At 47.7% G+C, this 72,089-nt stretch overlaps 3 protein-coding genes and 1 pseudogene across 3 annotated transcripts; 2 read left to right on the top strand and 2 right to left on the bottom strand.

Annotated features, from left to right (window-relative positions):
* The first annotated feature begins 34,597 nt into the window (after positions 1 to 34,597).
* Positions 34,598 to 35,049, top strand: LOC147098342 (histone H2A-like). Its single transcript, XM_085970004.1, has one exon. The coding sequence runs from the start codon at positions 34,609 to 34,611 to the stop codon at positions 34,996 to 34,998; it is 390 nt and encodes a 129-aa protein (XP_085826130.1). The 5' UTR covers positions 34,598 to 34,608; the 3' UTR covers positions 34,999 to 35,049.
* Positions 35,050 to 47,057: 12,008 nt separating this feature from the next.
* Positions 47,058 to 47,547, top strand: LOC147098341 (histone H2A type 2-C-like). Its single transcript, XM_085970003.1, has one exon. The coding sequence runs from the start codon at positions 47,058 to 47,060 to the stop codon at positions 47,493 to 47,495; it is 438 nt and encodes a 145-aa protein (XP_085826129.1). The 3' UTR covers positions 47,496 to 47,547.
* Positions 47,548 to 52,080: 4,533 nt separating this feature from the next.
* LOC147098340 (histone H1-like) lies at positions 52,081 to 52,761 on the bottom strand (annotated as a pseudogene).
* A 12,242-nt stretch (positions 52,762 to 65,003) lies between these two features.
* On the bottom strand, positions 65,004 to 65,733 carry LOC147098339 (histone H2B-like). The gene has a single exon (XM_085970100.1). The coding sequence runs from the start codon at positions 65,619 to 65,621 to the stop codon at positions 65,103 to 65,105; it is 519 nt and encodes a 172-aa protein (XP_085826226.1). The 5' UTR covers positions 65,622 to 65,733; the 3' UTR covers positions 65,004 to 65,102.
* Positions 65,734 to 72,089: the final 6,356 nt, after the last annotated feature.

The following is a 72,089-nucleotide window of genomic DNA, read 5'->3' as shown; positions in this document are numbered from 1 at the left end:
ATACACTGTGAAGCCACACAAACCTGGCAGAATCCTGATTCACTGTGAAAACCCATACAAACCTGGCAGGATCCTGATACAATGTGAAACCCCATAAAAACCCAGCAGGATCCTGATACACTGTGAAACCACACACACCTGGCAGCATCCTGATAAACTGTGAAACACCATAGACACCTGGCTGGATGCTGATACACTGTTATACCCCATACACACCTGGCAGGACCCTGATACACTGAAAACCCATACACAGCTGGCAGGATCCTGAAAAACTGTGAAACCCCATAAACACCTGGCAGGATCCTGATACACTGTGAAACCCCATACAAATCAAGCAGGATCCTGATAAAATGTGTAATCCCATACACACCTGCTAGGACCCTGATACATTGTGAAACCCAACACACAACTGGCAGGATCCTGATATATTGTGAAACCCAATACATACCTGGCAAGTTCATGAAAAACTTTGAAACACCATACACACCTGGGAGGATCCTGATACACGGTGAAACCCCATACACAACTGGCAGGATCCTGATACACTGTGAAACCCCATACACATCTGGCAGGACACTGATTTATTATGAAACTCCATACACACCTGGCAGGATTCTGATTCACTGTGAAACCCAACACACAACTGGCAGGATCCTGATATACTGTGAAACCCAATACACACCTGGCAGGATCCTGACACACTGTGAAACCCCATACACACCTGGGAGGATACTGATACACAGTGAAACCCCATTAACACCAGGCTGGTTCCCGATTCACTTTGAAACCCCATACACACCTGCCAGGATCCTGATACACTGTGAAACCCCATACACACATGGCAGGATCCTGACACACTTTAAAACCCCATAAACACCTGGCAGGACCCTGACACAATGTGAAACCCCATACACACCTGGCAGGATCCTGATACATTGTGAATCCCCATACAAACCTGGCAGGATCCTGATTCACTCTGAATATCATTACACACGTGGCAGGATCCTGATAGATTGTAATCCCAAACACATCTGAAAGGACCCTGATACAGTGTGAAACCGCATACACACCTGGCAGGATCCTGATACAAAGTGAAACCCCATACACACCGGGCAGCATCCTGATACACAGTGAAAACCCATACACAGCTGGCAGCATCCTGAAACACTGTGAAACCCCATACACTCATGGCAAGATAATGATACACAGCGCAATCCCATACACACCTGGCAGGGTCCTGATACACTGTGAAGCCACACAAACCTGGCAGGATCCTGATTCACTGTGAAAACCCATACACACCTGGCAGATTCCTGAGTCACTATGGAACCCCATTAACAACTGGCAGGATCCTGATTCACTGTGAAACCCCACACACACCTGGCAAGATCCTGATACAATGTGAAACCCCATAAAAACCCAGCAGGATCCTGATACACTGTGAAACCACACACACCTGGCAGCATCCTGATAAACTGTGAAACACCATAGACACCTGGCTGGATGCTGATACACTGTTATACCCCATACACACCTGACAGGATGCTGATACTCTGTTAAACCCCATACACAACTGGCAGGATGCTGATACACTGTGAAACCCCATACACACCTGGCAGGATCATAATACACTGTGAAACCCCATACACACCTGGCAGAATCCTGATACACTGTGAAACCCCATACAAATCAGGCAGGATCCTGATAATATGTCTAATCCCATATACACCTGGCAGGACCCTGGTACACTGTGAAACCCAACACACAACTGGCAGGATCCTGAAATATTGTGAAACTCAATACATACCTGGCAAGATCATGAAACACTTTGAAACCCCATACACACCTGGGAGGATCCTGATACACTGTGAAACCCCATACACACCAGGCAGGATCCTGATACACTGTGAAACCCCATACACACCTGGCAGGTTCCTGAGACATTGTGAAACCCCATAAACACCTGGGAGGACACTGATTTATTATGAAACCCCATATACACCTGGCAGGATTCTGATTCACTGTGAAACCCCATACACACCTGGCAGGATCCTGGTACACTGTGAAACACCATACACACCTTGCAATTTCCTGATACACTGTGAAACACTATACACACCTGGCAGGAGCCTGATTCACTATGAAACCCCATACACACCTGGCAATTTCCTGATAAACTGTGTAACCCCATACACACCTGGCAGGACCCTATTACACTGTGAAACCCCATACACACCTGGCAGGATCCTGATTCACTCTGAATCCCATTACACACGTGGCAGGATCCTGATATACTGTAATCCCAAACACATCTGACAGGATCCTGATACACTGTGAACCCCTATCCACACCTGGCAGGATCCTGTTACACTATGAAATCCCATACACACCTGGCAGCATCCTGAACCATTGTAAACGCCCATACACACCTGGGAGGATCCTGATACACTGTGAATCTCCATAAACACCTGGGAGGACACTGATTTATTATGAAACCCCATATACACCTGGCAGGATTCTGATTCACTGTGAAACCCCATACACACCTGGCAGGATCCTGGTACACTGTGAAACACCATACACACCTTGCAATTTCCTGATACACTGTGAAACACTATACACACCTGGCAGGAGCCTGATTCACTATGATCTCACTGGGCACATCCTCCCAGAGTTACACACTGGCTGATCTCACTGAGCCCATTCTCCCCGGGATGCACTGTGTCTGATCTCACTGTGGCCATCCTCCGCAGGTTAGACACTGTCTGATCTCACTGTGCCCATCCTCCACAAGTTATAATCTGTCTGAGCTCACTGGGCCCTTCCTCCCTGTGTTACACACTGTCTGATCTCACTGGGTCCATTCATGCCGGGTTACACATGGGCTGAATTCACGGGGCCCATCCTTGCCCATGTTACACACACTGTCTGATCTCACTGGACCCATCCTTCCCGGGTTACACACTGTCTGATCACACTGGGCCCATCCTCACCGGGTTATACAATGTCTGATCTCACTGGGCCCATCCTCCGCGGGTTACACACTGTCTGATCACACTGGGCCCATCCTCCCCGAGTAAAACACTGTCTGATTTCACTGGGCCCATCCTCCCAGGCTAACACACTGTCTGTTCTCATTGGGCCCACCCTCCTGGGTTACACACTGTCTGATTTCACATGGTCCATTCTCCCCTGGTTGCACAATGTCTGATCTCACTGGGTCCATCCTCCCCAGGTTAGACACTGTCTGATCTCACTGGGCCCATCCTCCCAAGGTTACACACTGTCTGATCTCAATGCGCCCACCCTCCCCAGGTTATACACTGTTTGATCTCACTGGGCCCATTCTTGCCCGTGTTACACACTGTCTGATCACACAGGGCCCACCCTCCCCGGGTTACGCAGTCTGATCTCACTGGGCCCATCCTCCCCGGGTTACACACGATCTAAATTCACTGGGCCCATCCTTGCCCGTGTTGCACACTGTCTGATCTCACTGGGCACATCCTCCCCGGGTAACACACTGTCTGATTTCACTGGGTACATCCTCCCAAGGTTACACTCTGTCTGATCTCACTGGGCCCATCCTCCCCGGGTTACACGCTGTCTGATCTCACTGGGCACATTCACCCCGGATTACACACTGTCTGATCTCACTGGGCCCATCCTCCCCGGGTTAAACACTCTCTGATCTCACTGGGCCCATCCTTGCCTGTGTTTCACATTGTCTGATCTCACTGGGCCCATCCTCACCGGGTTATACACTGACAGATTTCAATGGGACCATCCTCCCCCCGATACACACTGTCTGATCTCACTGAGCCATACTCCCCGGGCCCATCCTCACTGGGTTATACAATGTCTGATCTCACTGGGCCGATCCACCCCGGGTTACCCATTGTTTGATCTCACTGGGCACATCCTCCCCAGGTTACTCACTGTCTGATCTCAGTGGACCCATCCTCCCCGGGTTCCACAGTGTCTAATCTCACTGGGCCCATTATCCCCGGGTTACACACTCTCTGATATCACTGGGCCATACTCACCGGGTAATACACTGTCTGATCTCACTGGGCACATCCTCCCAAGGTTACACACTGTCTGCTCTTACTGGGCCCAATCACCCCGGGTTACACGCTTTTTGATCTCACTGGGCCCATCCTCCCCGGGTTACACACTGACTGATCTCACCGGGCCTATCCTCCCCGGGTTACACACAGTCTGATCTCACTGGGCCCATGCTCCCCGGGTTACACACAGTCTGATCTCACTGGGCCCATCCTCCCCGGGTTACACAATGTCTGATCTCACTGGGCTCATCCTCCCCGGGTTACACGCTTTCTGATCTCACTGGGCCCATCCTCCCCGGGTTACACAATGTCTGATCTCACTGGGCCCATGCTCCCCGGGTTACACACAGTCTGATCTCACTGGGCCCATCCTCCCCGGGTTACACAATGTCTGATCTCACTGGGCTCATCCTCCCCGGGTTACACGCTTTCTGATCTCACTGGGCCCATCCTCACCGGGTTACACGCTGTCTTATCTCACTGGGCCAATCCATCTTGGGTTACACGCTCTCTGATCTCACTGGGACCATCTTCCCCAGGTTACACACTGTCTGTTCTCTCTGGGCCCATCTTCCCCGTGTTACACACTGTCTGATCTGACTGGGCCTATACTCCCCGGTTAACACACTGTCTGATCTCATTGGGCTCATTCACCCCGGATTACACACTGTCTGATCTCATTGGGCTCATTCACCCCGGGTTACACACTGTCTCATCTCACTGGGCCCATCCTACCCAGGTTACACACTCTCTGATATCACTGGGCCATCCTCCCCGCTTAACACATTGTCTGATCTCACTGGGCCCATCCTCCCCATATTACAAACTGTCTGATATCACTGGGCTCATTCTCCCCGGGTTACACACTGTCTGATCTCACTGGGCCCATCCTCCCCGGGCTACACACTCTGGTCTCACTGGGCCCGTCCTCCCTGGGTTACACACTGTCTGATCACACTGGGCCCATTCTGCCCGGGTTACACAATCTGATATCACTGGGCCCATCCTCCCCGGGTTACACACTGTCTGATCTCACTGGTATCATCCTCCCCAGGTTAGACACTGTCTGATCTCACTGGGCCCATCCACCCCAGGTTAGACACTGTCTGATCTCACTGGGCCCATCCTCCCCGGGTTACACACTTTCAGATCTCACGGGGCACATCCTCCCCGGGTAACACACTGTCTGATCTCACTGGGCCCATCCTCCCGGGTTACACACTTTCTGATATCACTGGGACAATCCTCCCCGGGTTACACACTGTCTGATCTCACTGGGCCCATCCTCCCCGGGATACACACTGTCTGATCTCACTGGGCCCATCCTCCCCGGGTTGCACACTGTCTGATCTCACTGGGCTCATCCTTCCCGGGTTACGCACTGTCTTATCTCACTGGGCCAATCCTCCCCGGGTTAAATGCTGTCTGATCTCACTGGGACCATCCTCCCCATATTACACACTGTCTGATCTCACTGGGCCCATCCTCCCCGGGTTGCACAGTTTGATCTCACTGGTTCCATCCTCCCAAGGTTAGACACTGTCTGATCTCACTGGGCCCATCCACCCCAGGTTAGACACTGTCTGATCTCACTGGGCCCATCCTCCCAGGTTTACACACTTTCAGATCTCACGGGGCACAATCCTCCCCGGGTTACACGCTGTCTGATCTCACTGGGGCCATCCTCCCCGGGATACACACTGTCTGATCTCACTGGGCCCATCCTCCCCGGGTTGCACACTGTCTGATCTCACTGGGCTCATCCTCCCCGGGATACACACTGTCTGATCTCACTGGGCCCATCCTCCCCGGGTTGCACACTGTCTGATCTCACTGGGCTCATCCTCCCCGGGTTACGCACTGTCTGATCTCACTGGGCCCATCCTTCCCGGGTTACGCACTGTCTTATCTCACTGGGCCAATCCTCCCCGGGTTAAATGCTGTCTGATCTCACTGGGACCATCCTCCCCATATTACACACTGTCTGATCTCACTGGGCTCATTCTCCCCGGGTTACACACTGTCTGATCTCACTGGGTCCATCCTCCCCAGGTTAGACACTGTCTGATCTCACTGGGCCCATCCTCCCCGGGTTACACACTGTCTGATCACACTGGGCCCATCCTCCCCGGGTTGCACAGTTTGATCTCACTGGTTCCATCCTCCCCAGGTTAGACACTGTCTGATCTCACTGGGCCCATCCTCCCAGGTTTACACACTTTCAGATCTCACGGGGCACAATCCTCCCCGGGTTAAACGCTGTCTGATCTCACTGGGCACATCCTCCCCGGGTTACACACTGTCTGATATCACTGGGCACATTCTCCCCGCGTTACACACAGTCTGATCTCACTGGGCACTTCCTCCCCGGGTAACACACTGTCTGATGTCACTGGGCCCATCCTCCCCGGGTTTCACACTGTCTGATCTCACTGTGCCCATTATCCCCGGGTTACACGCTTTCTGATCTCACTGGGCCCATCCTCCCCGGGTTACACACTGACTGATCTCACTGGGCCCATCCTCCCCGGGTTGCACACTGTCTGATCTCACTGGGACCATCCTCCCCATATTACACACTGTCTGATCTCACTGGGCCCATCCTCCCCGGGTTACACACTGTCTGATCACACTGGGCCCATCCTCCCCGGGTTGCACAGTTTGATCTCACTGGTTCCATCCTCCCAAGGTTAGACACTGTCTGATCTCACTGGGCCCATCCACCCCAGGTTAGACACTGTCTGATCTCACTGGGCCCATCCTCCCAGGTTTACACACTTTCAGATCTCACGGGGCACAATCCTCCCCGGGTTACACGCTGTCTGATCTCACTGGGGCCATCCTCCCCGGGATACACACTGTCTGATCTCACTGGGCCCATCCTCCCCGGGTTGCACACTGTCTGATCTCACTGGGCTCATCCTCCCCGGGTTACACACGGTCTGATCTCACTGGGCCCATCCTTCCCGGGTTGCGCACTGTCTTATCTCACTGGGCCAATCCTCCCCGGGTTACACACTGTCTTATCTCACTGGGCCAATCCTCCCCGGGTTAAATGCTGTCTGATCTCACTGGGACCATCCTCCCCATATTACACACTGTCTGATCTCACTGGGCTCATTCTCCCCGGGTTACACACTGTCTGATCTCACTGGGTCCATCCTCCCCAGGTTAGACACTGTCTGATCTCACTGGGCCCATCCTCCCCGGGTTACACACTGTCTGATCACACTGGGCCCATCCTCCCCGGGTTGCACAGTCTGATCTCACTGGTTCCATCCTCCCCAGGTTAGACACTGTCTGATCTCACTGGGCCCATCCTCCCAGGTTTACACACTTTCAGATCTCACGGGGCACAATCCTCCCCGGGTTAAACGCTGTCTGATCTCACTGGGCACATCCTCCCCGGGTTACACACTGTCTGATATCACTGGGCACATTCTCCCCGCGTTACACACAGTCTGATCTCACTGGGCACTTCCTCCCCGGGTAACACACTGTCTGATCTCACTGGGCCCATCCTCCCCGGGTTTCACACTGTCTGATCTCACTGTGCCCATTATCCCCGGGTTACACGCTTTCTGATCTCACTGGGCCCATCCTCCCCGGGTTACACACTGACTGATCTCACTGGGCCCATCCTCCCCGGGTTACACACTGACTGATCTCACTGGGCCCATCCTCCCCGGGTTACACACTGTCCGATCTCACTGGGCCCATCCTCGCCGGATTGTACATTGTCTGATCTCAATTGGCCCATCCTCCCCGGATTACACACTGTCTGATCTCACTGGGCTCATCCTCCCCGGGTTACACGCTGTCTGATCTCACTGGGCCCATCCTCCCCGTGTTACACGCCGTCTTATCTCACTGGACCAATCCATCCTGGGTTACACGCTGTCTGATCTCACTGGGACCATCTTCCTCGGGTTACACGCTGTCTTATCTGACTGGGCCAATCTTCCCTGGGTTACAGGCTGTCTGATCTCACTGGGCACATCCTCCCCGGGTTACACTGTCTGATCTCTCAAGGCCCATCCTCCCCGGGTTACACACTGTCTGATCTCAGTGGGCCCATCCTCCTCGGGTTACACACTGTCTGATCTCACTGGGCCCATCTTCCCCGGGTTACACACTGTCTGATCTCACTGGGCCCATCCTCACCGGGTTACACACTGACAGATCTCAATGGGACCATCCACCCGGGATACACACTGTCTGATCTCACTGGGCCATACTCCCCGGGCCCATCCTCACCGGGTTATACAATGTCTGATCTCACTGGGCCGATCCACCCCGGGTTACCCACTGTCTGATCTCACTGGGGTCATCCTCCCCAGGTTACACACTGTCTGATCTCACTGGTCCCATTATCCCCGGGTTACACACTGTCTGCTCTCACTGGGCCCAATCACGCCGGGTTAAATGCTTTCTGATCTCACTGGGCCCATCCTCCCCGGGTTACACACTGACTGATCTCACTGGGACCATCCTCCCCGGGTTACACACTGTCTGATCTCTCCGGGCCTATCCTCCCTGGTTTACACACTGTCTGATCTCATTGGGCCCATCCTCGCCGGATTGCACATTGTCTGATCTCACTGGGACCATCTTCCCCGGGTTACACGCTGTCTTATCTGACTGTGCTAATCTTCCCTGGGTTACACGCTGTCTGATCTCACTGGGCACATCCTCCCCGGGTTACACACTGTCTGATGTCTCTGGGCCCATCCTCCCGGGGTTACACACTGTCTGATCTCACTGGGCCCATCCTCCCCGGGTTACAAACTGTCTGATCTCACTGGGCCCATCTTCCCCGTGTTATACACTGTCTGATCTCACTGGGCACATTCTCCTCGGGTTACTCACTGTCTGATGTCACTGGTCCCATCCACCCCGGGTTACATACTGTCTGATCTCAATGGGTCAATCCTCCCCAGGTTACACACTGTCTGATCTCACTAGGCCCATCCTCCCCGGGTTACACGCTGTCTGATCTCAATGGGCCCATCCTCTACGGGTTACACGGTGTCTTATCTGACTGGGACAACCCTGCCTGGGTTACACACTGTCTCATCTCACTGGGCACATCCTCCCCGGCTTACACACTGTCTGATCTCACTGGTCCCATCCTCCCCGGGTAACACACTGTCTGATCTCACTGGTCCCATCCTCCCCGGGTTATACACTGTCTGATCTCACTGGGCTCATCCTCCCTGGGTTACGCACTGTCTGATCTCACTGGGCCCCTCCTCCACGGGTTACACATGGTCTGACTTCACAGGGCCCATCCTTGCCCATGTTACACACTGTCTGATCTCACTGGACCCATCTTCACCGGGTTATACAATGTCTGATCTCACTGGGCCCATCCTCCCCATGTTATACACTGTTTGATCTCACTGCGCCCATCCTCCCCATGTTATACACGGTTTGATCTCACTGGGCCCATTCTCCTCGTGTTACACATGGTCTGATCTCACTGGGCCCATCCTCCCGGGTTACACAGTCTGATCTCACTGGGCCCATCCTCCCCGGGTTACACACGGTCTAAATTCACTGGGCCCATCCTTGCCCGTGTTGCACACTGTCTGATCTCACTGGACCCATCTTCCCCGGGTTACACATTGTCTGATCTCACTGAACCCATCCTCCCCGGGTAAAACACTGGCTGATCTCACTGGGCCGATCCTCCCCAGGTTAAACACTGTCTGTTCTCACTGGTCTCATACTCCCTGGTTAAAACACTGTCTGATCTCACTGGGCCCATCCTCCCCGGTTTACACACTGTCTGATCTCACTTGGCCAATTCTCCCCGGGTTACACACTGTCTGATCTCACCCGGCCCATCCTCCCCGGGTTAAACACTCTCTGATCTCACTGGGCCCATCCTCTCCGGTTAACACACTGTCTGACCTCACTGGGCCCCTCCTCTGCGGGTTACTCTCTGTCTGACCTCACTGGACCAATCCTCCCTCTGTTACACACTGTCTGATCTCACTGGGCCCATTCTCCCCGGGTTACACACAGTCTGATCTCACTGGGACGATCCTCCCCGGGTAACACACTGTCTGATCTCACTGTGCCCATCCTCCCTGGGTTACACACTGTCTGATTTCACTGGGCCCATCCTCCCCGGGTTAAAATGTCTGATCTCACTGGGCCTATCCTCCCCGGGTTACACACGGTCTGACTTCACAGGGCCCATCCTTGCCCATGTTACACACTGTCTGATCTCACTGGACCCATCCTCCCCGGGTTACACACTGTTTGATGTCACTGGGCCCATCCTCCCTGGGTTACACACTGTCTGATTTCACTGGGCACATCCTCCCCAGGTTAAAATGTCTGATCTCACTGGGCCTATCCTCCCCGGGTTACACACGGTCTGACTTCACAGGGCCCATCCTGCCCGTGTTGCACACTGTCTGATCTCACTGGACCCATCTTCCCCGGGTTACACATTGTCTGATCTCACTGAACCCATCTTCCCCGGGTAAAACACTGGCTGATCTCACTGGGCCGATCCTCCCCAGGTTAAACACTCTGTTCTCACTGGTCTCATACTCCCCGGTTAAAACCCTGTCTGATCTCACTGGGCACATCCTTGCCTGTGTTTCACACTGTCTGATCTCACTGGGCCCATCCTCCCCGGGTTGCACACTGTCTGATCTCACTGGGTCCATCCGCCCCAGTTTAGACACTGTCTGATCTCAATGCGCCCATCCTCCCCAGGTTATACACTGTTTGATCTCACTGGGCCCATTATCCCCGTGTTACACGCTGTTTGATCGCACTGGGCACAACCTCCCAAGGTTACACACTGTCTGATCTCACTGGGCCCATCCTCCCCGGGTTAAACGCTGCCTGATCTCCCTGGGCCCATTCACCACGGGTTACAAACTGTCTGATCTCACTGGGCACATCCTCCCCGGGTTAAACACCCTCTTGATCTCACTGGGCACATCCTTGCCTGTGTTTCACACTGTCTGATCTCACTGGGCCCATCGTCCCCGGGTTACACACTGTCTGATCTCACTGGGCCCATCCTCACCGGGTTACACACTGACAGATCTCAATGGGACCATCCACCCGGGATACACACTGTCTGATCTCACTGGGCCATACTCCCCGGGCCCATCCTCACCGGGTTATACAATGTCTGATCTCACTGGGCCGATCCACCCCGGGTTACCCACTGTCTGATCTCACTGGGGTCATCCTCCCCAGGTTACACACTGTCTGATCTCACTGGTCCCATTATCCCCGGGTTACACACTGTCTGCTCTCACTGGGCCCAATCACGCCGGGTTAAATGCTTTCTGATCTCACTGGGCCCATCCTCCCCAGGTTACACACTGACTGATCTCACTGGGACCATCCTCCCCGGGTTACACACTGTCTGATCTCTCCGGGCCTATCCTCCCTGGTTTACACACTGTCTGATCTCATTGGGCCCATCCTCGCCGGATTGCACATTGTCTGATCTCACTGGGACCATCCTCCCCGGGTTACACACTGTCTGATCTCTCCGGGCCTATCCTCCCTGGTTTACACACTGTCTGATCTCACTGGGACCATCTTCCCCGGGTTACACGCTGTCTTATCTGACTGTGCTAATCTTCCCTGGGTTACACGCTGTCTGATCTCACTGGGCACATCCTCCCCGGGTTACACACTGTCTGATCTCACTGGGCCCATCTTCCCCGTGTTATACACTGTCTGATCTCACTGGGCACATTCTCCTCGGGTTACTCACTGTCTGATGTCACTGGTCCCATCCACCCCGGGTTACATACTGTCTGATCTCAATGGGTCAATCCTCCCCAGGTTACACACTGTCTGATCTCACTAGGCCCATCCTCCCCGGGTTACACGCTGTCTGATCTCAATGGGCCCATCCTCTACGGGTTACACGGTGTCTTATCTGACTGGGACAACCCTGCCTGGGTTACACACTGTCTCATCTCACTGGGCACATCCTCCCCGGGTTACACACTGTCTGATCTCACTGGTCCCATCCTCCCCGGGTAACACACTGTCTGATCTCACTGGTCCCATCCTCCCCGGGTTATACACTGTCTGATCTCACTGGGCTCATCCTCCCTGGGTTACGCACTGTCTGATCTCACTGGGCCCCTCCTCCACGGGTTACACATGGTCTGACTTCACAGGGCCCATCCTTGCCCATGTTACGCACTTTCTGATCTCACTGGACCCATCCTCCCCGGGTTACACACTGTCTGATGTCACTGGGCCCATCTTCACCGGGTTATACAATGTCTGATCTCACTGGGCCCATCCTCCCCATGTTATACACTGTTTGATCTCACTGCGCCCATCCTCCCCATGTTATACACTGTTTGATCTCACTGGGCCCATTCTCCTCGTGTTACACATGGTCTGATCTCACTGGGCCCATCCTCCCGGGTTACACAGTCTGATCTCACTGGGCCCATCCTCCCCGGGTTACACACGGTCTAAATTCACTGGGCCCATCCTTGCCCGTGTTGCACACTGTCTGATCTCACTGGACCCATCTTCCCCGGGTTACACATTGTCTGATCTCACTGAACCCATCCTCCCCGGGTAAAACACTGGCTGATCTCACTGGGCCGATCCTCCCCAGGTTAAACACTGTCTGTTCTCACTGGTCTCATACTCCCTGGTTAAAACACTGTCTGATCTCACTGGGCCCATCCTCCCCGGTTTACACACTGTCTGATCTCACTTGGCCAATTCTCCCCGGGTTACACACTGTCTGATCTCACCCGGCCCATCCTCCCCGGGTTAAACACTCTCTGATCTCACTGGGCCCATCCTCTCCGGTTAACACACTGTCTGACCTCACTGGGCCCCTCCTCTGCGGGTTACTCACTGTCTGACCTCACAGGACCAATCCTCCCTCTGTTACACACTGTCTGATCTCACTGGGCCCATTCTCCCCGGGTTACACACAGTCTGATCTCACTGGGACGATCCTCCCCGGGTAACACACGGTCTGACTTCACAGGGCCCATCCTTGCCCATGTTACACACTGTCTGATCTCACTGGACCCATCCTCCCCGGTTAAAACCCTGTCTGATCTCACTGGGCCCATCCTCCCCGGGTTACACACTGTCTGATCTCACTGGGCCCATCCTCCCTGGTTACACACTGTTTGATCTCACTGGGCCCATCCTCCCCGGCTTATATACTGTCTGATCTCACTGGGCCCATCCTCCTCGGGTTACACACTGTCTGATTACACTGGGACCATCCTCCCCGGGTTACACGCTGTCTGATCTCACTGGTCCCATTCACCCCGGGTTACACACTGTCTGACCTCACTGGGCCCATCCTCCCCGGGTTAAACACTCTCTGATCTCACTGGGCCCATCCTCCCTGGGTTACACACTGTCTGATCACACTGGGCCCATTCTGCCCGGGTTACACAATCTGATATCACTGGGCCCATCCTCCCCGGGTTACACACTGTCTGATCTCACTGGTATCATCCTCCCCAGGTTAGACACTGTCTGATCTCACTGGGCCCATCCACCCCAGGTTAGACACTGTCTGATCTCACTGGGCCCATCCTCCCCGGGTTACACACTTTCAGATCTCACGGGGCACATCCTCCCCGGGTAACACACTGTCTGATCTCACTGGGCCCATCCTCCCGGGTTACACACTTTCTGATATCACTGGGACAATCCTCCCCGGGTTACACACTGTCTGATCTCACTGGGCCCATCCTCCCCGGGATACACACTGTCTGATCTCACTGGGCCCATCCTCCCCGGGTTGCACACTGTCTGATCTCACTGGGCTCATCCTTCCCGGGTTACACACTGTCTTATCTCACTGGGCCCATCCTCCCCGGGTTGCACACTGTCTGATCTCACTGGGACCATCCTCCCCATATTACACACTGTCTGATCTCACTGGGCCCATCCTCCCCGGGTTACACACTGTCTGATCACACTGGGCCCATCCTCCCCGGGTTGCACAGTTTGATCTCACTGGTTCCATCCTCCCAAGGTTAGACACTGTCTGATCTCACTGGGCCCATCCACCCCAGGTTAGACACTGTCTGATCTCACTGGGCCCATCCTCCCAGGTTTACACACTTTCAGATCTCACGGGGCACAATCCTCCCCGGGTTACACGCTGTCTGATCTCACTGGGGCCATCCTCCCCGGGATACACACTGTCTGATCTCACTGGGCCCATCCTCCCCGGGTTGCACACTGTCTGATCTCACTGGGCTCATCCTCCCCGGGTTACACACGGTCTGATCTCACTGGGCCCATCCTTCCCGGGTTGCGCACTGTCTTATCTCACTGGGCCAATCCTCCCCGGGTTACACACTGTCTTATCTCACTGGGCCAATCCTCCCCGGGTTAAATGCTGTCTGATCTCACTGGGACCATCCTCCCCATATTACACACTGTCTGATCTCACTGGGCTCATTCTCCCCGGGTTACACACTGTCTGATCTCACTGGGTCCATCCTCCCCAGGTTAGACACTGTCTGATCTCACTGGGCCCATCCTCCCCGGGTTACACACTGTCTGATCACACTGGGCCCATCCTCCCCGGGTTGCACAGTCTGATCTCACTGGTTCCATCCTCCCCAGGTTAGACACTGTCTGATCTCACTGGGCCCATCCTCCCAGGTTTACACACTTTCAGATCTCACGGGGCACAATCCTCCCCGGGTTAAACGCTGTCTGATCTCACTGGGCACATCCTCCCCGGGTTACACACTGTCTGATATCACTGGGCACATTCTCCCCGCGTTACACACAGTCTGATCTCACTGGGCACTTCCTCCCCGGGTAACACACTGTCTGATCTCACTGGGCCCATCCTCCCCGGGTTTCACACTGTCTGATCTCACTGTGCCCATTATCCCCGGGTTACACGCTTTCTGATCTCACTGGGCCCATCCTCCCCGGGTTACACACTGACTGATCTCACTGGGCCCATCCTCCCCGGGTTACACACTGACTGATCTCACTGGGCCCATCCTCCCCGGGTTACACACTGTCCGATCTCACTGGGCCCATCCTCGCCGGATTGTACATTGTCTGATCTCAATTGGCCCATCCTCCCCGGATTACACACTGTCTGATCTCACTGGGCTCATCCTCCCCGGGTTACACGCTGTCTGATCTCACTGGGCCCATCCTCCCCGTGTTACACGCCGTCTTATCTCACTGGACCAATCCATCCTGGGTTACACGCTGTCTGATCTCACTGGGACCATCTTCCTCGGGTTACACGCTGTCTTATCTGACTGGGCCAATCTTCCCTGGGTTACAGGCTGTCTGATCTCACTGGGCACATCCTCCCCGGGTTACACTGTCTGATCTCTCAAGGCCCATCCTCCCCGGGTTACACACTGTCTGATCTCAGTGGGCCCATCCTCCTCGGGTTACACACTGTCTGATCTCACTGGGCCCATCTTCCCCGGGTTACACACTGTCTGATCTCACTGGGCCCATCCTCACCGGGTTACACACTGACAGATCTCAATGGGACCATCCACCCGGGATACACACTGTCTGATCTCACTGGGCCATACTCCCCGGGCCCATCCTCACCGGGTTATACAATGTCTGATCTCACTGGGCCGATCCACCCCGGGTTACCCACTGTCTGATCTCACTGGGGTCATCCTCCCCAGGTTACACACTGTCTGATCTCACTGGTCCCATTATCCCCGGGTTACACACTGTCTGCTCTCACTGGGCCCAATCACGCCGGGTTAAATGCTTTCTGATCTCACTGGGCCCATCCTCCCCGGGTTACACACTGACTGATCTCACTGGGACCATCCTCCCCGGGTTACACACTGTCTGATCTCTCCGGGCCTATCCTCCCTGGTTTACACACTGTCTGATCTCATTGGGCCCATCCTCGCCGGATTGCACATTGTCTGATCTCACTGGGACCATCTTCCCCGGGTTACACGCTGTCTTATCTGACTGTGCTAATCTTCCCTGGGTTACACGCTGTCTGATCTCACTGGGCACATCCTCCCCGGGTTACACACTGTCTGATGTCTCTGGGCCCATCCTCCCGGGGTTACACACTGTCTGATCTCACTGGGCCCATCCTCCCCGGGTTACAAACTGTCTGATCTCACTGGGCCCATCTTCCCCGTGTTATACACTGTCTGATCTCACTGGGCACATTCTCCTCGGGTTACTCACTGTCTGATGTCACTGGTCCCATCCACCCCGGGTTACATACTGTCTGATCTCAATGGGTCAATCCTCCCCAGGTTACACACTGTCTGATCTCACTAGGCCCATCCTCCCCGGGTTACACGCTGTCTGATCTCAATGGGCCCATCCTCTACGGGTTACACGGTGTCTTATCTGACTGGGACAACCCTGCCTGGGTTACACACTGTCTCATCTCACTGGGCACATCCTCCCCGGGTTACACACTGTCTGATCTCACTGGTCCCATCCTCCCCGGGTAACACACTGTCTGATCTCACTGGTCCCATCCTCCCCGGGTTATACACTGTCTGATCTCACTGGGCTCATCCTCCCTGGGTTACGCACTGTCTGATCTCACTGGGCCCCTCCTCCACGGGTTACACATGGTCTGACTTCACAGGGCCCATCCTTGCCCATGTTACACACTGTCTGATCTCACTGGACCCATCTTCACCGGGTTATACAATGTCTGATCTCACTGGGCCCATCCTCCCCATGTTATACACGGTTTGATCTCACTGGGCCCATTCTCCTCGTGTTACACATGGTCTGATCTCACTGGGCCCATCCTCCCGGGTTACACAGTCTGATCTCACTGGGCCCATCCTCCCCGGGTTACACACGGTCTAAATTCACTGGGCCCATCCTTGCCCGTGTTGCACACTGTCTGATCTCACTGGACCCATCTTCCCCGGGTTACACATTGTCTGATCTCACTGAACCCATCCTCCCCGGGTAAAACACTGGCTGATCTCACTGGGCCGATCCTCCCCAGGTTAAACACTGTCTGTTCTCACTGGTCTCATACTCCCTGGTTAAAACACTGTCTGATCTCACTGGGCCCATCCTCCCCGGTTTACACACTGTCTGATCTCACTTGGCCAATTCTCCCCGGGTTACACACTGTCTGATCTCACCCGGCCCATCCTCCCCGGGTTAAACACTCTCTGATCTCACTGGGCCCATCCTCTCCGGTTAACACACTGTCTGACCTCACTGGGCCCCTCCTCTGCGGGTTACTCGCTGTCTGACCTCACTGGACCAATCCTCCCTCTGTTACACACTGTCTGATCTCACTGGGCCCATTCTCCCCGGGTTACACACAGTCTGATCTCACTGGGACGATCCTCCCCGGGTAACACACTGTCTGATCTCACTGTGCCCATCCTCCCTGGGTTACACACTGTCTGATTTCACTGGGCCCATCCTCCCCGGGTTAAAATGTCTGATCTCACTGGGCCTATCCTCCCCGGGTTACACATGGTCTGACTTCACAGGGCCCATCCTTGCCCATGTTACACACTGTCTGATCTCACTGGACCCATCCTCCCCGGGTTACACACTGTTTGATGTCACTGGGCCCATCCTCCCTGGGTTACACACTGTCTGATTTCACTGGGCACATCCTCCCCGGGTTAAAATGTCTGATCTCACTGGGCCTATCCTCCCCGGGTTACACACGGTCTGACTTCACAGGGCCCATCCTGCCCGTGTTGCACACTGTCTGATCTCACTGGACCCATCTTCCCCGGGTTACACATTGTCTGATCTCACTGAACCCATCTTCCCCGGGTAAAACACTGGCTGATCTCACTGGGCCGATCCTCCCCAGGTTAAACACTCTGTTCTCACTGGTCTCATACTCCCCGGTTAAAACCCTGTCTGATCTCACTGGGCCCATCCTCCCCGGGTTACACACCCTCTTGATCTCACTGGGCACATCCTTGCCTGTGTTTCACACTGTCTGATCTCACTGGGCCCATCCTCCCCGGGTTGCACACTGTCTGATCTCACTGGGTCCATCCGCCCCAGTTTAGACACTGTCTGATCTCAATGCGCCCATCCTCCCCAGGTTATACACTGTTTGATCTCACTGGGCCCATTATCCCCGTGTTACACGCTGTTTGATCGCACTGGGCACAACCTCCCAAGGTTACACACTGTCTGATCTCACTGGGCCCATCCTCCCCGGGTTAAACGCTGCCTGATCTCCCTGGGCCCATTCACCACGGGTTACAAACTGTCTGATCTCACTGGGCACATCCTCCCCGGGTTAAACACCCTCTTGATCTCACTGGGCACATCCTTGCCTGTGTTTCACACTGTCTGATCTCACTGGGCCCATCGTCCCCGGGTTACACACTGTCTGATCTCACTGGGCCCATCCTCACCGGGTTACACACTGACAGATCTCAATGGGACCATCCACCCGGGATACACACTGTCTGATCTCACTGGGCCATACTCCCCGGGCCCATCCTCACCGGGTTATACAATGTCTGATCTCACTGGGCCGATCCACCCCGGGTTACCCACTGTCTGATCTCACTGGGGTCATCCTCCCCAGGTTACACACTGTCTGATCTCACTGGTCCCATTATCCCCGGGTTACACACTGTCTGCTCTCACTGGGCCCAATCACGCCGGGTTAAATGCTTTCTGATCTCACTGGGCCCATCCTCCCCGGGTTACACACTGACTGATCTCACTGGGACCATCCTCCCCGGGTTACACACTGTCTGATCTCTCCGGGCCTATCCTCCCTGGTTTACACACTGTCTGATCTCATTGGGCCCATCCTCGCCGGATTGCACATTGTCTGATCTCACTGGGACCATCTTCCCCGGGTTACACGCTGTCTTATCTGACTGTGCTAATCTTCCCTGGGTTACACGCTGTCTGATCTCACTGGGCACATCCTCCCCGGGTTACACACTGTCTGATGTCTCTGGGCCCATCCTCCCGGGGTTACACACTGTCTGATCTCACTGGGCCCATCCTCCCCGGGTTACAAACTGTCTGATCTCACTGGGCCCATCTTCCCCGTGTTATACACTGTCTGATCTCACTGGGCACATTCTCCTCGGGTTACTCACTGTCTGATGTCACTGGTCCCATCCACCCCGGGTTACATACTGTCTGATCTCAATGGGTCAATCCTCCCCAGGTTACACACTGTCTGATCTCACTAGGCCCATCCTCCCCGGGTTACACGCTGTCTGATCTCAATGGGCCCATCCTCTACGGGTTACACGGTGTCTTATCTGACTGGGACAACCCTGCCTGGGTTACACACTGTCTCATCTCACTGGGCACATCCTCCCCGGGTTACACACTGTCTGATCTCACTGGTCCCATCCTCCCCGGGTAACACACTGTCTGATCTCACTGGTCCCATCCTCCCCGGGTTATACACTGTCTGATCTCACTGGGCTCATCCTCCCTGGGTTACGCACTGTCTGATCTCACTGGGCCCCTCCTCCACGGGTTACACATGGTCTGACTTCACAGGGCCCATCCTTGCCCATGTTACACACTGTCTGATCTCACTGGACCCATCTTCACCGGGTTATACAATGTCTGATCTCACTGGGCCCATCCTCCCCATGTTATACACTGTTTGATCTCACTGCGCCCATCCTCCCCATGTTATACACGGTTTGATCTCACTGGGCCCATCCTCCCGGGTTACACAGTCTGATCTCACTGGGCCCATCCTCCCCGGGTTACACACGGTCTAAATTCACTGGGCCCATCCTTGCCCGTGTTGCACACTGTCTGATCTCACTGGACCCATCTTCCCCGGGTTACACATTGTCTGATCTCACTGAACCCATCCTCCCCGGGTAAAACACTGGCTGATCTCACTGGGCCGATCCTCCCCAGGTTAAACACTGTCTGTTCTCACTGGTCTCATACTCCCTGGTTAAAACACTGTCTGATCTCACTGGGCCCATCCTCCCCGGTTTACACACTGTCTGATCTCACTTGGCCAATTCTCCCCGGGTTACACACTGTCTGATCTCACCCGGCCCATCCTCCCCGGGTTAAACACTCTCTGATCTCACTGGGCCCATCCTCTCCGGTTAACACACTGTCTGACCTCACTGGGCCCCTCCTCTGCGGGTTACTCTCTGTCTGACCTCACTGGACCAATCCTCCCTCTGTTACACACTGTCTGATCTCACTGGGCCCATTCTCCCCGGGTTACACACAGTCTGATCTCACTGGGACGATCCTCCCCGGGTAACACACTGTCTGATCTCACTGTGCCCATCCTCCCTGGGTTACACACTGTCTGATTTCACTGGGCCCATCCTCCCCGGGTTAAAATGTCTGATCTCACTGGGCCTATCCTCCCCGGGTTACACATGGTCTGACTTCACAGGGCCCATCCTTGCCCATGTTACACACTGTCTGATCTCACTGGACCCATCCTCCCCGGGTTACACACTGTTTGATGTCACTGGGCCCATCCTCCCTGGGTTACACACTGTCTGATTTCACTGGGCACATCCTCCCCGGGTTAAAATGTCTGATCTCACTGGGCCTATCCTCCCCGGGTTACACACGGTCTGACTTCACAGGGCCCATCCTGCCCGTGTTGCACACTGTCTGATCTCACTGGACCCATCTTCCCCGGGTTACACATTGTCTGATCTCACTGAACCCATCTTCCCCGGGTAAAACACTGGCTGATCTCACTGGGCCGATCCTCCCCAGGTTAAACACTCTGTTCTCACTGGTCTCATACTCCCCGGTTAAAACCCTGTCTGATCTCACTGGGCCCATCCTCCCCGGGTTACACACCCTCTTGATCTCACTGGGCACATCCTTGCCTGTGTTTCACACTGTCTGATCTCACTGGGCCCATCCTCCCCGGGTTGCACACTGTCTGATCTCACTGGGTCCATCCGCCCCAGTTTAGACACTGTCTGATCTCAATGCGCCCATCCTCCCCAGGTTATACACTGTTTGATCTCACTGGGCCCATTATCCCCGTGTTACACGCTGTTTGATCGCACTGGGCACAACCTCCCAAGGTTACACACTGTCTGATCTCACTGGGCCCATCCTCCCCGGGTTAAACGCTGCCTGATCTCCCTGGGCCCATTCACCACGGGTTACAAACTGTCTGATCTCACTGGGCACATCCTCCCCGGGTTAAACACCCTCTTGATCTCACTGGGCACATCCTTGCCTGTGTTTCACACTGTCTGATCTCACTGGGCCCATCGTCCCCGGGTTACACACTGTCTGATCTCACTGGGCCCATCCTCACCGGGTTACACACTGACAGATCTCAATGGGACCATCCACCCGGGATACACACTGTCTGATCTCACTGGGCCATACTCCCCGGGCCCATCCTCACCGGGTTATACAATGTCTGATCTCACTGGGCCGATCCACCCCGGGTTACCCACTGTCTGATCTCACTGGGGTCATCCTCCCCAGGTTACACACTGTCTGATCTCACTGGTCCCATTATCCCCGGGTTACACACTGTCTGCTCTCACTGGGCCCAATCACGCCGGGTTAAATGCTTTCTGATCTCACTGGGCCCATCCTCCCCGGGTTACACACTGACTGATCTCACTGGGACCATCCTCCCCGGGTTACACACTGTCTGATCTCTCCGGGCCTATCCTCCCTGGTTTACACACTGTCTGATCTCATTGGGCCCATCCTCGCCGGATTGCACATTGTCTGATCTCACTGGGACCATCTTCCCCGGGTTACACGCTGTCTTATCTGACTGTGCTAATCTTCCCTGGGTTACACGCTGTCTGATGTCACTGGTCCCATCCACCCCGGGTTACATACTGTCTGATCTCAATGGGTCAATCCTCCCCAGGTTACACACTGTCTGATCTCACTAGGCCCATCCTCCCCGGGTTACACGGTGTCTTATCTGACTGGGACAACCCTGCCTGGGTTACACACTGTCTCATCTCACTGGGCACATCCTCCCCGGGTTACACACTGTCTGATCTCACTGGTCCCATCCTCCCCGGGTAACACACTGTCTGATCTCACTGGTCCCATCCTCCCCGGGTTATACACTGTCTGATCTCACTGGGCTCATCCTCCCTGGGTTACGCACTGTCTGATCTCACTGGGCCCCTCCTCCACGGGTTACACATGGTCTGACTTCACAGGGCCCATCCTTGCCCATGTTACGCACTTTCTGATCTCACTGGACCCATCCTCCCCGGGTTACACACTGTCTGATGTCACTGGGCCCATCTTCACCGGGTTATACAATGTCTGATCTCACTGGGCCCATCCTCCCCATGTTATACACTGTTTGATCTCACTGCGCCCATCCTCCCCATGTTATACACTGTTTGATCTCACTGGGCCCATTCTCCTCGTGTTACACATGGTCTGATCTCACTGGGCCCATCCTCCCGGGTTACACAGTCTGATCTCACTGGGCCCATCCTCCCCGGGTTACACACGGTCTAAATTCACTGGGCCCATCCTTGCCCGTGTTGCACACTGTCTGATCTCACTGGACCCATCTTCCCCGGGTTACACATTGTCTGATCTCACTGAACCCATCCTCCCCGGGTAAAACACTGGCTGATCTCACTGGGCCGATCCTCCCCAGGTTAAACACTGTCTGTTCTCACTGGTCTCATACTCCCTGGTTAAAACACTGTCTGATCTCACTGGGCCCATCCTCCCCGGTTTACACACTGTCTGATCTCACTTGGCCAATTCTCCCCGGGTTACACACTGTCTGATCTCACCCGGCCCATCCTCCCCGGGTTAAACACTCTCTGATCTCACTGGGCCCATCCTCTCCGGTTAACACACTGTCTGACCTCACTGGGCCCCTCCTCTGCGGGTTACTCACTGTCTGACCTCACAGGACCAATCCTCCCTCTGTTACACACTGTCTGATCTCACTGGGCCCATTCTCCCCGGGTAACACACGGTCTGACTTCACAGGGCCCATCCTTGCCCATGTTACACACTGTCTGATCTCACTGGACCCATCCTCCCCGGGTAAAACACTGGCTGATCTCACTGGGCCGATCCTCCCCAGGTTAAACACTCTGTTCTCACTGGTCTCATACTCCCCGGTTAAAACCCTGTCTGATCTCACTGGGCCCATCCTCCCCGGGTTACACACTGTCTGATCTCACTGGGCCCATCCTCCCTGGTTACACACTGTTTGATCTCACTGGGCCCATCCTCCCCGGCTTATATACTGTCTGATCTCACTGGGCCCATCCTCCCCGGTTAACACACTGTCTGATTTCACTGGTCCCATCCTCCCCGGGTTACACACTGTCTGATCTCACTGGGCCCATTCTTGCCCGTGTTACACACTGTCTGATCTCACTGGGCCCATCCTCCCGGGTTACACAGTCTGATCTCACTGGGCACATCCTCCCCGGGTTACACACGGTCTAAATTCACTGGGCCCATTCTTGCCCGTGTTACACACTGTCTGATCACACAGGGCCCATCCTCCTCCGGTTACACACTGTCTGATCTCACTGGGCCCATCCTACCCAGGTTACACACTGTCTGATCTCACTGGGCCCATCCTACCCAGGTTAGACACTGTCTGATATCACTGGGCCATCCTCCCCGCTTAACACTTCAAAAATCGGTTATCTCCTTTCGATGCATTGGGTTCTCCAGAACCGTGTTGCTATTGATCGAGAAATCAAATCAAATCAAAAACAAATCAACTTTTATTGTAATTGTTAGTGCACAAGTGCAGTACAACGAAATGTAGGCTTGCGGCTCCCGAGAGTGTACATTTGGATTAAGACATTTAAACATTCAAAATACATTTGGCTTGTAGTATATTAACATAAATATAACCATTATAAACTGCATTGGCAGATGTGCAGGCTTTAGAGTTTATTTGTGGAGTTCAGTAGGATGACAGCCCTGGGAAAGAAGCTGTTCCTAAATCTGGTCGTACGGGTGCGAATGCATCTGTAGCATCTCCCAGGTGGTAGGAGGGCGAACAGACTGTGGCTGGGGTGGGTAAGGTCTTTGATGATGGACCGTGACCTCTGTAGACAGCGTTTCTGGTATATGTGCTCTATGGTCGGTAGCCGGGTGCCGGTAAAGCATTGGGCAATTTTGACTACCCGCTGCAGGGCTTTCCGGTCATAGTAGCTACAGCTGCCATACCATACTGTGATACAGTTTGTCAGGATGCTCTCCATAGTGCAGCGGTAAAAGTTAGAGAGGATCAGGGGTGACAGATTACATCCCTTCAGCCTCCTTAAGAAATATAGGTGCTGCTGGGCCTTCTTCACCAGAGAGGAGGTGTTGAGGGACCAGGAGAGCTCTTCCGTGATGTGTACTCCAAGGAACTTAAAGCTGTCCACCCTTTCCACCACAGCCCCATTGATGTGGATGGGTGTGTGACTTCCGCCTTTCAACTTCCTGAGGTCCACAATGATTTATTTTGTTTTCTTGATGTTAAGGGCCAGGTTGTTATCGGCGCACCACTTCACGAGATGCTGGACCTCCTCCCTGTAGGCTGACTCATTGTTGTTGGTGATCTGGCCTACTATCGTGGTGTCATCCGCAAACTTGATGATGGTGTTGGAACCATTAACAGCCACACAGTCGTGGGTGAAGAGGGAGTAGAGGAGAGGGCTCAGCACACAGCCTTGTGGGGCCCCTGTGTTCAGGGTCGGGGGGGGGCGGGGAGTTGTGGTTACCTAATTTGACAGACTGGGGTCTGTTTGTTAGGAACTCCAGGGTCCAGTTGCAGAGGGAAGTGTTCAGGCCAAGAGTTTGGAATTTGGTGGCCAGCTTGTTGGGGACGATAGTGTTGAATGCTGAGCTGTAGCCTATGAACAGCATTCTGATGTAGGTCTCCTTACCATCTAGGTGATTCAGTGCCGAGTGTAGAGCAGTTGTGATTGCATCCTCCATTGATCTGTTTGCACGAAAGGCAAACTGGTGTTGGTCAAGGGAGGCAGGAACACTGGCTTTGATGTGGGCTAAGACCAGTCTCTCGAAACACTTCATTATGATCGGTGTGAGTGCGACAGGTCGATAGTCGTTCAGGCACGTCACAGCCGTTTGTTTTGGCACAGGAATAATGGTAGCCGTCTTGAAGCATGTAGGGACTATTGCCTGGGCCAATGACAGATTGAAGATGGCGGTGAAGACATCAGCCAGCTGATCAGCACATTCCTTGAGTACCCATCCAGGGATGCTATCCGGTCCAGCAGCCTATCGTGTGTTCACTCCACGTAGAACACCCCTTACGTCGGAGATTGACAGAGTGAGCACCTGGTCTTCCGGGGGTGACAAGGCTTTGGTAGCCGGCTCCATGTTGTCCCTGTCGAAGCGAGCGTAGAAGTTTTTAAGCTCCTCCGGAAGGGAGGCATCGCTAACCGGGGGGCTGGTGTTTTTGCCCTTGTAGTCGGTGATGGACTGGATGCCTTGCCACATGCGCTGGGGGTCTGAGTTGTTGCAGAAGTGATCCTCTATCCGCAGTGTCTGTTTCCTTTTGGCAGTCCTGATACCCTTTCTTAGGTTGGTTCTAGCTGCACTGTAAGCCGCCGCGTCGCCAGATTTAAATGCTGCGTTGCGTGCTTTCAACAGTGAGCGGACCTCTCCGTTCATCCAGGGTTTCTGGTTGGGGTATGTCCTGATATTTTTATGGGTCATGACGACCTCGACGCAGCTGTTGATGTAGAAAAGCACTGTGGTGCGTATTCCTCGATGTCATTATGGGCAAACATGCCCCAGTCAGTGTGTTCGAAGCAGGCCTGAAGCTCCGATACTGCCCCCTCTGGCCATACTTTCACTGCTCTCACTGATGTTCTCCCTCTTTTGATGAGCGGTTTGTATGTCTGGGCTAGAAACAGGGAGAGGTGGTCAGACTTCCCAAGGTGGGGGCAGGGAATGGCCTTATAAGCATCTACAATGCTCGTGTAGACTTGATCCAGTGTGTTCTCCCCTCTTGTGGGGCAGGAGACATTCTGGTGGAATTTTGGTAGTACAGTTTTTAGGTTTATGTGATTGAAGTCCCCCGTGACGATAAAAGCTCCGTCTGGGTACATTGTGGCTCCCTCAGATACATCAGAATCCAGGCTCTGAGACATTCTGTTAGTTATTCAGGGCCTCAACTTGGTTTCAATATACTGAAAATAATTGATGTGCAGCCCAGCTACCTATGGAATTATTCCAGGAAGCGATTCAGCATTTTACACCTGCTCCCGTGGGAGTGGGAGATATAAACCTGGAGTGTGCCAATCGGATGGTCCCATTCATGGTCCAGTGCTGGGTTTGGGTTGTGTCTGGATGCTGATAACTTACTGTAGAACCATCCTACACACCTGGTGTGGATAATCTGAGTGCCGCTGTACTGTAGTGAGGTCAGACAATGGCACTGTTTGTATCGTGGTTTCCCCTCTCCAGATACTTTACTTTTATACAAACAAACACGTTAATTATTACTTTATTGTTATAGTCTCCCAGCACCTGTCCATATCCTACAACTAATATTGTTCTCTTTGTTATTCCCTGAGCAAAATACTTCAACAAGCCGGAATAAATGGATCTTTCCTCCACCCGGAACACAAGGAATAGTGCAGGCAGCTCCTTCTCACTCACAGTAAGAACATTATCACTCACAGAGCGCAGAGACACCGAACTGGTCTCAGTCCTATTATAACAAGCAACAGAAGCAGTCAGTCCCACAGTAATCCCAATTTCCAGTGTTTCATTATGAACCTTACAGAAACTTGCAACAGTTGAATAAGATGTTGTTTCAAAGCCCAAACACTGATAGGCAGATCATTTTCACACACTTACTCACACACACGAACAGATAGACACTGATACGGTGTCAATCCTCGCTGCTGGCTGTACATGGACAGTCAACCCCAACAACCAAGATACAAGAGCAGAGAATCCGAGGTAATCAACTGCAACAAACCTCCTCCTGAGAGAGTCACAGATAATCTCAAACTAGCATTGGCCTGCACAAGGTGGAGAAGGAATGGAATCCAACAGTTACACAGAGCAAGAATAGTACAATACAAGAGACTGTCAATTACATAATAATTCTCACACTCACATACATTACCAGTATGAGAGATACAGAGTCAATCCCACACTCACAAACAGTAGCAGAACTGAGAGCTACAGAATAATGCCCACACTCAGCAGAGACAGACGGTGGCATAGTGGTTAGCACGGTTGCCTCACAGCGCCAGAGACCCGGGTTCGAATCCGGTCTCGGGTGACTGTGCAAACTCCACACAGACATTCTCCCCGTGTTTGCGTGGGTTTTCTCCGGGTGCTCCGGTTTCCTCCCACAGTCCAAAGATGTGCGGGTTAGGTTGATTGGCTATGATAAAAATTGACCCTTAGTGTTAGGGGGATTAAATACGTGGGGTTATGGGGATAGGGTGGGATATGTGTTGGTGCAGGGGTTACAGGGATTGGGTGGGATATGTGTCGGTGCAACCTCGATGGGCCAAAATGGCCTCTATCTGTACTGTGAGGTTTCTGTGATTCTGATTCTGTGAAAGTAAAATCCACAATCACGCCAGAAACTGACAGGTACAGACAAAACATTACATCCATATTCTAGAAATGGAGTTAGAGTAAAATCCACACACACATCCTAGAGACAGATAGCTGTAGAGTAAAATCCACATTCGCATACCAGGTTGACAGCTATAGATAAAATCAACACTCAATTAAAAGAGACTGACAGATACAGGGTGAAATTGGACTCGCATCCCAGAGAGTGACAGGCACAGGATGAAACCCACACATACAAGCTTAGATGGGCAGATACAGACTAAAGTCTACACTCCCATTCCAGGAACAGGCAGCGACTGATTAAAACCTTACTCATATAATAGAAACTGACATTTACAGAGATCACACCACACTCACATACAAGAGACAGAATGATACAGAGTGAAAAACACTCACACAGCAGAAGCTGACAGATAAAGTATAACATCTCAGAGATTGACAGATACGGAGTAAAGCACACACCCAAATTCCAGACTCTGAATGATAAAAGGGACAAAAAACTCAGGCACCAGAGAATAACAGCTAGGGATTAATGCTATTACTCACAAACCAGTGACGTCCAGATGCAGACTAAATTCCACACTCCCATCCCAGAAATTGACAGGTACTGAACAAAACCCTTACTCTTACAACAGAAATTGACAGGTACAGCATAAAACCCACAATCACATACCAGAGACTGTCAGATACAGAGTGAAACTCACACTCACATACCAGAGACTGTCAGATACAGAGTGAAACTCACACTCACATACCAGAGACTGTCAGATACAGAGTGAAACTCACACTCACATACCAGAGACTGTCAGATACAGAGTGAAACTCACACTCACATACCAGAGACTGTCAGATACAGAGTGAAACACACACTCACATACCAGAGACTGTCAGATAGAGAGTAAAACTCACATACCAAAGATCAGAGGTGCATAATAAATCCAACATTTCCATACCAGTAACTGAAGATAGTGAAATAACACAACACTCACATTCAAGAGACTGACAGATACAGAATAAGTCCACAATCACATCCCAGAGACAGTCAGCTATAAGAAAATAAGAAATAGTTAAAAAGCCCCTCAAGCTTGCCCCGACATTCAATAAGATCATGGCTGAACTTCTGCCACAACTTCAATATCTCATCCTATCCCTGTATCCCTTGATTCCCTTCGGGCCCAAAAAACTTTGATCTCAGTCTTGAATACACTCATCAACTGAGCATTCACGGCCCCATGCAGTAATGAATTCCAAAGATTCACAACACTCGGAGTGGATACATTTCTCATCAACTCATTCCTGATTGTTCAATGCCTTATCACGAGTCTATGACCCCTGGTTCTAAATTCTCCAGCCAGGGGCAACAGACTCGATGCATCTACCCCTGTCAAGCACTCTAAGAATTTGAAATGTTTCAATGAGATCACCTCTCATTCTTCTAAACTTCAGAGAATATATGCCCATTATAATCAATCTCTCCTCATAGGACAGCCTAGGAATCAATCTCGTGAACATTTGATACACCCCATCTAAATCATGTGTATCCTGCTAAGGATAATGATAAGGAGACCAAAATGTGCAAAGTACTCCAGTTATGGTATAACCAAAGGCCTATAAAATTGCAGCAACACATACTTATACTTTTACTGCAACCCCTTTGCAATAAATGCAAACATACTTTTTACCATTCTAATTGTACCTGCATGATAACTTTACGTGATTTGTGTAAAAGGACACTCAAATCCCTCTGAATAGGGACAGAGAAAAACCCACACTCACATCCCAGAGACAGTGAGTAATAGTGTAAAATCCTCAATCATATAGCAGAATCTGACAGATTTATAATACAACATACCCACACATCGCAGAATCCACAGGTACAAAATAAAGCCTACATTCACATACTAGACACTGGCTGTTACAAAGATAAACCCACACTCACATCCCAGGGACAGAGAGGTACAGAGTAAAACACAAACACATGTGGCAGAAACTGAATATTACATTCCAAAAATACACACACACTTCCCAGAGATATTAGCATTAGAAGCAGGAATAGGTCAGACGGTCACTTGAGAATCACAGATATAGAATAAGGCCACATTCACACACCAGAGACTGTCAGGTAGAGAATGACCACACACATTTCCATGCCAGAAACTGACAGATAAAGATTAAAACCTGGCACTCGGAAAAGAGAAACTGACAGATATAGAGTAGAATCCACCCTTGCACACCAAAGACTAACATATACAGAGTAAAACGCATACACACATCCCAGAGTATGACAGATACTGAGCAAAACCCACAAACACATCCCAGAGTATGACAGATACTGAGCAAACCCCACACACACATCCCAGAGTATGACAGGTACTGAGCAAACCCCACAAACACATCCCAGAGTATGACAGATACAGAGAAAAACACACTCACATCCCAGTCACACCACACCTCCCAGATTATGACATTTACAGAGTAAAACACTAACACAAATTGCAGAGTATAACATTTGGAGAGCAAAACACACACTCACATCCCAGAGTGTGACATATACAGAGTAAAACCCACACTCACACACCAAAGATCGAGAGATAAAGTGTAAGTCCCACATTCACATACCAGAGACTAACAGACACAGAGTAAATCTCACACTCACATCCCAGAAACAAGCAGGTATTGATTCAAATCCTCACACATACAAAAGAAACTAAAAAGTAAAGAATACAACTTACTCACACATACAAGAAACCAAAATGTACAGAATAAAGTCCATCCTCACAATCCACACACTGACAGGTACAATGAAAAACACACACTCAGATACCAGAAACTGACAGAGACAGAATTATCACATACTCACTCACCTGTGACTGGCTGATAAAGAAGAAACCCACACTCACATACCAGAATCTGACAGATACATAATAAAACAGACCTTTGCATAGCAGAAAAAGTAGACAGTGAAAAAGACACTCACAAAGCAGAGACTGACAGATAAATACAAAAACCACACTCACGAACCAGAAACTTACAGATTGGAGTGAACCCTTTCTTCCATTGCAGAAATTGACAGGTAGAAAGGAAGACCCACACTCCTGTATCAGAAACTGACTGGCACTGAGTAAAACCAGTACTAGCATACCAGAGATCGATGGGTACAGAATAGAACACACATTCACAAACCAGAGACTGATTGATGCAGAGTAAAACTCACAATCACAGATCAGAAACAGCCAGTTATAGCATAAAACCCACACTCACTTTTCAGATACTGATAGATAGATAATAAAACATGCATTCAAATTCACTAGACAGACAGACACAGACTAAAACCCACATCCACAAAACAAATACTGCCAGAAACAGAATAAAACCCATTCGCAGAGAGCTGAAATTGAAAGATGCAGAATAAAACCCACAGTCACATATCAGAGGCTGACTGGTAGAGTAAAACCTAAAATTTACATATCAGAAACTGACAGTTACTGTGTAAAATCCACACTCTCTCCTCAGAGACTGACAGGTACAGTGTAAAACCCACATTCATGTATCAGAAACTGAATGGTACTGAATAAAACCAATAATATCACACCAGATCTCGATGGGTACAGAATAGAACCCACGTTCACAAACCAGGAACTGAATGATGCAGAGTAAATCTCACAATCACAAATCAGAAACAGACAGTTATAGCATAAAACCCACACTCACACTCTGATAGATAGAGAATTAAAAATGCATTCAAATACCATTGACAGACACAGACTAAAAACCACATTCACAAACCAAAGGCTGACAGAAATAACATAAAACTCATTCTCACAGAACAGAAATTGAAAGGTGCAGAATAAAACCCAATCTCTCTCATCAGAGACTGACAGGTACAGAGTAAAACCCACATTCACGTACAGAATCAATCAACACTGACACAGATTATCAGAGACTGACAGGTACAGAATAAATCTCACGCTCGCATGCTGTATCAGAGAAGACAGATATACAGAATGAATCTCACACTCACATACAGTGCCAGATAGTGACAAGAGACAAAATTAATCTAACTCTTACATACAGTATCAATGACTGACAGGTAAAGAATAAATCTCAAACTCACATGCCATACCAGGAACAGACAGATATAGAATAACTCTCAATCTCACATACACGATCACAGATTGGCAGAGCAAGAGAATGAATCTCACACTGGCACAGAGTATCAGACGGTAACAGACCCAGAATTAATACACACTCGTACACACTACCAGTAAATGATAGAGACACAGTTAACCCCAGACTGATTGGTGCAGAATAAATCTCACTCTCACATAAAGTATCAGAGATTGACAGATATATAATTACTCTACCACTCACATACATAACAGAGACTGACAGACAGAGAATGAATCTCACAGTAACACAGAGCAGCAGAGCAGATACAGAATTACACAATCAGATGCAGTACAATTGATTTCAGATAGATTCAGTCCCACACTCATACAGTACTAGAAACTAGCAGAAATGGAAGGAATCTCAAACTAACATCAAGTAGCAGAGACTGATAGATGCAGTACGAATCCCACTTTCATAAACCGAGTGTATAGCATATTCATGTAGAATCCTTCGCTGAAAAACAGTGCGAGAGACAGACTGATTCAGAACTAATCTGACACTAACATACAGTACCAGAGACTGAGAGATACAGAATGAATCCCACACTCACACTCAGTACCAGAGACTGACAGATACAGAATGAATCTCAGACTCGCACATCCCAGTGACAGACAGATACAGAATTAATATCACACACACGTACACTACCAGAGAATCAGATTCCGAATGAATCCAAACACTGACACACGGTACCAGATTTTGACGGATGCAGATGGCATCCCACCCTGACATGTGATATCGGTGACGGACAGGAAACGAATGGATCCCACACTCACATACTGTAACAGAGACTGAGATTGAGAATGATTCCCACAATTACATAAATCACCAGAGACTGAGTGACACAGAACTATTCTCCCACACACAGAGTACCACCGACTGGCAGATACTGAACTAAAGTGGGGGGACCACACCACAAGGCGTGGATATAGTGCACATTTTGGAGGAAGTACATCTAAATTGCTGTCCCGTGCGTCAGGAGTGCTTGGCGCCAGGTTAATGGGCTGGGAAATGGTCAATGGGCAGATGAAGCTTCCTCTGCTCCTGGAATGGCCTTTCTGACTGCAGGGGGCATGCTGGTAGCAATCACTCAATCTGAATGGATACGTAAAGAAGCCAATCAGAGAGATGCGGAACAATGGAATTTGACATCACTCCTAACAAACCAATCACAATCATTGTCTTCACCCATCCCTCATTAGCATAGGGCGGTGGGGGCAGCCTATTTAAGCCTGGCCTGGAGCGGGATTGCGTCATTTTGTGTCTGAAATCGAGTTTGAGAATGGTTGACGAAAAGAAAACAGCGGCCAAGAAAGGCGCCAAGAAAACCGTCACTAAACCGGCAGCGAAGGGCGGCAAGAAGCGCAGAAAATCGAGGAAGGAGAATTACTCCATCTACATCTACAAAGTGATGAAGCAGGTTCACCCTGACACCGGCATCTCCTCCAAGGCCACGGGCGTCATGAACTCGTTTGTGAACGATATTTTCGAGCACATCGCGGATGAGGCTTCCCGCCTGGCCCATTACAACAAGCGGCGCACCATCAGCTCCCGGGAGATTCAGACCGCCGTGCGCCTGCTGCTGCCCGGGGAGCTGGCCAAGCATGACGTGTCGGAAGGGACAAAGGCGGTGACCAAATACACCAGCTCCAAGTAAAACTCCACGCTGTCCTGAAAGAACAAACCCAAAGCACAACGGCTCTTTTAAGAGCCACCCACAATCTCTTAAAGAGCGACACAATCGCATCTCCATTTAGACACAATTTACTGTAATTTTTTCCTGAACAGGTTTGAGAACCTTAAGTTCTTAGCAGTAGATTTAGATTTGAATTCTCAAATTAGCAGTTTTAATGTCATCTAGCAAAATACTGCAGATGCTGGAAATCTGAAATAACAAGATGCTGGAAAGACTCAGCAGGTCAGGCAGCATTCGTGGTGAGAAAAAGTTAACGTTTCAGGTCTGGGACCCTTCATCAGTTTTAATGTCTTGTTCGACATTAGTGTCACTTGAATTTCTCGACCAGTACCAGTAAACTGCAAACACGATCCCTGGTCGTTATTTCCCTTTGTTCTCTGACCCGTTCATTTACAACGCCTGCCGAAGAATTAAGAGCTTGTTCTAGGGGTAAGACTCAGTTTCCAGTCACATCGTTCTCTCAAGGCGTTTTCAAGTTTTGAAAATAAATGTTGGGGGTTTATTAACCCGAGACTTGTTGCAATGTAACAGCCCAGAATGGGAGTTCTGACAGAGACCGGAACGGGGGCAGTTTGAACACTGTCCCTCTTCTCTTTTCACAGGGCTCCCGGTTCTGTTTTCACTCCCGCCTGTGCAAAGGATCGATCGATAATTATTGAAACCTCACTGTTACAAAGATTAAGCTGGAATGTGTCCGCTTACAGAATCAATGGGCATTGATTCCCGCCCGTTACATTCTGAAATTGAACACGCAAATAATCCTGATTGTCACAGCCTGGAATGTGCAAGGGAAATATGGAATAATACAACAGGGAATAAAACGTGCTTGGAAATCTTTGGCTAAAGGTGGATTTATTAACATAATCCTCAATTTAAAAATTATTGGCGGGGTTTTTGAAATTTAAAAAATCGTTGGAGGTCTGACTGTTGAAGCAGTTATTTCCGCCCTCTTTTCATTGGTGGGAAAAACAGACTGTGATTGGTCACCGGAAAACACCAATGAAATTCACCACAGAGCGACCAATCACAAGTACGCTGTCTGCATTCCTCCAGAAGGTATAAGAAGGGCAGATGTGGGAGGAGTTTCTCACTTTTTCTTTGACCGTGTTAATTTTGCAAATGTCTGGAAGAGGAAAAACCGGCGGTAAAGCTCGGGCCAAGGCCAAGTCTCGCTCATCCCGGGCCGGACTGCAGTTCCCTGTGGGCCGTGTTCATAGGCACCTGCGAAAGGGCAACTATGCTCAGCGTGTGGGTGCCGGAGCCCCGGTCTACATGGCTGCTGTGCTCGAGTATCTGACCGCTGAAATCCTGGAGCTGGCCGGCAACGCCGCCCGCGACAACAAGAAGACCCGCATCATCCCCAGACACCTGCAGTTGGCCGTCCGGAACGACGAGGAGCTCAACAGGCTGCTGGGAGGGGTGACCATCGCTCAGGGCGGGGTGCTGCCTAATATCCAGGCGGTGCTGCTGCCCAAGAAAACCAGCACTGCCAGCTCCAAGAGCAAGTAAACCGGACAAGATTCAATCTAATAACCCAAAGGCTCTTTTCAGAGCCACCCACATTATCTTTGAAAGGGCTGGTTACTGTTCTGTTATATGGGTCACAATTATCTCAGACCTAAATTAACATGTTAAATCTTACATTCTACTTTGAAATTCACAGATTTGTCGATTAAGTTATCTATCCACCACTCATCTGACAATCAAATGCTGCCACACCGTAAATGAGTAACAGATACAATTGCTATCCTGTATGAACGAATACTCCCTCACTCACAAGCAGTACCAGTGAGTGAGTGCGTGGTAGGTCTTTTCCTATACTCACCTGTCAATCCCACACTGAGACAGTACCAGAAAGTGACAGATACAGTATCTATCCCATATACAGCAGTGAATCTCACCTTGTCACATAGTACCAGAGTGACAGAGGAATTGTCTATCCCACACTCAATGATCAACCACACTGTTCACGCTGGAATCGGGTGAGCGCGTCCATCTGCTTTTAATGGTTGTTTGGAGTTTTCAGCTTGACCAATAAACTACTTGGCAATGGTTTTAAGCGGAACATAAACACGGTGCTGAGGTATCACTGTCGAATTTAAAATGGTTTCTGCTGATTCATTGTCTCTTGTTGCAGCACTTGCTTTCAGCCAGGAGATGGCACCAACCTCTAATAGTTTGGAGAGTGCGGATTGTGTCCACACATCCAGACCGCCGTGAGTCTGGTGCTGTCCGAGCACGGGGTGGCCAAGAATGCCAGCTCCAAGTAAAACTCCACAATTTACTGACAGAAATATATAAATCACAAAGGGTCCTTTAAGAGCTACCCACAGCCTCTGTGAAGGAGCCGCCAGTTTAATGCACTGATTTCGTCAGTTTATTCATTCTGGCTAACGTCCTGTCAATCTGATGAGGAAATTCTCAGAAAATTAGTGAAACTGCCCCAATTTAACGTCTGTCTCTGGTGAATGTAATAATTATAAATAAAAGTCTTTCTTTTTTGAATTTGGTGGAATGTTTCAAACTTAATTTTAAAATTGATCAATTGAGGCCAATAGTTTATTCTATTAAGGAAATGGGATTCCAATCAAGCGACCAATCCTGTAGCCTCAGATTACAGCGGGATCCGACAGTTAGACCTAGAGACATTACAGTCCATCCAATGACTTTACATAAACCCTTGAATTTCACAATCCCCGACAGTATCTGTGCAGGAAGCAAACTTCAGACGGAGAATAATCTCACAAGTTGGCCTCTTGTCATAGAAGCTCGGTTTAACCTATTGTGAGGTGGAAAGCTCCGGTTCCCCGTCACACCATCTGTCTGATATATAAAAGCTGAATGGAAACAGAACACTGAGCGCATGGACACCCAGGAAGACTAAAAGAGCATTTCACTGTGAGGGGAGAATACGGGGTCCGGGTTAAAGATTCACATGTAACCCCATAATAATGCTTATAATTCTGACGCTATTCCTCACCCCAATATATCCCCGCTCCCGGTCCCAGGTCGCTGCTCTCTCTGTGATGAGGTGGGGGGTTCTAAGAAGAGCCTTTGTTTTGTGCCCTGGATGTTGTCACTAAGCACTTTACGGTGGCGCTTGGCTCCGTCTTTTCCCAGTCCTTTGCCTCCTTTACCTCTTCCAGACATGACGATTCCTCACAGGAATATAAACTAAATGATAAACACTCGCCGTCCTGATGAATTTATGAAGCCAGCCCGGCTCGGGTCGAGAAAGGCAGAGTGTGAGAGAGGCTGGGAGGAGACAGGATCAGAGTGACAGACAGAGCAGAGACAGCGTCCTCTGAGCTTCAGCTCCGCCTCCAGCTGTCACGGTTCAGCACTGAAATAGTTTAATAGTTTTATGCTCCTCCCCCTCTCCCCGCACAGTGTTTAAAGCGACAGGAAGGGCCCATGCGAGCTCCCCTCCCCCAGCTCTGCCAGCGGGGGCCGTTTCCTCTGTGCTCGGCTGATGATCGCTGAACACATCAGGGAGCGGAGATATCACGGGCCCGAGTAAGGGAGCAAACAGCAGCCTCCTCACAGCAGCACATCGCCTTGGGACTGTGTCCGCAGATGGGCTTTGAGACGGGGCAAGTTCAGCGGAAACCGGGGACTGTTTGAAAGAGGCAGAGTGGGGCGGGAACAATTTCCGGAACATTGAGTGAGTGGGGAAACGGAGAGGCCATTCTCGGGCTGTGATTGTCCAGTGTACGGTAACATAGAAAGTAAATCACTTCGCTTTTTCAAATCATTATTGCTTTCTTTCCCCAAATCAGTATTGGATGTTCCTGATTCAGTTCCAAACTCACCGCGTCTGTTGTTGTTGGACAGTGAACAGTGGAAGCACAGCCTGGCATTGAGGATGTGGGCAGTTTCACAAAATGCAACTATTGCAGGCAGCAGGAGAGAAATGTGAAAGGACACAATTCAAAAATCGGTTAATTACTTTCGATGCGTTGAGTTCTCCAGAAAAGTGCTGCTGGTGATCGGGAGATACATCGCAGCTCTCTCAGATACATCAGCATCCGGGTTCCGTGACATTCTGTTAACTACATAGGCCCTCAACTCGGTTTCAATAGACTGAAAGCAATTGCTTGTACAGTCCAGCTACCTGTGGTTATATTCCAGGAAGCCATTCTGTATTGTACAGGTAGTCCCATTGGAATGGGAGATTAAACCCTGCACTGTGCAATCGGGTGGTCCCATTCATGATCCAGTGCTGGGTTTGGGTTGTGTCTGGATGCTGATAACTTACTGTAGAACCGTCCTACACACCTGGTGTGGAGATTCTGAGTGCCGCTGTACTGCAGTGAGGTCAGGCAATGACACGGTTTGTATTGCGGTTTCGTCGCTTCAGATAATTTACTTCATTATAAACAGACACCTTAATTATAACTGTATTTTTATATTCTCCCGGAACCTGTCGTTATCTTTTAACTAATATTGTTCTCGTATTATTATTCTCATAGCAAAATATTTCAATGAGTCAGAACAAACGTGGTTTGTCATCGACCCGGAACACAAGGAACAGTGCAGGCAGCTCCCCCTCACTCACAGTAAGTACATTATCGGTCACAGAGCGCAGAGACACAGAACTGGCCTCAGTCCTAATATCACAGGCAACAGAAACAGTCAGTCCCACAGTGACCGGAATCCCCCCTTTCACGTTATGAATTCCCCTGTCATTTGCAGCAGTCGAATAAGATGTTGTTTCAATGACAAATCAAATCGCACTGAGAGGCAGATCCATTTTCACGCCCTTACACACACACGAAGGGATAGACAATGACACGGTGTCAATCCACGCTGCTGGCTGTACAGGGATTATCAAACCCAACAACTAACGGACAAGATTAGAGAATCAGTGGTAATGGACTGAACCACACCTCCTCCTGAGACAGTCACTGATAATCTCAAACTAGCACTGGCCTACACAAGGCGGATTAGGAATGAAATCCAACAGTCACACAGAGCAGGTACAGTAGAGTACAAGAGACTGCCAATTACATAAGAATTTTAACACACACACATACCAGTCTAACAGGTAAATAATCAATCCCACACTCACAAACATTAGGAGAACTGACAGTTACAGAATAAACCCCACACTCGCAAAAGAGACAGACAGGTACAAATAAAATCCACAATCACACCAGAAACTGACAGGTACAGACAAAACACTACATTCATATACTAGGAATTGAGTTAGAGTAAAATCCACACACACATCCTAGAGACCGATAGCTATAGTGTAAAACTCACACTCACATACTAGGTTGAAAGCTATAGATAAAATCAACACTCATTTAAAAGAGACTGACAGATACAGAGTGAAACTCGCACTCACATCCCAGAGAGTGACAGGTACAGGGGGAAACCAACACGCACAAGCATAGACTGGCAGATACAGGCTAAACTCCACAATCCCATCCCAGAAACTGTCAGTGACTGATTAAAACCCTTAATCATATAACAGGAACTGACAGGGACAGCATAAAACCCCACTCACGTACTAGAAACTGACATTTACAGAGATCACACCACACTCACATACAAGAGACAGAAAGGTACGGAGTGAAATCCACACTTGCACACCAGAAGCTGACAGATACAGAATAACATCCCAGAGACTGACAGGTACAGAGTAAAGCCCACACTCACACTCCAGACTCTGAACGATGAAGAGGAAAACAAAACTCAGGCACCAGAGAATAACAGATACAGATTAATGCCATTACTCACAAACCAGTGACTTACAGGTGCAGTTTAAATTCCACACTCCCATCCCAGAAACTGTCAGGTACTGAATAAAATCCTTACTCTTACAGCAGAAATTGACAGGTACAGCGACAAACCCACACTCACATGCCAGAGACTGTAAGATACAGAGTGAAACTCACACTCACAAACCAGAGACTGTGAGATACAGAGTGAAACTCACACTCACATACCAGAGACTGTGAGATACAGAGTGAAACTCACACTCACATACCAGAAAATGCAGGTGCAGAATACATCCAAGATTTGCATAACAGAAACTGAAGGTAGTGAAATGCAACACATTCCAGAGATTGACAGTTTAAAAAAAAAAATCCACACTCACATCCCAGAGATTGTCAGGAATAGAGTAAAATCCTCAATCATAGAACAGAAACTGACAGATACATATTACAACACACTCACATATACCAGAAACCACAGGTACAAAATAAAGCACATATTCACATACCAGATTCTGGCTGTTACAAAGAAAAATGCACACACACATCCCAGAGACAGAGCTGCACAGAGTGAAACACACACACACGTGGCAGAAACTGAATATTACAGTCAAAAACCCACACTCACATCCCATAGATATAAAAATTAGAAGCAGGAGTAGGCCATATGGCCCCTCAAGCATCACAGTCACAGAATAAAGCCACTCTCACACACTAGAGATTGTCAGAGCACGCTTCCATGCCAGAAATTGACAGGTAAAGATTAAAGCCTGGCACTCGTAAAGCAGAATCTGACAGATAGAGTAAAACCCACCCGCGCACACCAAAGACTAACAGATACAGAATAAAACCCCCACACACATCCACGAGTATGACAGATACAGAGTAAAACCCCCACACACAACCCCGATTATGATATATATATATATATATATGAGTAAAACCCACACACACATCATAGAGTATAACAATTTATAGAGCACAACTCACGTCCCAGAGACAGATACAGAATAAAACGCTCACTCACACACCAAAGACTGAGAGATACACAGTAAGTCCCACATTCACATACCAGAGACTAACAGATACAGAGTAAAACTCATACTCACATCCCAGAAACTAACAGGCACTGATCAAATCCACACATACAACAAAAACTGAAAAGTTCATAATACAAACCACTTGCACATACAAGAAATCAAGAAGTACAGAATAAAGCCCGTCCCCACAATCCAGACACTGACAGGTACAAAGAAAAATGCACACACAGATACCAGAAACTGATAGAGACAGAATAATCTCACACTCACACACCTGTGACTGACTGATACATAATAAACCCACACTCACATACCAGAAGCTGACAGGTACATAATAAAACACACCTTTGCATAGCAGAAAAAGAAGATTGTGAAAAAGACACTCACAAAGCAGAGACTGACAGTTAAAGATGAAAACCCACACTCACGAACCAGAAAATTACAGATTCGGAGTGAACCCTTTCTTCCATAGCAGAAATTGACAGGGAGAAAGCAAAACTCACACTCATGTATCGGAAATGGATTTGAACTGAATAAAACCAGTACTACCATACCAGAGATCGATGGGTATAGAATAGAACCCACATTTACAAACCAGAGACTGTTTGATGCAGAGTAAAACTCACAATCACAAATCAGAAACAGCCAGTTATAGCATAAAACCCACACTCACACTTCAGACGCTGATAGATAGAGAATAAAAAATGCATTCAAATACGATAGACAGACAGACACAGACTAAAACCCACATTCACAAACCAAAGACTCACAGAAACAGAACAAAACCCACTCTCAGAACAGAAATTAAAAGATGCAGAATAAAACCCACACTCACATATCAGAGACTGACTGCTGGAGTAAAAAACAAAATTCACATATAAGAAACTGACAGTTACAGAGTAAAACACACATTCACGTACCAGAGACTGGCAGGTTCAGGTTGAATCACACACTGACACAGAATATCAGAGTGTGACAGACACAGAATGAGTCCCACACACATGCAATACCAGAAAATGATCGAAACACAATGAATTCCACACTGACACCGATTATTAAAGACTGACTGGTACAGAATGATTCTCACTCTCACAAAAAGCACTAGAGACTGACAGACACAGAATTAATCTAATTCCAAGATAGGCCACAAGAGACTGATATATATAGCATATATAAATAGAAACATAGAAGATAGGAGCAGGAGTAGGCCATTCGGCCCATCGAGCCTGCTCCGCCATTCAATGCGATCATGGCTGATCATTCAAGTTCAGTACCCGGTCCCTGCTTTCTCCCCATACCCCTTGATCCCTTTTGCCTTAAGAAATATATCCAACTCCTTCTTGAATATATTTAATGTATTGGCCTCTACTGCCTTCTGTGGTAGAGAATTCCACAGGTTCACCACTCTCTGGGTGTAGAAATTCCTCCTCATTTCTGTCCTAAAAGGCCTACCCCTTATCCTTAGACTGTGACCCCTGGTTCTGAACTCCCCGATCATCAGGAACATCCACCCTGCATCTCGTCTGTCCAGTCCTGTCAGAATTTTATAAGTTTCAATGAGATCCCCTCTGATTCTTCTAAACTCCAGCGAATAGAAGCCCAATCGACCCAATCTCTCCTCATATGTCATTCCTGCCATCCCAGGTATTAGCCTGGTGAATCTTTGCTGAACTCCTTCCATGGCAAGAACATCCTACCTCAGATAAGGTGACCAAAACTGCACACAATACTCAAGATGTGGTCTCACCAAGCCCTGTACAACTGCAGCAAGACATCCTTGTTCCTGTACTCAATCCCTCTCGCTATGAAGGCAAACATACCATTTGCCTTCTTAACCGCCTGCTGCCGCTGCATGCTTACCTTCAGCGACTGGTGCACAAGGACACCCAGGTCTCGTTGCACTTCCGCTTCTCCCAATCTATTGCCATTCAGGTAATAATCTGCCTTCCTGTTTTTGCCACCAAAGTGGATAACCTCACATTTATCCACATTATATTGCATCTGCCATGCTTCTGTCCAATCACCCAACCTGTACAAATCATCCTGTATTATCTTGGCATCCTCCTCACAGCACACACGCCCACCCAGCTTTGTGTCATCTGCAAATTTGGAGATATTACATCTAGTTCCCTTGTCTAGATCATTAATATATATTGTGAATAGCTGGGGTCCAAGGACCGATCCCTGCATTACCCCACTAGTCACTGCCTGCCACTCGTTTATTCCAGCTCTTTGCTTTCTATCTGCCAACCAGTTCGCTATCCAAGTCAATACCTTGCCCCCAATCCCATGTGCCTTAATTTTACATGATAATCTCTTATGTGGGACCTTATCGAAAGCCTTTTGAAAGTCCAAATACACCACATCCACTGGTTCTCCCTTACCTATTTTACTAGTTACATCCTCAAAAAATTCCAGTAGATTAGTCAAGCACGATTTACCTTTTGTAAATCCATGTTGACTTTGTCCGATCCTGTCACTGTTTTCCAAGTGCTCTGCTATTACATCCTTTATAATGGACTCTAGCATTTTCCCCAATACCGATGTCAGGCTTACTGGTCTGTAATTCCCCATTTTCTCTCTACCACCTTTTTTGAATAGCGGTGTAACATTAGCTACCCTCCAATTCATGGGTACTGTTCCAGATTCCATCGAATGTTGGAAGATAATCAACAATGCATCTACTATTTCTAGGGCCCCTTCCTTAAGTACCCTAGGATGTAGATTATCAGGCCCTGGGGATTTATCGGCCTTCAATCCCATCAATTTCCCTAACACCATTTCCCTACAAATACTGATTTCTTTCAGGTCCTCCCTTCCATCAGATCCTATGTTCCCCGACATCTCTGGAAGGTTATTTGTGTCCTCCTTTGTGAAGACAGAACCAAAATATGTATTTAATTGATCTGCCATTTCTTTGTTCCCCATTATAAATTCTCCTGATTCTGACTGCAAGGGACCTACGCTTGACTTCACCAATCTTTTTCTCTTCACATATCTATAAAAGCTTTTACAGTCAGTTTTTATGTTCCCTGCAAGCTTATTCTCATATTCTGTTTTCCCTTTCTTAATTAATCCCTTTATCCTCCTTTGTTGAATCCTAAACTGTGCCCAATCCTCTGGTTTACTGCTTTTTCTGGCCAATTTATATGTCCTCTCCTTGGATCTTATGCTTTCCCTAATTTCCCTCGTTAGCCACGGTTGAGTCACCGTTTTTGTTTTATTATTATGCCAAGCGGGGATGAACAAACTCTGTAGTTCATCCATGCGGTCTTTGAATGTTTGCCATTGCCTATCCACCGTTAACCCTTGGAGTGACATTCCCCAATCAATCCTACCCAACTCGTGCCTCAGACCATCGTAGTTTCCTTTATTTAAATTCAGGACCCTAGTCTCTGAGTCAAATCTCAGTCTTACAATCAGTTTCAGAGATTGACACATACATAATGACTCCCACATTCACACACAGTACCAGAGACGGACAGATACCGAAATAGTTTAACTGTCACACACAGTATCAGAGATAGATATATAAAGAATGAATCCCACACTTTCATACAACACCAGAGACTGACAGATACTGATTAAATCTAATTCTCACATACAGAATCATAGACTGACAATGAAAGAATGAATCTCACACTATCTCAGAGAATCAGAGACAGACAGGTACAGAATGAATCCCACACTCATATACAGTACCAGAAAATAGAGAAAAAAATGAATCCCACTCTGATGCAGAGTATTAAATACTGATTGCTAAATAGTGAATCTCACTTTCAAACATAATACCAGAGACTGACAGATACAGAATGAACCTCCCTGTTATATAGAGTATCAGAGACTGATTAATACAGAAACAATCCATACTGACACAGATTATCAAAAACTGACAGGTACAGAATAAATCTCACACTCACATACGGTGTCAGAGATTGACATATACACAGAATTAATCTCACACTCACTGACAGTATCTGATAGTGACAGAGACAGAATTAATCTCTCACATACAGTATCAGTGACTGACAGATACACAGAATAAATCTCACACTCTGATACAGTACCAGATAGTGACAGAGACAACATTAATCTAACTCTCACATACAGTATCAGAGACTGACAGTTAGAGAATAAATCCTAAACTCACATGCCATACCAGGGACTGTCTGATATAATATAAATCTCAAACTCACATACAGTATCACAGATTGGCAGAGAAAGATAAAGAATCTCACACTGACACAGATTATGAGACGGTGACAGCCCCAGGATTAATACAAACTCATACAAAGTACCTGCAATTGATAGAGACAAACTTAACACCATATTGAAGACTGATTGGTGCAGAATGAATCTCACTCTCTCATACAATACCAGAGATTGACAGATATATAATTACTCTAACACACACATACAGAACAGAGGCTGACAGACAGAGAATGAATCTTACAGTAAAACAGAGAATCAGAGGGCCTGGCAGATACTGAATGAGTACAATTAATTTACAGATAGATGCAGTCCCACACTCACATACAGTACCAGATACTAGCAGAAATTGAATGAATATCAAACTAACATCAAGTACCAGAGACTGGTAGATGCAGTAAGAATCACACTTTCATAAACCAAGTGCGTAGCAGATTCATGCAAAATTCTTCTCTGAAAGACAGTATGAGAGATACACTGATTCAGAACTAATGTGACACTAGAATACAGTACCAGAGACTGACAGATACAGAATGAATCTCCGACTCGCACACCATCCCAGTGACTGACAGATGCAGAATGAATCTTAGACACTCACATCCCAATGACAGACAGATACAGAATTAATATCACACACACGTACATTACCAGAGAATGACAGATTCCGAATGAATCGCAACACTGACACACGGTATCAGAGTCTGACGGATGCAGATGGAAGCCAGCACTGACACATGGTATCAGTGCCGAACAGGAAATGAATGGATCCCACACTCACATACTGTAACAGGGACTGAGGTTGCGAATGATTCCCACAATTACATAAATCACCAGAGACTGAGTGATACAGAACTATTCCCCCCACACACACACAGTACTGGAGACTGGCAGATACTGAACTAATGTGGCGGGGACCACACTGCAAGGCGTGTATATAGTGCACAGTTTGGAGGAAGTACATCTAAATTGCTGTCCCGTCTGAAAAGCTGTGCTTGGGGCATTGCATAATGGTCTCCCTCTGATCTTGGGATGACCTTTCTGACTGCAGTGGGCGTGCTGGTGGCAAACACGCAATCTGATTGGATAATTAAAGAAGCCAATCAGAGAGATGCAGAACAATGGAATTGACATCATTCCTAACCAGCCAATCATAATCATTGCCTTCACCCATCCCTCATTAGCATAGGGCTGTGGGGTTGTCTTTATATTCAGAGCGCGGAGCGGGATTGCGTCATTTTGTGTCTGAAATCGAGTTTGAGAATGGTTGATGAAAAAAAAGTGGCCAAGAAAACCGTCACTAAACCGGCAGCGAAGGGCGGCAAGAAGCGCAGAAAGTCGAGGAAGGAGAATTACTCCATCTAAATCTAGAAAGTGATGAAGCAGGTTCACCCCGACACCGGCATCTCTTCCAAGGCAAATGGGTGTAATGAACTCGTTTGTGAATGATATTTTCGAGCGCATCGCGGGTGAGGCTTCCCGCCTGGCCCATTACAACAAGCGGCACACCATCAGCTCCCGGGAGATCCAGACCGCCGTGCGCCTGCTGCTGCCCGGGGAGCTGGCCAAGCACGCAGTGTCGGAAGGGACAAAGGCGGTGACCAAATACACCAGCTCCAAGTAAAACTCCACGCTGTCCTGAAATAACAAAACCAAAACACAACGGCTCTTTTAAGAGTCACCCACAATCTCTCTGAAAGAGCTACACAAACGCATCTCCCTTCAGACTCAATTTAGTGTAATTATTTCCTTAACAAGTGTGTTTGAGAACGTTTGAAGTGCCAGGTTTAGATTTAATTCAGAATTTTCAGATAAGCAGTTTCACTGGCCGGATCGACCTTTGTGTCGCTGTTGCATTTCCCGCCCAGTAAACTGCAAACACGGCCCCTGATCACTCTTTCCCTTTGCTCTCAGACCCGCTCACTTGAAGTGCCTGCAGATGAATTAAAAGCTTGTTTTCCGGATGAGACTGATTCCAGTCACCTCAATCTCTGTAAAAACATTTTGAATTTTTTTTAATGCCAGTAGCGGGTCAATCATTTTATTAACCCGAGAATTCCTGCAGTGTAACAACTCAGAATAGGGTTTCTTACAGACCTGACGGGGAGCAGATTGAACGTTCTGTCCCTCTTCTCTTTTCACAGCAGCACTCACTGGAAGCAGCGCCTGTGCAAAGGATCGATCGATAATCTGTGAAACCTCACTTTTACAACGATTGAGCTGGAATGTGTCCCGTTACAGAATCAATTGATTCCGGCCCGTTCGAGTTTTAAACTGAACCAGAAATTTATCCTGATTATAACAGCCTGGAATTTGCACGGAAGAGATGGAATGAGACAAAAGGAATTGTTCGGAACTCTTCGGCTAATAGTGAATTTATTAACTTACTTTGCTCGTTTAGAAAAATATTGGCGAGCTTCTTGAAATTAAAAAATCGTTGGCGGTCTGACTGTTGAGAACAGTTATTTCCGTTCTCGTTTCTTGGGGGGGGGGGGTACATAGACTCATTGGTCCCTGGAAAGCACCAATGAAATCCACCACAGAGCAACCAATCACAAGTTCGCTGCCTGCATTCCTCCAGACGGTATAAGAAGGGCAGATGTGGGAGGAGTTTCTCATTCTTTCTCTGACCGTGTTGATTGTGGAAATGTCTGGAAGAGGAAAAACCGGCGGTAAAGCTCGGGCCAAGGCCAAGTCTCGCTCATCCCGGGCCGGACTGCAGTTCCCTGTGGGCCGTGTTCACAGGCACCTGCGAAAGGGCAACTACGCTCAGCGTGTGGGTGCCGGAGCCCCGGTGTACATGGCTGCTGTGCTCGAGTATCTGACCGCTGAAATCCTGGAGCTGGCCGGCAACGCGGCCCGCGACAACAAGAAGACCCGCATCATCCCCAGACACCTGCAGCTGGCCATCCGCAACGACGAGGAGCTCAACAAGTTGCTGGGAAAGGTGACCATCGCTCAGGGCGGGGTGCTGCCTAATATCCAGGCGGTGCTGCTGCCCAAGAAAACCAGCACTGCCAGCTCCAAGAGCAAGTAAAGCGAACAAGATTCAATCTAATAACCCAAAGGCTCTTTTCAGAGCCACCCACTTTATCTGGGAAAGGGTTGCTTACTATTTAGCCATTTTCAGTTATAAACAGGACACTCTGTCGAACATATAGAAATCTAGATCCACAAACACTGCAGCGGGCTTGCTGTTAGCGAATATTCAGATCAGTGATTCAATATAGAGAAGGTCTCTCTTCAGAGAAAAACAAAACACGGAACCCTAACCTGAGACCGGCACTCAATGAACACGTTGCAGGGAGAGCCGAATATGAACGGATGTTTAGAACCGAGTATAAAGTGAGAGCGCGGTTGTTGGGCTTATCGCTCCTCATTGGGACAATAATTCCATAGGGCGAAATATATACATCCGGAACCATACAAACATTTCCCCTTTTAATTGGCAGACAAAATCGAACCAGAATTGCAGCTCTGGTTAATTTAAAATATTCCAAATAGTAACTAAAGTTCCCACCTGTCCCCACATTCAGAGCTGGTTTTAAAGGTGAGATTCAGACTTCAGGCACCTCGTTCTCTCTCTCGGATCTATCCCGGTATGTCGAGTTGGATCAATTTACTATCAGAACTGACCGTTATAGTTTCCGACTCACACTGGGCGAGTTGATTCAGTCTACTGGGCAGCTCACTCACATTTCAACCTAGATCATAAACGCACCGTCAGATATTCAATGCCCAAGTTTATAAATCCCCAGTTAAGGTAACACCACACGACCTGCACGGTGTGTGCACAGCCCAATCTGATTGGCAGAGATCGCAGCTATTTTCTTTGCTGATTTGGTGGCTCTTAAAAGAGCCGTTGTTGTATTTGGTGCTATAGTCTGGAGCCGGGTAGGGTGAGTTTAGGCGCGCTCCCCGCGGATGCGGCGGGCCAGCTGGATGTCTTTGGGCATGATGGTGACTCGCTTGGCATGGATGGCGCACAGATTGGTGTCCTCAAAGAGCCCCACCAGGTAAGCCTCGCTGGCCTCCTGCAGGGCCATGACGGCCGAGCCCTGGAAGCGCAGGTCGGTCTTGAAGTCCTGAGCGATCTCCCGCACCAGGCGCTGGAAGGGCAGTTTGCGGATCAGCAGCTCGGTGGATTTCTGGTAGCGGCGGATCTCCCTCAGAGCCACAGTGCCAGGTCTGTAGCGATGGGGTTTCTTCACTCCGCCCGTGGCTGGAGCGCTCTTCCGGGCCGCTTTGGTCGCCAGCTGTTTGCGAGGAGCTTTCCCTCCGGTCGATTTGCGCGCTGTCTGCTTGGTCCTAGCCATTTTCTGAGCAGATCTCAGCACAATCTGGAACACAGGGACTGTGAATACGGAGTCTGCTGTGTGTCCGCCTTGTTATACTCAGTGAGTGACCGCCCCGAGCACTGATTGGCTGGAGACCGGCGCCCAGCCGTTTTAAACCCAACTCTGACCAATCAATGAAACGCTGGAAAGCCAGGCCCCGATTGGCTGAGCTGGGATTAATCGCCCATTTCAAAAAGACGGCCAGCTTTAGTGCAGGAAATAACCGTTTTGAAACAAATAGATTTAATTATGCACGTATTGAAAGGACCATTGCGAGAATCATTTTAAATGTAACTTGCTGGGCTTGGTGCTTTAGGGCCCTTCCCATTGCCCGCAGTCTGGGCTGTTGATGCTGACAGGAGCGGGGAAAGGGACCCGCGCCAATCTCCCGCTCTTCCACTCGATTCCTCTCACCTCTCCTCTCCAGCCCATTCAGAATTTCCCTCCCCCGTCCCATTGTGACGTTAGCCGCCGCTTTCAGGGGAGAGGATCAGAATTCAGTCGCTTCTCTCTGTCCCCGTGGAGCCTGTGAGAAGGGCTTGGCCAATAATCTGTCATTCGGGAACTGTGCAGTGAGCGATCTGATGCCCGGCACATTTTAGATTGCTGAATGGAGACTTATTGCCGCCGGTTACAGATAAGAGGCTGACAAATTAAACCTGTTCGTAGAACAGCGCCAGGAATTACTGACGGTGAACGCAGAATAACAGAACAAAACGACAGAGATTTTAAAATCGTTCCCTTGAAATTAGACTTTAGATTAATTCGCTTCTTTCCGGCACTGGAATTGGCGGGCTTTTTCTAAAACAAAAAAAATCAAACTATTCGGCTGGTCGACAATTTCAACCAATGACGTGCTTACTTTCTAATCTGTGGCTCTGTGATTGGTTAAGAAATGGGTTTGTGAAGCGGATCCCCAATCAAAAATAAGGTCGGGTTAGAGCGGCTCAAACTGCGGTAATTTCAGGTCCCCGAATGTTTGAACTGAAATTTCACAATTTCACAAACCCTGTCAGTATCAGTGCCGGACACCACCGTCTGGCTGCAAATAATTCACAAGTTGGACTCTTTTCAGTAACCCATTCAACGGCTTGTGCCCGACCAGCCGGCTAATTATTCAAATTAGAATCATTACAGTATAACTGCACAATGAACAAATGTGTAGACGCGATGTGGCTTTACACCGAGTGGGAATGTTCCGTCTGAGGAAATAACTCTCTCCATAAACCTGGTGCAACCGAAATTCAAAGATTACAGAACACATCACATATCTGTTAATAATATTTCTGAGCACAATCTATTTTGAGAACAATCTACCCCAGCTCCCGTTCCCAGGTCACTGCTCTCTCTGTGAGGTGGTGGGCGGCTATTAAAAGAGCTTTTGTGTTGTGTTTGGTTGGAAGCGTCGAGTTGTTCAGCCGCCGAATCCATAGAGAGTGCGGCCCTGCCATTTCAGAGCGTACACCACATCCATGTCAGTGACTGTCTTGCGCTTGGCGTGCTCAGTGTAGGTGACCGCATCCATGATCACATTCTCCAGGAAAACCTTCAGCACCCCGCGGGTCTCCTCGTAGATCAGACCCGAGATCCGCTTGACACCGCCACGGCGAGCCAGGCGGCGGATGGCTGGTTTGGTGATGCCCTGGATGTTGTCACGGAGCACTTTATGGTGGCGCTTGGCTCCACCTTTGCCCAGTCCTTTGCCTCCTTTACCTCGTCCAGTCATGATGATTCTTCAGTCAAACTTCTGCTGAATGAAAAACGAACTGCTTCTGGCTGCTCTTATATACAGCCGACTCCGACCTGACTGAGAAAGCGCAGAATGAGTGAGGCGGTGAGGGGAGGAGACAGAGTGACAGCGTAACACAAATAATTCGACCCAACACAATCGTCGCTAAGCAAAAGGAAAAATATCTGTCATATTGGGTAGAAACAACAAAAACCCAAAGCAAACTCAATTGCTACTTGGCCCTAAACAGACAATACAACATGGCTGATTACCTGACCATGGTAAAGGATAGCAAACTGAGAAAAACCTTGACAATGTACAGACTTAGTGAACATAGCCTGGTGATCGAAAAAGGTAGACACAGGCAGACCCGGCTACCAAGAGAGGACAGGATATGCTCTCACTGCAGTCAGGGAGTGGTGGAGACAGAGATGCACTTCCTCACAGCTTGTAGAAAATATCAGGGTATAAGGGAGAATTTCTACCCAAAATTCACAAAAATATGCCCGGAATTCAGAAATTTGAATGACGACCAAAAACTCCCATACCTACTAGGGGAAGAGAGAAATTGTGTAACCTTAGCGGCACACTATGTTACAGCTTGCCATAAACAGAGGGACAACCACTAAATATAAGAAAAGAGTATATACAAATTATATGAATGTATATTCATACACTCAGGGATATATCTGTTTATACACTGTATGGATAGATCTGTATTTTTGTGTACAACCATGAATGTTTTTCGATGCTTTGGCAACATAAGATGTACCTTGTCATGCCAATAAAGCGATTTGAATTGAATTGAATTGATTAAACAGAGGGAGCGGGAGCGGAGGAGACAATTTCAAGAATGACAGACAGAGCAGAGAGCCGCCTCTGATCTTGCAGCTCTACCTCCAGCTTTCTGCAACCGCCAATTTCAAACCGTTAATCGACAGTAGAACCGAAAGACAGCACTCCGCACAAACCCTTACAGACTCGGACTTCATATTTAAGGGTTTCCTGAAACCAGAATCTTTTAAATAAGGTCCTGTTACAATTAACAATCAGTAATATTCCCACCTATATACAGTCCCTTCGATCAAAAGTCGACCCGTCTCCTTCCATGTCAATCTCCGACCTTATTCCTTCTCCCCACACTTCCCCACCCAGACTGGTTCAGCAGTTTACAAACACCTTATTCCAGCTGATTTGGGGAATCTCATGCGTTGGGGTTCGAGTTGTGACGCGGCGTCTCTCCGCCAGTGCCAGTGTCTCACAGAGACTCTCACCCTGAATTTGTGAACTGACAATCACCATGAACTGAGACTGGAGCCGAACACCCCCCCAGTTAGAGTGAGGTCCGTCCCGGACATCCAATTCTCTCTGTGTTTTATTGCAGACACTGGCGGAGGGGTGGGTGCAGTGAATGTTAGCGAGTCAGCAGGGAGCTGGGGTTCATGTGAAATTATTTCAATTTGGAATCTGAGCGTGGCCCCGGGACATGGATCATTTGATTCCGCGATCAGCTCTTTTTGGAAAGACGTGGATGGCTCTGAAAAGAGCCTTTGGGTTCAGATGTTTACAAGTTGTCCTTTTTTCTTTCTTTTGCTCGCTGCTTTCTGAGACTTTGCTGATTTGGGCTTGGCCTTCTGTTTTTCCACCTTCTTGGCCACCTTGACCTTTCCGCCTGTGGCCTTCTTGGGGCTCTTGGGCATCTTCACCGCCGCCTTCTTCCCAGACACCACTTTCGCTGTCTTTTTTGACCTTGGCGACTTCTTGGTGATCGTTTTCTTGGCTGCTGGTTTCCTGGCTGGAGATTTCTTGGCTGCTGGTTTCTTGGCTGGAGATTTCTTGACTGCTGGTTTCTTTACTACAGATTTCTTGGCTGCCAGTTTCTTCACCTTCTTTCCCTCTTCCTGCTGGGATTCCTTCTTAGCGAGCCTGAAGGAACCCGTGGCACACGTGCCCTTGGTCTGCTCCAGGGAGCCGTTTCCCACTTACCTCTTGATACTTAACCTGATCTGGCAACTTAACTTCAGCACATCGACGCCATTGGCAGCCAAAGCCTTCTTTATCGCGGCCAGCGATATCCCCTTGCGATCGCTGCCACTCACCACAACCTTGAGGATCTGCTCGCCCAACGTGGGTCCGGCTGGCTTGGAGCGGGGAGCCGCCTTCTTCTTCTTGCTGGGAGACTTGGTTTGAGCGATGGCGGCAGGAGGAGCCGCTTCGGCGGCTGTAGTATCAGTCATGTCCGCGACTCTGTAGAAAATCTCTCTGACAGTCAGAGCTGGGTCAGAAATGAAACGAGAGGCAGCGGCACAGAGCAACTTAAAGGCAGCGAGCGGACGGGGCGGAGACATCCTGCTGTCAGCTCCCGGCCCCTCCAGCCTCTCTGTGTTTCTCTCTCCTCATTAACTCTCCGAGTCCAATTAAACTCGGGCACTCCAGATTCCCAGACTGCCCTCTTTCTGTCTGGAAATGCGGGATGTTTGCTGTCGAGAAAGTTTCATCAGAATTCAAGGCAGCACGCCCACTGCAGTCAGAAAGGTCATCCCAAGATCAGAGGGAGACCATTATGCAATGCCCCAAGCACAGCTTTTCAGACGGGACAGCAATTTAGATGTACTTCCTCCAAACTGTGCACTATATACACGCCTTGCAGTGTGGTCCCCGCCACATTAGTTCAGTATCTGCCAGTCTCCAGTACTGTGTGTGTGTGGGGGGAATAGTTCTGTATCACTCAGTCTCTGGTGATTTATGTAATTGTGGGAATCATTCGCAACCTCAGTCCCTGTTACAGTATGTGAGTGTGGGATCCATTCATTTCCTGTTCGGCACTGATACCATGTGTCAGTGCTGGCTTCCATCTGCATCCGTCAGACTCTGATACCGTGTGTCAGTGTTGCGATTCATTCGGAATCTGTCATTCTCTGGTAGTGTACGTGTGTGTGATATTAATTCTGTATCTGTCTGTCATTGGGATGTGAGTGTCTAAGATTCATTCTGCATCTGTCAGTCACTGGGATGGTGTGCGAGTCGGAGATTCATTCTGTATCTGTCAGTCTCTGGTACTGTATTCTAGTGTCACATTAGTTCTGAATCAGTGTATCTCTCATACTGTCTTTCAGAGAAGAATTTTGCATGAATCTGCTACGCACTTGGTTTATGAAAGTGTGATTCTTACTGCATCTACCAGTCTCTGGTACTTGATGTTAGTTTGATATTCATTCAATTTCTGCTAGTATCTGGTACTGTATGTGAGTGTGGGACTGCATCTATCTGTAAATTAATTGTACTCATTCAGTATCTGCCAGGCCCTCTGATTCTCTGTTTTACTGTAAGATTCATTCTCTGTCTGTCAGCCTCTGTTCTGTATGTGTGTGTTAGAGTAATTATATATCTGTCAATCTCTGGTATTGTATGAGAGAGTGAGATTCATTCTGCACCAATCAGTCTTCAATATGGTGTTAAGTTTGTCTCTATCAATTGCAGGTACTTTGTATGAGTTTGTATTAATCCTGGGGCTGTCACCGTCTCATAATCTGTGTCAGTGTGAGATTCTTTATCTTTCTCTGCCAATCTGTGATACTGTATGTGAGTTTGAGATTTATATTATATCAGACAGTCCCTGGTATGGCATGTGAGTTTAGGATTTATTCTCTAACTGTCAGTCTCTGATACTGTATGTGAGAGTTAGATTAATGTTGTCTCTGTCACTATCTGGTACTGTATCAGAGTGTGAGATTTATTCTGTGTATCTGTCAGTCACTGATACTGTATGTGAGAGATTAATTCTGTCTCTGTCACTATCAGATACTGTCAGTGAGTGTGAGATTAATTCTGTGTATATGTCAATCTCTGACACCGTATGTGAGTGTGAGATTTATTCTGTACCTGTCAGTTTTTGATAATCTGTGTCAGTATGGATTGTTTCTGTATTAATCAGTCTCTGATACTCTATATAACAGGGAGGTTCATTCTGTATCTGTCAGTCTCTGGTATTATGTTTGAAAGTGAGATTCACTATTTAGCAATCAGTATTTAATACTCTGCATCAGAGTGGGATTCATTTTTTTCTCTATTTTCTGGTACTGTATATGAGTGTGGGATTCATTCTGTACCTGTCTGTCTCTGATTCTCTGAGATAGTGTGAGATTCATTCTTTCATTGTCAGTCTATGATTCTGTATGTGAGAATTAGATTTAATCAGTATCTGTCAGTCTCTGGTGTTGTATGAAAGTGTGGGATTCATTCTTTATATATCTATCTCTGATACTGTGTGTGACAGTTAAACTATTTCGGTATCTGTCCGTCTCTGGTACTGTGTGTGAATGTGGGAGTCATTATGTATGTGTCAATCTCTGAAACTGATTGTAAGACTGAGATTTGACTCAGAGACTAGGGTCCTGAATTTAAATAAAGGAAACTACGATGGTCTGAGGCACGAGTTGGGTAGGATTGATTGGGGAATGTCACTCCAAGGGTTAACGGTGGATAGGCAATGGCAAACATTCAAAGACCGCATGGATGAACTACAGAGTTTGTTCATCCCCGCTTGGCATAATAATAAAACAAAAACGGTGACTCAACCGTGGCTAACGAGGGAAATTAGGGAAAGCATAAGATCCAAGGAGAGGACATATAAATTGGCCAGAAAAAGCAGTAAACCAGAGGATTGGGCACAGTTTAGGATTCAACAAAGGAGGATAAAGGGATTAATTAAGAAAGGGAAAACAGAATATGAGAATAAGCTTGCAGGGAACATAAAAACTGACTGTAAAAGCTTTTATAGATATGTGAAGAGAAAAAGATTGGTGAAGTCAAGCGTAGGTCCCTTGCAGTCAGAATCAGGAGAATTTATAATGGGGAACAAAGAAATGGCAGATCAATTAAATACATATTTTGGTTCTGTCTTCACAAAGGAGGACACAAATAACCTTCCAGAGATGTCGGGGAACATAGGATCTGATGGAAGGGAGGACCTGAAAGAAATCAGTATTTGTAGGGAAATGGTGTTAGGGAAATTGATGGGATTGAAGGCCGATAAATCCCCAGGGCCTGATAATCTACATCCTAGGGTACTTAAGGAAGGGGCCCTAGAAATAGTAGATGCATTGTTGATTATCTTCCAACATTCGATGGAATCTGGAACAGTACCCATGAATTGGAGGGTAGCTAATGTTACACCGCTATTCAAAAAAGGTGGTAGAGAGAAAATGGGGAATTACAGACCAGTAAGCCTGACATCGGTATTGGGGAAAATGCTAGAGTCCATTATAAAGGATGTAATAGCAGAGCACTTGGAAAACAGTGACAGGATCGGACAAAGTCAACATGGATTTACAAAAGGTAAATCGTGCTTGACTAATCTACTGGAATTTTTTGAGGATGTAACTAGTAAAATAGGTAAGGGAGAACCAGTGGATGTGGTGTATTTGGACTTTCAAAAGGCTTTCGATAAGGTCCCACATAAGAGATTATCATGTAAAATTAAGGCACATGGGATTGGGGGCAAGGTATTGACTTGGATAGCGAACTGGTTGGCAGATAGAAAGCAAAGAGCTGGAATAAACGAGTGGCAGGCAGTGACTAGTGGGGTAATGCAGGGATCGGTCCTTGGACCCCAGCTATTCACAATATATATTAATGATCTAGACAAGGGAACTAGATGTAATATCTCCAAATTTGCAGATGACACAAAGCTGGGTGGGCGTGTGTGCTGTGAGGAGGATGCCAAGATAATACAGGATGATTTGTACAGGTTGGGTGATTGGACAGAAGCATGGCAGATGCAATATAATGTGGATAAATGTGAGGTTATCCACTTTGGTGGCAAAAACAGGAAGGCAGATTATTACCTGAATGGCAATAGATTGGGAGAAGCGGAAGTGCAACGAGACCTGGGTGTCCTTGTGCACCAGTCGCTGAAGGTAAGCATGCAGCGGCAGCAGGCGGTTAAGAAGGCAAATGGTATGTTTGCCTTCATAGCGAGAGGGATTGAGTACAGGAACAAGGATGTCTTGCTGCAGTTGTACAGGGCTTGGTGAGACCACATCTTGAGTATTGTGTGCAGTTTTGGTCACCTTATCTGAGGTAGGATGTTCTTGCCATGGAAGGAGTTCAGCAAAGATTCACCAGGCTAATACCTGGGATGGCAGGAATGACATATGAGGAGAGATTGGGTCGATTGGGCTTCTATTCGCTGGAGTTTAGAAGAATCAGAGGGGATCTCATTGAAACTTATAAAATTCTGACAGGACTGGACAGACGAGATGCAGGGTGGATGTTCCTGATGATCGGGGAGTTCAGAACCAGGGGTCACAGTCTAAGGATAAGGGGTAGGCCTTTTAGGACAGAAATGAGGAGGAATTTCTACACCCAGAGAGTGGTGAACCTGTGGAATTCTCTACCACAGAAGGCAGTAGAGGCCAATACATTAAATATATTCAAGAAGGAGTTGGATATATTTCTTAAGGCAAAAGGGATCAAGGGGTATGGGGAGAAAGCAGGGACCGGGTACTGAACTTGAATGATCAGCCATGATCGCATTGAATGGCGGAGCAGGCTCGATGGGCCGAATGGCCTACTCCTGCTCCTATCTTCTATGTTTCTATTTATATATGCTATATATATCAGTCTCTTGTGGCCTATCTTGGAATTAGATTAATTCTGTGTCTGTCAGTCTCTAGTGCTTTTTGTGAGAGTGAGAATCATTCTGTACCAGTCAGTCTTTAATAATCGGTGTCAGTGTGGAATTCATTGTGTTTCGATCATTTTCTGGTATTGCATGTGTGTGGGACTCATTCTGTGTCTGTCACACTCTGATATTCTGTGTCAGTGTGTGATTCAACCTGAACCTGCCAGTCTCTGGTACGTGAATGTGTGTTTTACTCTGTAACTGTCAGTTTCTTATATGTGAATTTTGTTTTTTACTCCAGCAGTCAGTCTCTGATATGTGAGTGTGGGTTTTATTCTGCATCTTTTAATTTCTGTTCTGAGAGTGGGTTTTGTTCTGTTTCTGTGAGTCTTTGGTTTGTGAATGTGGGTTTTAGTCTGTGTCTGTCTGTCTATCGTATTTGAATGCATTTTTTATTCTCTATCTATCAGCGTCTGAAGTGTGAGTGTGGGTTTTATGCTATAACTGGCTGTTTCTGATTTGTGATTGTGAGTTTTACTCTGCATCAAACAGTCTCTGGTTTGTAAATGTGGGTTCTATTCTATACCCATCGATCTCTGGTATGGTAGTACTGGTTTTATTCAGTTCAAATCCATTTCCGATACATGAGTGTGAGTTTTGCTTTCTCCCTGTCAATTTCTGCTATGGAAGAAAGGGTTCACTCCGAATCTGTAATTTTCTGGTTCGTGAGTGTGGGTTTTCATCTTTAACTGTCAGTCTCTGCTTTGTGAGTGTCTTTTTCACAATCTTCTTTTTCTGCTATGCAAAGGTGTGTTTTATTATGTACCTGTCAGCTTCTGGTATGTGAGTGTGGGTTTATTATGTATCAGTCAGTCACAGGTGTGTGAGTGTGAGATTATTCTGTCTCTATCAGTTTCTGGTATCTGTGTGTGCATTTTTCTTTGTACCTGTCAGTGTCTGGATTGTGGGGACGGGCTTTATTCTGTACTTCTTGATTTCTTGTATGTGCAAGTGGTTTGTATTATGAACTTTTCAGTTTTTGTTGTATGTGTGGATTTGATCAGTGCCTGTTAGTTTCTGGGATGTGAGTATGAGTTTTACTCTGTATCTGTTAGTCTCTGGTATGTGAATGTGGGACTTACTGTGTATCTCTCAGTCTTTGGTGTGTGAGTGAGCGTTTTATTCTGTATCTGTCTCTGGGACGTGAGTTGTGCTCTATAAATTGTTATACTCTATGATGTGTGTGTGGGTTTTACTCATATATATATATATATATCATAATCGGGGTTGTGTGTGGGGGTTTTACTCTGTATCTGTCATACTCGTGGATGTGTGTGGGGGTTTTATTCTGTATCTGTTAGTCTTTGGTGTGCGCGGGTGGGTTTTACTCTATCTGTCAGATTCTGCTTTACGAGTGCCAGGCTTTAATCTTTACCTGTCAATTTCTGGCATGGAAGCGTGCTCTGACAATCTCTAGTGTGTGAGAGTGGCTTTATTCTGTGACTGTGATGCTTGAGGGGCCATATGGCCTACTCCTGCTTCTAATTTTTATATCTATGGGATGTGAGTGTGGGTTTTTGACTGTAATATTCAGTTTCTGCCACGTGTGTGTGTGTTTCACTCTGTGCAGCTCTGTCTCTGGGATGTGTGTGTGCATTTTTCTTTGTAACAGCCAGAATCTGGTATGTGAATATGTGCTTTATTTTGTACCTGTGGTTTCTGGTATATGTGAGTGTGTTGTAATATGTATCTGTCAGTTTCTGTTCTATGATTGAGGATTTTACTCTATTCCTGACAATCTCTGGGATGTGAGTGTGGATTTTTTTTTTTAAACTGTCAATCTCTGGAATGTGTTGCATTTCACTACCTTCAGTTTCTGTTATGCAAATCTTGGATGTATTCTGCACCTGCATTTTCTGGTATGTGAGTGTGAGTTTCACTCTGTATCTCACAGTCTCTGGTATGTGAGTGTGAGTTTCACTCTGTATCTCACAGTCTCTGGTTTGTGAGTGTGAGTTTCACTCTGTATCTTACAGTCTCTGGCATGTGAGTGTGGGTTTGTCGCTGTACCTGTCAATTTCTGCTGTAAGAGTAAGGATTTTATTCAGTACCTGACAGTTTCTGGGATGGGAGTGTGGAATTTAAACTGCACCTGTAAGTCACTGGTTTGTGAGTAATGGCATTAATCTGTATCTGTTATTCTCTGGTGCCTGAGTTTTGTTTTCCTCTTCATCGTTCAGAGTCTGGAGTGTGAGTGTGGGCTTTACTCTGTACCTGTCAGTCTCTGGGATGTTATTCTGTATCTGTCAGCTTCTGGTGTGCAAGTGTGGATTTCACTCCGTACCTTTCTGTCTCTTGTATGTGAGTGTGGTGTGATCTCTGTAAATGTCAGTTTCTAGTACGTGAGTGGGGTTTTATGCTGTCCCTGTCAGTTCCTGTTATATGATTAAGGGTTTTAATCAGTCACTGACAGTTTCTGGGATGGGATTGTGGAGTTTAGCCTGTATCTGCCAGTCTATGCTTGTGCGTGTTGGTTTCCCCCTGTACCTGTCACTCTCTGGGATGTGAGTGCGAGTTTCACTCTGTATCTGTCAGTCTCTTTTAAATGAGTGTTGATTTTATCTATAGCTTTCAACCTAGTATGTGAGTGTGAGTTTTACACTATAGCTATCGGTCTCTAGGATGTGTGTGTGGATTTTACTCTAACTCAATTCCTAGTATATGAATGTAGTGTTTTGTCTGTACCTGTCAGTTTCTGGTGTGATTGTGGATTTTATTTGTACCTGTCTGTCTCTTTTGCGAGTGTGGGGTTTATTCTGTAACTGTCAGTTCTCCTAATGTTTGTGAGTGTGGGATTGATTATTTACCTGTTAGACTGGTATGTGTGTGTGTTAAAATTCTTATGTAATTGGCAGTCTCTTGTACTCTACTGTACCTGCTCTGTGTGACTGTTGGATTTCATTCCTAATCCGCCTTGTGTAGGCCAGTGCTAGTTTGAGATTATCAGTGACTGTCTCAGGAGGAGGTGTGGTTCAGTCCATTACCACTGATTCTCTAATCTTGTCCGTTAGTTGTTGGGTTTGATAATCCCTGTACAGCCAGCAGCGTGGATTGACACCGTGTCATTGTCTATCCGTTCGTGTGTGTGTAAGGGCGTGAAAATGGATCTGCCTCTCAGTGCGATTTGATTTGTCATTGAAACAACATCTTATTCGACTGCTGCAAATGACAGGGGAATTCATAACGTGAAAGGGGGGATTCCGGTCACTGTGGGACTGACTGTTTCTGTTGCCTGTGATATTAGGACTGAGGCCAGTTCTGTGTCTCTGCGCTCTGTGACCGATAATGTACTTACTGTGAGTGAGGGGGAGCTGCCTGCACTGTTCCTTGTGTTCCGGGTCGATGACAAACCACGTTTGTTCTGACTCATTGAAATATTTTGCTATGAGAATAATAATACGAGAACAATATTAGTTAAAAGATAACGACAGGTTCCGGGAGAATATAAAAATACAGTTATAATTAAGGTGTCTGTTTATAATGAAGTAAATTATCTGAAGCGACGAAACCGCAATACAAACCGTGTCATTGCCTGACCTCACTGCAGTACAGCGGCACTCAGAATCTCCACACCAGGTGTGTAGGACGGTTCTACAGTAAGTTATCAGCATCCAGACACAACCCAAACCCAGCACTGGATCATGAATGGGACCACCCGATTGCACAGTGCAGGGTTTAATCTCCCATTCCAATGGGACTACCTGTACAATACAGAATGGCTTCCTGGAATATAACCACAGGTAGCTGGACTGTACAAGCAATTGCTTTCAGTCTATTGAAACCGAGTTGAGGGCCTATGTAGTTAACAGAATGTCACGGAACCCGGATGCTGATGTATCTGAGAGAGCTGCGATGTATCTCCCGATCACCAGCAGCACTTTTCTGGAGAACTCAACGCATCGAAAGTAATTAACCGATTTTTGAATTGTGTCCTTTCACATTTCTCTCCTGCTGCCTGCAATAGTTGCATTTTGTGAAACTGCCCACATCCTCAATGCCAGGCTGTGCTTCCACTGTTCACTGTCCAACAACAACAGACGCGGTGAGTTTGGAACTGAATCAGGAACATCCAATACTGATTTGGGGAAAGAAAGCAATAATGATTTGAAAAAGCGAAGTGATTTACTTTCTATGTTACCGTACACTGGACAATCACAGCCCGAGAATGGCCTCTCCGTTTCCCCACTCACTCAATGTTCCGGAAATTGTTCCCGCCCCACTCTGCCTCTTTCAAACAGTCCCCGGTTTCCGCTGAACTTGCCCCGTCTCAAAGCCCATCTGTGGACACAGTCCCAATGCGATGTGCTGCTGTGAGGAGGCTGCTGTTTGCTCCCTTACTCGGGCCCGTGATATCTCCGCTCCCTGATGTGTTCAGCGATCATCAGCCGAGCACAGAGGAAACGGCCCCCGCTGGCAGAGCTGGGGGAGGGGAGCTCGCATGGGCCCTTCCTGTCGCTTTAAACACTGTGCGGGGAGAGGGGGAGGAGCATAAAACTATTAAACTATTTCAGTGCTGAACCGTGACAGCTGGAGGCGGAGCTGAAGCTCAGATTACGCTGTCTCTGCTCTGTCTGTCACTCTGATCCTGTCTCCTCCCAGCCTCTCTCACACTCTGCCTTTCTCGACCCGAGCCGGGCTGGCTTCATAAATTCATCAGGACGGCGAGTGTTTATCATTTAGTTTATATTCCTGTGAGGAATCGTCATGTCTGGAAGAGGTAAAGGAGGCAAAGGTCTGGGAAAAGGCGGAGCCAAGCGCCACCGTAAAGTGCTTAGTGACAACATCCAGGGCACAAAACAAAGGCTCTTCTTAGAACCCCCCACCTCATCACAGAGAGAGCAGCGACCTGGGACCGGGAGCGGGGATATATTGGGGTGAGGAATAGCGTCAGAATTATAAGCATTATTATGGGGTTACATGTGAATCTTTAACCCGGACCCCGTATTCTTCCCTCACAGTGAAATGCTCTTTTAGTCTTCCTGGGTGTCCATGCGCTCAGTGTTCTGTTTCCATTCAGCTTTTATATATCAGACAGATGGTGTGACGGGGAACCGGAGCTTTCCACCTCACAATAGGTTAAACCGAGCTTCTATGACAAGAGGCCAACTTGTGAGATTATTCTCCGTCTGAAGTTTGCTTCCTGCACAGATACTGTCGGGGATTGTGAAATTCAAGGGTTTATGTAAAGTCATTGGATGGACTGTAATGTCTCTAGGTCTAACTGTCGGATCCCGCTGTAATCTGAGGCTACAGGATTGGTCGCTTGATTGGAATCCCATTTCCTTAATAGAATAAACTATTGGCCTCAATTGATCAATTTTAAAATTAAGTTTGAAACATTCCACCAAATTCAAAAAAGAAAGACTTTTATTTATAATTATTACATTCACCAGAGACAGACGTTAAATTGGGGCAGTTTCACTAATTTTCTGAGAATTTCCTCATCAGATTGACAGGACGTTAGCCAGAATGAATAAACTGACGAAATCAGTGCATTAAACTGGCGGCTCCTTCACAGAGGCTGTGGGTAGCTCTTAAAGGACCCTTTGTGATTTATATATTTCTGTCAGTAAATTGTGGAGTTTTACTTGGAGCTGGCATTCTTGGCCACCCCGTGCTCGGACAGCACCAGACTCACGGCGGTCTGGATGTGTGGACACAATCCGCACTCTCCAAACTATTAGAGGTTGGTGCCATCTCCTGGCTGAAAGCAAGTGCTGCAACAAGAGACAATGAATCAGCAGAAACCATTTTAAATTCGACAGTGATACCTCAGCACCGTGTTTATGTTCCGCTTAAAACCATTGCCAAGTAGTTTATTGGTCAAGCTGAAAACTCCAAACAACCATTAAAAGCAGATGGACGCGCTCACCCGATTCCAGCGTGAACAGTGTGGTTGATCATTGAGTGTGGGATAGACAATTCCTCTGTCACTCTGGTACTATGTGACAAGGTGAGATTCACTGCTGTATATGGGATAGATACTGTATCTGTCACTTTCTGGTACTGTCTCAGTGTGGGATTGACAGGTGAGTATAGGAAAAGACCTACCACGCACTCACTCACTGGTACTGCTTGTGAGTGAGGGAGTATTCGTTCATACAGGATAGCAATTGTATCTGTTACTCATTTACGGTGTGGCAGCATTTGATTGTCAGATGAGTGGTGGATAGATAACTTAATCGACAAATCTGTGAATTTCAAAGTAGAATGTAAGATTTAACATGTTAATTTAGGTCTGAGATAATTGTGACCCATATAACAGAACAGTAACCAGCCCTTTCAAAGATAATGTGGGTGGCTCTGAAAAGAGCCTTTGGGTTATTAGATTGAATCTTGTCCGGTTTACTTGCTCTTGGAGCTGGCAGTGCTGGTTTTCTTGGGCAGCAGCACCGCCTGGATATTAGGCAGCACCCCGCCCTGAGCGATGGTCACCCCTCCCAGCAGCCTGTTGAGCTCCTCGTCGTTCCGGACGGCCAACTGCAGGTGTCTGGGGATGATGCGGGTCTTCTTGTTGTCGCGGGCGGCGTTGCCGGCCAGCTCCAGGATTTCAGCGGTCAGATACTCGAGCACAGCAGCCATGTAGACCGGGGCTCCGGCACCCACACGCTGAGCATAGTTGCCCTTTCGCAGGTGCCTATGAACACGGCCCACAGGGAACTGCAGTCCGGCCCGGGATGAGCGAGACTTGGCCTTGGCCCGAGCTTTACCGCCGGTTTTTCCTCTTCCAGACATTTGCAAAATTAACACGGTCAAAGAAAAAGTGAGAAACTCCTCCCACATCTGCCCTTCTTATACCTTCTGGAGGAATGCAGACAGCGTACTTGTGATTGGTCGCTCTGTGGTGAATTTCATTGGTGTTTTCCGGTGACCAATCACAGTCTGTTTTTCCCACCAATGAAAAGAGGGCGGAAATAACTGCTTCAACAGTCAGACCTCCAACGATTTTTTAAATTTCAAAAACCCCGCCAATAATTTTTAAATTGAGGATTATGTTAATAAATCCACCTTTAGCCAAAGATTTCCAAGCACGTTTTATTCCCTGTTGTATTATTCCATATTTCCCTTGCACATTCCAGGCTGTGACAATCAGGATTATTTGCGTGTTCAATTTCAGAATGTAACGGGCGGGAATCAATGCCCATTGATTCTGTAAGCGGACACATTCCAGCTTAATCTTTGTAACAGTGAGGTTTCAATAATTATCGATCGATCCTTTGCACAGGCGGGAGTGAAAACAGAACCGGGAGCCCTGTGAAAAGAGAAGAGGGACAGTGTTCAAACTGCCCCCGTTCCGGTCTCTGTCAGAACTCCCATTCTGGGCTGTTACATTGCAACAAGTCTCGGGTTAATAAACCCCCAACATTTATTTTCAAAACTTGAAAACGCCTTGAGAGAACGATGTGACTGGAAACTGAGTCTTACCCCTAGAACAAGCTCTTAATTCTTCGGCAGGCGTTGTAAATGAACGGGTCAGAGAACAAAGGGAAATAACGACCAGGGATCGTGTTTGCAGTTTACTGGTACTGGTCGAGAAATTCAAGTGACACTAATGTCGAACAAGACATTAAAACTGATGAAGGGTCCCAGACCTGAAACGTTAACTTTTTCTCACCACGAATGCTGCCTGACCTGCTGAGTCTTTCCAGCATCTTGTTATTTCAGATTTCCAGCATCTGCAGTATTTTGCTAGATGACATTAAAACTGCTAATTTGAGAATTCAAATCTAAATCTACTGCTAAGAACTTAAGGTTCTCAAACCTGTTCAGGAAAAAATTACAGTAAATTGTGTCTAAATGGAGATGCGATTGTGTCGCTCTTTAAGAGATTGTGGGTGGCTCTTAAAAGAGCCGTTGTGCTTTGGGTTTGTTCTTTCAGGACAGCGTGGAGTTTTACTTGGAGCTGGTGTATTTGGTCACCGCCTTTGTCCCTTCCGACACGTCATGCTTGGCCAGCTCCCCGGGCAGCAGCAGGCGCACGGCGGTCTGAATCTCCCGGGAGCTGATGGTGCGCCGCTTGTTGTAATGGGTCAGGCGGGAAGCCTCACCCGCGATGTGCTCGAAAATATCGTTCACAAATGAGTTCATGACGCCCGTGGCCTTGGAGGAGATGCCGGTGTCTGGGTGAACCTGCTTCATCACTTTGTAGATGTAGATGGAGTAACTCTCCTTCCTCGATTTTCTGCGCTTCTTGCCGCCCTTCGCTGCCGGTTTAGTGACGGTTTTCTTGGCGCCTTTCTTGGCCGCTGTTTTCTTTTCGTCAACCATTCTCAAACTCGATTTCAGACACAAAATGACGCAACCCCGCTCCAGGCCAGGCTTAAATAGGCTGCCCCCACAGCCATATGCTAATGAGGGATGGGTGAAGACAATGATTGTGATTGGTTTGTTAGGAGTGATGTCAAATTCCATTGTTCCGCATCTCTCTGATTGGCTTCTTTACGTATCCATTCAGATTGAGTGATTGCTACCAGCATGCCCCCTGCAGTCAGAAAGGCCATTCCAGGAGCAGAGGAAGCTTCATCTGCCCATTGACCATTTCCCAGCCCATTAACCTGGCGCCAAGCACTCCTGACGCACGGGACAGCAATTTAGATGTACTTCCTCCAAAATGTGCACTATATCCACGCCTTGTGGTGTGGTCCCCCCACTTTAGTTCAGTATCTGCCAGTCGGTGGTACTCTGTGTGTGGGAGAATAGTTCTGTGTCACTCAGTCTCTGGTGATTTATGTAATTGTGGGAATCATTCTCAATCTCAGTCTCTGTTACAGTATGTGAGTGTGGGATCCATTCGTTTCCTGTCCGTCACCGATATCACATGTCAGGGTGGGATGCCATCTGCATCCGTCAAAATCTGGTACCGTGTGTCAGTGTTTGGATTCATTCGGAATCTGATTCTCTGGTAGTGTACGTGTGTGTGATATTAATTCTGTATCTGTCTGTCACTGGGATGTGCGAGTCTGAGATTCATTCTGTATCTGTCAGTCTCTGGTACTGAGTGTGAGTGTGGGATTCATTCTGTATCTCTCAGTCTCTGGTACTGTATGTTAGTGTCAGATTAGTTCTGAATCAGTCTGTCTCTCGCACTGTTTTTCAGCGAAGGATTCTACATGAATATGCTATACACTCGGTTTATGAAAGTGGGATTCGTACTGCATCTATCAGTCTCTGCTACTTGATGTTAGTTTGAGATTCCTTCCATTTCTGCTAGTTTCTAGTACTGTATGAGTGTGGGACTGAATCTATCTGAAATCAATTGTACTGCATCTGATTGTGTAATTCTGTATCTGCTCTGCTGCTCTGTGTTACTGTGAGATTCATTCTCTGTCTGTCAGTCTCTGTTATGTATGTGAGTGGTAGAGTAATTATATATCTGTCAATCTCTGATACTTTATGTGAGAGTGAGATTTATTCTGCACCAATCAGTCTGGGGTTAACTGTGTCTCTATCATTTACTGGTAGTGTGTACGAGTGTGTATTAATTCTGGGTCTGTTACCGTCTGATACTCTGTGCCAGTGTGAGATTCATTCTCTTGCTCTGCCAATCTGTGATCGTGTATGTGAGATTGAGAGTTATTCTATATCTGTCTGTTCCTGGTATGGCATGTGAGTTTGAGATTTATTCTTTACCTGTCAGTCATTGATACTGTATGTAAGAGTTAGATTAATTTTGTCTCTTGTCACTATCTGGCACTGTATGTGAGTGTGAGATTCATTCTGTATATCTGTCTTCTCTGATACAGCATGCGAGCGTGAGATTTATTCTGTACCTGTCAGTCTCTGATAATCTGTGTCAGTGTTGATTGATTCTGTACGTGAATGTGGGTTTTACTCTGTACCTGTCAGTCTCTGATGAGAGAGATTGGGTTTTATTCTGCACCTTTCAATTTCTGTTCTGTGAGAATGAGTTTTATGTTATTTCTGTCAGCCTTTGGTTTGTGAATGTGGTTTTTAGTCTGTGTCTGTCAATGGTATTTGAATGCATTTTTAATTCTCTATCTATCAGAGTGTGAGTGTGGGTTTTATGCTATAACTGTCTGTTTCTGATTTGTGATTGTGAGATTTACTCTGCATCATTCAGTTCCTGGTTTGTGAACGTGGGTTCTATTCTGTACCCATCGAGATCTGGTGTGATATTATTGGTTTTATTCAGTACCATTCAGTTTCTGATACATGAATGTGGGTTTTACACTGTACCTGTCAGTCTCTGAGGAGAGAGTGTGGATTTTACACAGTAACTGTCAGTTTCTGATATGTAAATTTTAGGTTTTACTCTACCAGTCAGCCTCTGATATGTGACTGTGGGTTTTATTCTGCATCTTTCAATTTCAGCTCTCTGCGAATGGGTTTTATTCTGTTTCTGGCAGTATTTGTTTTGTGGATGTGGGTTTTAGTCTGTGTCTGTCTGTCTAGTGAATTTGAATGCATGTTTTATTATCTATCTATCAGTATCTGAAAAGTGAGTGTGGGTTTTATGCTATAACTGGCTGTTTCTGATCTGTGATTGTGAGTTTTACTCTGCATCAATCAGTCTCTGGTTTGTGAATGTGTGTTCTATTCTGTACCCATCGATCTCTGGTATGCTAGTACTGGTTTTACTCAGTGCCAGTCAGTTTCTGATACAGGAGTGTGGGTCTTCCTTTCTACCTGTCAATTTCTGCAATGGAAGAAAGGGTTCACTCCAATCTGTAAGTTTCTGGTTCGTGAGTGTGGTTTTTGTATTTATCTGTCAGTCTCTGCTTTGTGAGTGTCTTTTTCACTGTCTACTTTTTCTGCTATGCAAAGGTCTGTTTTATTATGTATCTGTCAGATTCTGGTATGTGAGTGTGGGTTTCTTCTTTATCAGCCAGTCACAGGTGAGTGAGTATGTGATAATTCTGTCTCTGTCAGTTTCTGGTATCTGAGTGTGTGTTTTTCATTGTACCTGTCAGTGTGTGGATTGTGAGGATGGACTTTATTCTGTACATTTTGGTTTCTTGTATGTGTGAGTAAGTTGTATTCTTTACTTTTTAGTTTCTTTTGTATGTGTGAGGATTTGAATCAATACCTGCTTGTTTCTGGGATGTGAGTGTGAGATTTACTCTGTGTCTGTTAGTCTCTGGTATGTGAATGTGGGACTTACACTTTATCTCTCGATCTTTGGTGTGTGAGTGTGGGTTTTACTCTGTATATGTCACACTCTGGGATGTGAGTGTGTGTTTTGCTCTCCAAATGTTATACTCTGCAATTTGTGTTAGTGTTTTACTCTGTAAATGTCATAATCTGGGAGGTGTGGTGTGACTGGGATGTGAGTGTGTTTTTCTCTGTATCTGTCATACTCTGGGATGTGTTTGTGGGGTTTGCTCAGTACCTGTCATACTCTGGGATGTGTGTGTGGGGTTTGCTCAGTATCTGTCATACTCTGGGATGTGTTTGTGGGTTTTGCTCAGTATCTGTCATACTCTGGGATGTGTGTATGCGTTTTACTCTGTATATGTTAGTCTTTGGTGTGCAAGGGTGGATTCTACTCTATATCTGTCAGTTTCTCTTTTCCGAGTGCCAGGTTTTAATCTTTATCTGTCAGTTTCTGGCATGGAAATGTGTGTGGTCATTCTCTACCTGACAGTCTCTGGTGTGTGAATGTGGCCTTATTCTATATCTGTGATTCTCAAGTGACCGTCTGACCTATTCCTGCTTCTAATGCTAATATCTCTGGGAAGTGTGTGTGTATTTTTTGAATGTAATATTCAGTTTCTGCCACATGTGTTTGTGTTTTACTCTGTACCTCTCTGTCCCTGGGATGTGAGTGTGGGTTTATCTTTGTAACAGCCAGTGTCTAGTATGTGAATGTAGGCTTTATTTTGTACCTGTGGATTCTGCGATGTGTGGGTATGTTGTATTATAAATCTGTCAGATTCTGCTATATGATTGAGGATTTTACACTATTACTCACTGTCTCTGGGATGTGAGTGTGGGTTTTTCTCTGTCCCTATTCAGAGGGATTTGAGTGTCCTTTTACACAAATCACGTAAAGTTATCATGCAGGTACAATTAGAATGGTAAAAAGTATGTTTGCATTTATTGCAAAGGGGTTGCAGTAAAAGTATAAGTATGTGTTGCTGCAATTTTATAGGCCTTTGGTTATACCATAACTGGAGTACTTTGCACATTTTGGTCTCCTTATCATTATCCTTAGCAGGATACACATGATTTAGATGGGGTGTATCAAATGTTCACGAGATTGATTCCTAGGCTGTCCTATGAGGAGAGATTGATTATAATGGGCATATATTCTCTGAAGTTTAGAAGAATGAGAGGTGATCTCATTGAAACATTTCAAATTCTTAGAGTGCTTGACAGGGGTAGATGCATCGAGTCTGTTGCCCCTGGCTGGAGAATTTAGAACCAGGGGTCATAGACTCGTGATAAGGCATTGAACAATCAGGAATGAGTTGATGAGAAATGTATCCACTCCGAGTGTTGTGAATCTTTGGAATTCATTACTGCATGGGGCTGTGAATGCTCAGTTGATGAGTGTATTCAAGACTGAGATCAAAGTTTTTTGGGCCCGAAGGGAATCAAGGGATACAGGGATAGGATGAGATATTGAAGTTGTGGCAGAAGTTCAGCCATGATCTTATTGAATGTCGGGGCAAGCTTGAGGGGCTTTTTAACTATTTCTTATTTTCTTATAGCTGACTGTCTCTGGGATGTGATTGTGGACTTATTCTGTATCTGTCAGTCTCTTGAATGTGAGTGTTGTGTTATTTCACTATCTTCAGTTACTGGTATGGAAATGTTGGATTTATTATGCACCTCTGATCTTTGGTATGTGAGTTTTACTCTCTATCTGACAGTCTCTGGTATGTGAGTGTGTGTTTCACTCTGTATCTGACAGTCTCTGGTATGTGAGTGTGAGTTTCACTCTGTATCTGACAGTCTCTGGTATGTGAGTGTGAGTTTCACTCTGTATCTGACAGTCTCTGGTATGTGAGTGTGAGTTTCACTCTGTATCTGACAGTCTCTGGTATGTGATTGTGGGTTTTATGCTGTACCTGTCAATTTCTGTTGTAAGAGTAAGGGTTTTGTTCAGTACCTGTCAATTTCTGGGATGGGAGTGTGGAATTTAGTCTGCATCTGGACGTCACTGGTTTGTGAGTAATAGCATTAATCCCTAGCTGTTATTCTCTGGTGCCTGAGTTTTTTGTCCCTTTTATCATTCAGAGTCTGGAATTTGGGTGTGTGCTTTACTCCGTATCTGTCAATCTCTGAGATGTTATACTTTATCTGTCAGCTTCTGCTGTGTGAGTGTGTTTTTCACTCTGTATCATTCTGTCTCTTGTATGTGAGTGTGGTGTGATCTCTGTAAATGTCAGTTTCTATTATATGAGTAAGGTTTTAATCAGTCGCTGCCTGTTCCTGGAATGGGAGTGTAGACTTTAGTCTGTATCTGCCCATCTAAGCTTGTATGTGTGGGTTTCATCCTGTGCCTGTCACTCTCTGGGATGCGAGTCCAATTTCACCCTGTATCTGTCAGTCACTTTTAATTGAGTGTTGATTTTATCTATAGCTGTCAACCTGGTATGCGAATGTGGATTTTACTCTACAGCTATCTGTCTCTAGGATGTGTGTGTGGATTTTACTCTAACTCCATTTCTAGAATATGGATGTAATGTTTTGTCTGTACCTGTCAGTTTCTGGCGTGATTGTGGATTTTACTTTCACAGAATCAGAATCACAGAAACCTCACAGTACAGATAGAGGCCATTTTGGCCCATCGAGGTTGCACCGACACATATCCCACCCAATCCCTGTAACCCCTGCACCAACACATATCCCACCCTATCCCCATAACCCCACGTATTTAATCCCCCTAACACTAAGGGTCAATTTTTATCATAGCCAATCAACCTAACCCCGCACATCTTTGGACTGTGGGAGGAAACCGGAGCACCCGGAGAAAACCCACGCAAACACGGGGAGAATGTCTGTGTGGAGTTTGCACAGTCACCCGAGACCGGATTCGAACCCGGGTCTCTGGCGCTGTGAGGCAACCGTGCTAACCACTATGCCACCGTCTGTCTCTGCTGAGTGTGGGCATTATTCTGTAGCTCTCAGTTCTGCTACTGTTTGTGAGTGTGGGATTGACTCTGTATCTCTCATACTGGTAATGTATGTGAGTGTGAGAATTATTATGTAATTGACAGTCTCTTGTATTGTACTATTCTTGCTCTGTGTAACTGTTGGATTCCATTCCTTCTCCACCTTGTGCAGGCCAATGCTAGTTTGAGATTATCTGTGACTCTCTCAGGAGGAGGTTTGTTGCAGTTGATTACCTCGGATTCTCTGCTCTTGTATCTTGGTTGTTGGGGTTGACTGTCCATGTACAGCCAGCAGCGAGGATTGACACCGTATCAGTGTCTATCTGTTCGTGTGTGTGAGTAAGTGTGTGAAAATGATCTGCCTATCAGTGTTTGGGCTTTGAAACAACATCTTATTCAACTGTTGCAAGTTTCTGTAAGGTTCATAATGAAACACTGGACATTGGGATTACTGTGGGACTGACTGCTTCTGTTGCTTGTTATAATAGGACTGAGACCAGTTCGGTGTCTCTGCGCTCTGTGAGTGATAATGTTCTTACTGTGAGTGAGAAGGAGCTGCCTGCACTATTCCTTGTGTTCCGGGTGGAGGAAAGATCCATTTATTCCGGCTTGTTGAAGTATTTTGCTCAGGGAATAACAAAGAGAACAATATTAGTTGTAGGATATGGACAGGTGCTGGGAGACTATAACAATAAAGTAATAATTAACGTGTTTGTTTGTATAAAAGTAAAGTATCTGGAGAGGGGAAACCACGATACAAACAGTGCCATTGTCTGACCTCACTACAGTACAGCGGCAC

This window comes from Somniosus microcephalus, chromosome 29, assembly GCF_052327205.1.
Source record: "Somniosus microcephalus isolate GS21.2 chromosome 29, FLI_Smic_1.0, whole genome shotgun sequence".
In the NCBI taxonomy this organism is placed as follows: domain Eukaryota; kingdom Metazoa; phylum Chordata; class Chondrichthyes; order Squaliformes; family Somniosidae; genus Somniosus; species Somniosus microcephalus.
Note: the sequence above shows the minus strand (reverse complement) of the source record. Positions and strands in the feature narration are given on the sequence as shown.

Coding starts and splice junctions, on each gene's coding strand:
- LOC147098342 (XM_085970004.1), top strand. CDS start 34,609: ATGTCTGGAAGAGGAAAAACCGGCGGTAAAGCTCGGGCCAAGGCCAAG.
- LOC147098341 (XM_085970003.1), top strand. CDS start 47,058: ATGTGGGAGGAGTTTCTCATTCTTTCTCTGACCGTGTTGATTGTGGAA.
- LOC147098339 (XM_085970100.1), bottom strand. CDS start 65,621: ATGGAATTTGACATCACTCCTAACAAACCAATCACAATCATTGTCTTC.